The 70,260-nt window shown below is 45.1% G+C and overlaps 4 protein-coding genes across 5 annotated transcripts; 1 reads left to right on the plus strand and 3 right to left on the minus strand.

Annotated features, from left to right (window-relative positions):
- Window positions 1-788: 788 nt before the first annotated feature.
- Window positions 789-15,221, minus strand: Plrg1 (pleiotropic regulator 1). Its single transcript, XM_041659177.1, has 14 exons — window positions 15,117-15,221; window positions 13,703-13,809; window positions 12,272-12,414; window positions 11,675-11,728; window positions 11,120-11,210; window positions 10,389-10,476; window positions 8,332-8,433; window positions 7,402-7,494; window positions 5,864-6,115; window positions 4,270-4,372; window positions 3,275-3,383; window positions 2,204-2,343; window positions 1,613-1,806; window positions 789-950 (listed from the first exon to the last, which is right to left on the minus strand). Exons 1-14 carry the CDS (start codon window positions 15,123-15,125, stop codon window positions 891-893), a joined length of 1,545 nt encoding a protein of 514 aa, XP_041515111.1. The 5' UTR covers window positions 15,126-15,221; the 3' UTR covers window positions 789-890.
- Window positions 15,222-21,151: 5,930 nt separating this feature from the next.
- Window positions 21,152-28,951, plus strand: Fgb (fibrinogen beta chain). The gene is made up of 8 exons (XM_041658905.1): window positions 21,152-21,283; window positions 24,242-24,433; window positions 24,899-25,082; window positions 25,982-26,209; window positions 26,680-26,793; window positions 27,111-27,236; window positions 27,683-27,968; window positions 28,569-28,951. The coding sequence occupies exons 1-8, from the start codon at window positions 21,206-21,208 to the stop codon at window positions 28,795-28,797; spliced, it is 1,437 nt and encodes a 478-aa protein (XP_041514839.1). The 5' UTR covers window positions 21,152-21,205; the 3' UTR covers window positions 28,798-28,951.
- Window positions 28,952-37,279: 8,328 nt separating this feature from the next.
- Fga (fibrinogen alpha chain) lies at window positions 37,280-44,499 on the minus strand. The gene is made up of 6 exons (XM_041659547.1): window positions 44,349-44,499; window positions 42,210-42,338; window positions 41,646-41,829; window positions 40,526-40,671; window positions 38,897-40,034; window positions 37,280-38,152 (listed from the first exon to the last, which is right to left on the minus strand). The coding sequence occupies exons 1-6, from the start codon at window positions 44,400-44,402 to the stop codon at window positions 37,431-37,433; spliced, it is 2,373 nt and encodes a 790-aa protein (XP_041515481.1). The 5' UTR covers window positions 44,403-44,499; the 3' UTR covers window positions 37,280-37,430.
- An 11,604-nt stretch (window positions 44,500-56,103) lies between these two features.
- Fgg (fibrinogen gamma chain) lies at window positions 56,104-63,344 on the minus strand. 2 transcript variants are annotated; one of them, XM_041658920.1, is made up of 10 exons: window positions 63,191-63,342; window positions 63,055-63,099; window positions 62,709-62,892; window positions 62,526-62,619; window positions 60,815-60,945; window positions 60,427-60,560; window positions 59,103-59,287; window positions 58,085-58,362; window positions 56,811-56,980; window positions 56,104-56,319 (listed from the first exon to the last, which is right to left on the minus strand). In XM_041658920.1, exons 1-10 carry the CDS (start codon window positions 63,284-63,286, stop codon window positions 56,305-56,307), a joined length of 1,332 nt encoding a protein of 443 aa, XP_041514854.1. In that variant the 5' UTR covers window positions 63,287-63,342; the 3' UTR covers window positions 56,104-56,304. The 2 variants fall into 2 exon arrangements, with proteins under 2 accessions (XP_041514854.1, XP_041514853.1); XM_041658919.1 differs by lacking the exon at window positions 56,104-56,319 and having other exon boundaries at window positions 56,529-56,980; window positions 63,191-63,344.
- Between the last annotated feature and the right edge of the window lie 6,916 nt (window positions 63,345-70,260).

Genomic DNA, 70,260 nt, shown 5'->3' on the forward strand with positions numbered 1-70,260 from the left:
AAAAGCAGGCTGAGCAAGCCCCAATGAGCAGCGTTTCCCATACCCTCTGGAACAGCTCCCGCCTCCAGGCCCCTGTCCCTTCAGGGATGGAAGTGTAAGCCAAATAAACCCTTTCCTCCCCAACTTGCTCTCTGGTCATGGTGTTCATCACAGCACAGAAATCCTAAGACAGCGACTAGGTATCACTGATTTTGCTTTCTTCTGAGACACGTTAGCTTCTCCAGGATGCTAATTTTCTTCCTAGTATTGGTTTCTAAAATACATGCATTAAGAATTGAAGATAATCAAAATATATAAAGCAGACTAAATATTCTCCTGTAATCCACTACCTCACCTCACAAAGCCATTGCCATCAATCTGACGCGACTTCATTAATTCTGAGTATGACTAGCTTACAAAAATGCTTGTACATTTTACATAAGCAATCTAATGATCTAGTGTTTCCTTCCAGAGACTACTGAGAAATGTCGGAACACAATCCTAGCGCACTCGTCCCGTGTGGACAGGACCTTGGGTTAGTGTAAAGGACCAGAGAGCAAGTGTGCAGTGCACGCGGGTGCACATGTCAGATTCTTCCTAGAAAGGAAAGAGGACAAAGGATTCCAGGAGTTTCCATCAGCCTGGAAAACTACTACACCCAACGACAGCACGCAGGATGTGACCTCAGAACTTGAAACTGCCCAAATCCAGGGCAGCTTCACTTGGACTCATTCCTGACTGCACACGGTGAGCCATCGTTCTTGATGGCTGCACTGCACTTGGCTGTCTGCTTTAGAAATAAACACCGCTGATGGGCACAGGGAGCAGTTTATTGTAAAGTACAAAGCAGCAGTGACTTCCGCATCAACTCCAAGCTAGGAACAGGGGGACAGCCATGAAGACGGTGCCCACTAAAATCTCTTCCTCTTGATAATCTCTGGTTTCCAGCTGACTGGGTGAGTCTCTTCCGTCTAAAAACAGAACAGTAAACACAGTGTTACTTTATCAGTTTGTTTCCTTCCCACAAGAAGGCCTTGTCTTTGCTAAATCACACTGCTTGGCAGGACATGTTTAATGGATCCTGAGGATTTTAAAACCATCTGACCAACTTCTGGCATTATCCAGTCTAATAACGTTCAAAGTCAGATTTCTGTTCAGATATTACACCACCACCCAGGCTGTGGTTCCAGATTTCATTTCCACAGAAGTCTACTATTTGCTACTAAAATGTATCGTTTTCCCAGTAACTGCACTGACAAAAAACTGGGTCTAAAGGTAATGTAACAATGGAGCCACCAGCATCACTGAATCACACAGAAGCCAAGATGACCACTGCAGATGACAAATCCCTCAGGACTGTAAAGAGTCCTTCTCTTTCTGCAATCAAGTGAGAAGCCCCGCTAAACTGGCGTGGCAGCTCTTACTTTAAAGGCGTGTAAAAAGCTGGGTGCTTGCTCATGCCCAGTCCCTGACTGGGGAGGCAGAGGCAGGAGTCTGCTTTAATCCTAAGGTCAGCTTGAGCTACAAAGTGAGTTACAAGCCAGCCAGAGACACAATGTGAAGCCCTGTCTCTACAAAGCACACAGTTAAATGAAATCTAAAGCAAGAAGCATACATGGAGAGCAGCACTTACCGCAGTCTCGTCCTCTCTGTAAACTTTAATAGTTTTGTCAGCTTCTGCTGTTAGCAACCGGCTTTCTGACTGATCAAACACACAAGCAAATATTCCCGACTCACTGTCCAAAGACCCAGGCTGGACGGCTGCATGGACCCGCTGAAAGTTATAGCCAGTTCTCCAGTCCCAAAGGTGCATGGTGCCATTGTCAGCTGCGAAGGAAAGGCGTGGTTAGGATTCTATCCCTTCAACAGCTCAGGTGACCCAGGAGCTAAACATCACATCAGCGCTACAAAGACAGAACACACACACACACTCACTCAAATTCCCTAATAAGGTTTTAGCTACTTTCATTTGTGTTTAATTCATAACATTTGAAATCCAACCAAACACGGGACAATTCCTAGCATAAACCCCTACCTTCAGCACACGTGAATTCCAAGAGGACTAATGATACAACATGCTGCATGGGTTATCAAGACATCATGAACATGCACATAGACCCCGTCAAGTGAGCACCATCACAACACAGCTGTGATGCTGTAGGAACTACGCTAGCTCCCCCACTTCAACAGAAGGACGAACAACACACCAGAGAACCCTGCGTACCTCCAGACACAAGCACCCCATCGGCATTGACTGCCAGCGTGTTGATGATGGCGTTATGACCGGAGAGATTCTGAATGAAGCCTCCGTCAGGGAACTTCCACTGCTTTATGTTATCTGGAGACCCAGATGCAAATGTGTAACTGGAATAAAGATTGACAGGAGTTCATGGGAAAGTCCACCGCATTACAAAATCTCCCAGACAGAGACAACTTAAGCGCAAAGTCATCAATGTCTCTGCTCAGCAATATCAAGGCCCAGCAGCCTCTCAAACAGTGGAAGGCATTTGAAATTCCAGAGTAATGCTTTCATTTCTTTTTTTTTTTTTTTTGGTTTTTCGAGACAGGGTTTCTCTGTGGTTTTGGAGCCTGTCCTGGAACTAGCTCTTGTAGACCAGGCTGGTCTCGAACTCACAGAGATCCGCCTGCCTCTGCCTCCCGAGTGCTGGGATTAAAGGCGTGCGCCACCACCGCCCGGCTATGCTTTCATTTCTTCAGCGTTCTACGCTGACTTAGCATAACAAATGTGCACATCCAATGGGCAAAAAACCCTATGGCAATTTTGGAGAAAGGGAGAGAAGGAAAGAGAGGGAGGCTTGAGAGAGAGGAAGGAAAGGAAGAAAACAAGAGACAGTAATGGGGAGGGCCCAGCGAGGTGAGTCGGGGTGGCCTGACCTGAGGACCAGCTGTGACTTGTGCTCCTCTTCCATCCCCCCCACCCCCCCGTACATTAGCTTCCTCCTCAAGGACGAAACTACTCTGTGTCTGTCTCAGATGTCACAGAACAATGTATATGCCCCAGTCTACGATGGGTAAAGAGCATGTCCAATACCCCACATGTCCCAAATGTACTTAGCTGGGACCACCCCCTTCTGCCGTGCAGGTCTCACATGACTCAGGCTATATAAGGAAGGACTGCCTCCTTGATTCCACAGAGCATGAAGCACAGCAGCGGCAGACAGAAAATTAAAGGAAGTCTGTCCGAAAGCAGCATGGGCTGCAAGACTGCTCGCAGTCCTGGTGTTGGAGTTCCACTGAGACAGAGACAGAAAAGCCGATTAGCAAACGCACTTACTGTCGTGGATGTAAGACCACAGCCCTGACAGATTTCTTATGATTCGTCAATGTCACTCTTGTCTTCCCAGCCACCAGATCCCATAATCGTATTGTGGTATCGTGACTCCCTGTAATGAAAAGACACGCACACAGAGAGAGACATGGGCAGAATCCACAAGTTAGAACACGGTAAACACGACGTGCTCCTCTGTACACATGATACCGTGAGGAATCCCTCAGAGTTCTAAACGTGCAGTTTCATTTTAAACCCAGCTCTTCTGAAGATGCCCGGCTGAAGCACCAGTGAGAAAGCCCGGTGGGTAAGAGCAGTTCTTCCTGGATTTGCTTCTCAGCACCCACACAGTGCTGCACAACCCTGTAACTCAGCTCCAGGGAACCTGACCTCTTCTGTCTGGTGTGGGGAGCAGGCACACGCGTAATGTACAAACATACACTCAGGCCAAACACACATAAAAATTTAAAAGTAAAAAAATAAATAAAATACCCGATCCACTATCAAAAAATATAAACAGCAAATCAAAGCAATCTGCATTTTATCCTCCAGCGACCGGGGGGAGCCTGGATCTTGTGTCTTAGTACCTCTAGGTAACAAAATCAAGTGAAAGAATTAATCTGCGGTCTTAGTAAAGTCCCGCTGTCGTTCAAGTAAGACTCACGCCTGTTCTGAAGGTATTGGGGGCACGGCGTTTTCTAACTTTAACCCCCTAGAACGAGAGTCATGATACTCTAGATTGACAAGTGCCTATATCTAATAGCAGTTTCTAGATAGCTTTACAATATCTAACACATCCTATGATACATAAAAAGCACAAGAAAAAAACCTTGCAACCCTAAACTTCAAACGCCATGACTAAATACAAAGAGACACTAGAGCACAGCAGAGGGAGGGTGGGGAGCGACAGCGCAGGAGCGGACTGGGGGTTGGGGGCAACAGCGCAGGCGCAGAACGCAGGGCATCCGGATGAAGGGGTAGGGCAGAGAAGCACAGCATACCGGTTATAATCTGTGGTTCTGCAGCCTGGCATCTCACGGTAGCAACTGCATTTGTGTGTCCGGACAACGTGTGCACACTGGCTTTGGTCCTCACGTCCCAAATCTGTGAAAACACAAGCAGAGAGCTCTGAAACAGGACACCTGAGCGCTCCACGTCTGCCGGAGCAGCCGTCTGGAGACAACGAAGAGAACGCACAAACGAGGACAATGATCCTGTTTGGGGAGACAGAGGCCCAGGAGACGGAAGTTCAAAGATCGGATACTGATCTATCAGAGAATTAAACGGCTAGTGGAAGACCTCTGTGAAAGCCCAGGGCCGTAGTCCTCAACCTTCCCAATGCTGCAGCCCTTTAACACAGCTCCTCATGTTGTGCTGACCCCTAAACATAAAATGATTTTTGTTGCTACTTCATAACCATAATTTTGCTATTATAAATCATAATGTAAATATTTGATAAGCAGGATGGTCTTAAGTGAGCCCTATGAAAGGGCTGGTTAACCCCGAAGGGGTGACGACCCACAGGTTGGGAACCACAGGCTAAGAATGCGAAGCTGTCACAATGTGGGGGCAGGACATTAACAACAGGAAACACAGGACTGAAGTGTGACATGGAGCAAACACAGAAGTCGTGAATCCTGAGAGAGAATAGACTCCATTGTTCTTTATGGAAAACAACACGTTTGCCTGTGAGAGGACAAGCACACAGCGACAGCTCACTCACCCGTGCATGTGAGAAGCACACGGACAGCTCACTCACCCGTGCATGTGAGAAGCACACGGCGACAGCTCACTCACCCGTGCATGTGAGAGGACAAGCACACAGCGACAGCTCACTCACCCGTGCATGTGAGAAGCACACGGCGACAGCTCACTCACCCGTGCATGTGAGAGGACAAGCACACAGCGACAGCTCACTCACCCGTGCATGTGATCACCCGTGCATGTGAGAGGACAAGCACACGGCGACAGCTCACGCACCCGCGCATGTGATCACCCGTGCATGTGAGAGGACAAGCACACGGCGACAGCTCATGCACCCGCGCATGTGAGAGGACAAGCACAGGGCGACAGCTCACTCACCCGTGCATGTGAGAGGACAGACAAGCACACGGCGACAGCTCACTCACCCGTGCATGTGAGAGGACAAGCACAGGGCGACAGCTCACTCACCCGTGCATGTGAGAGGACAAGCACACAGCGACAGCTCACTCACCCGTGCATGTGATCACCCGTGCATGTGAGAGGACAAGCACACGGCAACAGCTCACGCACCCGCGCATGTGATCACCCGTGCATGTGAGAGGACAAGCACACGGCGACAGCTCACGCACCCGCGCATGTGAGAGGACAAGCACACGGCGACAGCTCACTTACCCGTGCATGTGAGAGGACAGACAAGCACACGGCGACAGCTCACTCACCCGTGCATGTGAGAGGACATGCACACAGCGACAGCTCACTCACCCGTGCATGTGAGAGGACATGCACACAGCGACAGCTCACTCACCCGTGCATGTGAGAAGACAAGCACACGGCGACAGCTCACTCACCCGTGCATGTGAGAGGACAAGCACACGGCGACAGCTCACTCACCCGTGCAGTTGAATCTCGACTACAAGTCACCAGGACGTCGATTGTTGGATGCAAATCCAGACCATACACTGCACTCAGATGGCCATGATAGTGCCGTATAACCTTGTTGTACTCGAGATCCCAGCACTTCACTTGCTTGTCTTCCCCACAAGAGAACAAGTAGGGGCTCCTCGTGCTCACGATCACACCACGCACCGTGCTGATGTGCCCAGTCAAGGACAGCTTCAATTTGCCACTAGCCAAGTCCCAAATCTGAAATCAAATAATTGTTTTGCTTTACGCTGGTTACCTCCTACCAAAATTCCAAACAGTGACATAACAGTAACTGTATACACATAAAAACTAAGACGGTTTACACTGATTCCTCTCCAAACAACAGCAGGAAAAAGCGCACATTCAGACTGGGTAAGAGTTTGCAGGCAGCGACAAGGTTGATACCCCCAATGCATAAGGCTTACTGATGATGAAAATACCAACAACACAGTACCCAAGGGCACAGCTGAACCCAGAAAAGAACCAACAATGAAAATGCCCACCTTCACTACATGTCTGCATTCAGTCCCAATGCACCCTCTGACGGCTGTGTGGTCAGCACAATGGCCCAACTACCAGCTCACTAACTTTGCAAAGAAATTTGCGCTTTCTGTACCATTCGGGCTAACGTGTAGTTATGACAATCTATTAAAACAGAAATACAGCTTATCACAATAAAAACCATCAAAACTAAAAATTTTAATGTTGAACAGTAAGAAGCAGGTTATAGAATTACCTGCACCGTCTACCCATTTAAAATACTGAACTTTTCTAAAGAATGGATCTTTAAGTGGCTGGAGAGATGGCTCAGAGGTTCAGTTCCCAGCAACCACATGTAATAAGATCTGGTGCCAGCTTCTGGCCTGCAGGGACACATGCAGGCAGAACATTGCATATATAATAAATTAAATAAGTAAATCTTTTTTTTTAAAAAAAATGTATCTTTAAGACAATGCTATGTGAGAAAAACAAGACTCAAATTTAAAAAAAAAAAAAAAAGAGGATTTTTGCCAGGCATAGTGACACACACCTTTAATTCCAGCACGAGAGAAGCAGAAGCAGGTGGATCTCTGTGGGTTTGAGGTCAGCCTGGTCTACAGAGCTCATTCCAAGATAGCCAGGGCTACACACAGAGGCCCCGTCTCAAAAATACAACACCAAAGGGAATAAAACAGAGCCAACTCATACATACACCGGCACATCAACATAGACCAACACAGACATACTAAAATGCACGCGCGTGAGGGTCTAAAAGTGCATGCCGTGTACAGTCTAGGCTCTCAGAGTACTTCCCCTACATCTCCTCAGAAGTATGTCTCCATTTTGCAATCACAGGATGAAAACTCCGTTCATAGAATTAACAGTAGGCCATTAACATGTTTACAAGGTAAGTTTGAATGTCACTTTGCAAACAGGCATTGCACGCAGCAATCTCAAAAAGAACCTACAGCATCAATTCCTCCTAGGAAGTAACCTAAGAACAGACCCAGCACCTTCCTTATTACCTTTATAGTTCTGTCGGCAGAGCCAGTAACGAACCACTGATTGCCAGGTTCCACAGCAATGCACCGAACCCAGCCAAGATGCCCACTGATAACCTGGAACAGAAAGGGAAGTGAGCAGACGCATACATACGATATTTAAAAGGCACCCAATTTTAACACCCTGCATCATCTTCAAACTACGGCTCTATAAAAATTGACAGTTATATAATTCAGAGTGAGAAAATGAACTTCTTTTCAATGAGAGAATGAATACAAAACCGAGGTCCATCTATACAATGGTCTACTACTAGCCAAGAAAAAGGAGTGCAATTTATTTCAAAATCATTGAGTGAAGAGCACTATTTTCAAGAAGCAACTATTACATACTTTCAATTTCATGGCACAATTTTTTTTATAAAAAGATGCAAGTATAATAAGAGAAACGAATCCGCAGTTGCCAGGACTAGAGTGTATAACTACAATAGTACTCGGTGCTCCATGAGGCGGTGTCGTGATTATGGCAGTGGATACTCAAACCTGCATCTGTGACACTCATCAGACCCACACACCAGTATGGAGGACAGGGTGTCTGAAAAACAGGTATGCTGGCTGTCCGTTTCCTAGCTCATATTTTATCTTATAATTTATTACAGCAGGGATGATCACTGGCCAAAAAGCTTCTAAGGAATCTTCTTCACTGCCACAGAAAATGCTTCTCTTTCTTAATTATCTGCTCTCCACATTTAGTACCGTCTACCAATACCTTAAACTGCACTGTATTTAAAAACAAAACAAGCCAGCACGTAGCTGCACCAGGAAACTGCCCCCGACCTCTCAGCATGGTGCCCAACCCACCTCCCTCAGGTCACTCCCTAAATTCCCAAGCTCACTTCTGGCTGACGGGAAGCCCTCAATGTGCTCCGAGGTAGAAGGAAGAGCAGATCCACTTACCCTATAGAGTTTCCACGGTGGGTGCCACTGGGGTTTGGGCATTGTAGGGGCTTTTTTAGCCATTAATGCAGAGTTCTTGGTATTGCCGGCCTCCATGATCATCTAGATACGGACAATCGTCAGATTACACAACTACCATGGCTGACACATTGAAGGTTCTAAGCCACTAATTCAAAAGTACAAACTGAAAGGCGATGTATGAAAGAGTGTTTTCCCCCCATTAACTGAAGAGGAAGACACCTAAAAAACCTTTTCTTAACTTAAAAAACAGGTATAAAGCTTCACCCGAATGCTGCATGTTCCATACTTTTAAAAAGAAAGTAGAAACACCTGAGGCAGACAGAGTCCTGTACTCTGAACAGATATCTCTGTGCACTTCAAAATTCAACTGAGCCAACTACTTGTCGATCAACTTTCGGCAAAAACTTGGTAACCTCCCTTAATCGCTCCATTTTCTAATAGAACTAAATATTATTTTAAAATATATACTAGCTGACAAAGGCTCAGCATCCTTAATCCAAAAATTTACTTGCAAGTGCTCCAATACCCAAGCCTAACTTAGATTTCAGATTGAGTGCACAATAGCTAATATATACGCTAATAAATTGCCCACCAGACGTTGAGGCCTTATAGCTAAAGACACCGTGCACCTGGGTTGTAAGACACAGAGAAAACAACCTGGGAACTGAAATGGAAACTCTCCCAATTAGCCAACTTTCTCAGAAGTTCTGCACAGGCTCTCAGAGGAGAAAAGGATCAATGATCCTCCCCAGCTCTGACTCCTATGAACTTCAGTACCAACTGGCAAGGCAAGATGTGGTCATTTGTGTATTAGTGACATCACTGTTCAAGGAGTCACCAACTGCTCTTTGCTTGGATTTGAGGCCTGTTCCACAGCAGGGAACCCATACATGGTACTATAAACCTGGTCAAAACCATACAGCTAGGAAATCCTCTAATACCATCTCCTCTAACACTGTGGAAGAGGAAGTGGGAAGAAACGAAGAGACAAAAGTTAAGGGAAGCGCTGAGTGATGCCATCTTCTGAGCCTAACGCCACAGCTGCAGTCCTGCGCTTGCAGCAGTCACAGGAACCTGCACTGGGCCTACAGCCTGGCCCATCAGCTGTGGACAGGGAGGGGTACACAGGCCTACACAAGCCTGGCCCATCAGTAATCAGCTGTGGACAGAGACTACAAACTACTGAGATTTTTAAGAGAGAAGGGGTCGTTGTCTTCAGGTGTGTACCTACTGCTGAGCCCGCCAAGCTCAAATGGACAGTTCCAAACCCACGGTCTGCACACAGCCTGGTTAAACCCATGGGTCACTAAACAAACACAGAGATATGGAAGTGGAGAAGGAATCTGTAGAAGGAGGAGGGCTAAGGGGGGGAGGTGAGAGTGATCAGAACGCATTTGTTTACACAGATGGAGTGTCAACACGCACACGTAAGTAATTTTAAAACATGTGTCAGTTTTCTAAGAAACAAAAAAAAATCTAAGATCTAATCCAAAGCACTCACAGTGCAAGCCATTTAAATAGGGAATGCACAACCTAGAGAATCTCCATCAGCATCGCCCCCTTACTCCAAAACTGTATTAAAGCTATAAAATCTACCCTTAGGCGGTCTAAACTGGGCCAAGGGATGTAGCTTAATTGGGAGATTGCTTGCCTAGCATGCAAGAAAGATTTGGGTTAATCTCCAGTCTGTAGGAGGTGAAGGTAGCAGGATCTGGAGTTCAGGGTTAGCTCGGCTACACAGGGTCAAGGCTAGCCTGGGCTACCTGAGACCCTATCTTGAAAAAGCTTAAATTATCCTTCCAAGGAGACAGAAATTCTGAACACAGATCCACTCTGAAATGTGGTCTCTGCCAAATGGACTCCAGCACTGTTTCAGGGCTGTGAGACACCAAGGACTATCTTGGGCTGCTATGTTATTAATAGATCCCAGGACAGTGTTGACTTCAGTATCCACGTAAGACTTTTAAGATAAAGGAAAGGAGGAAATCATGTTCCAAAAGCTAGAATTCTGTAGTTTTTTGACCCAGGAGACTTACAGAGTTCATCGCTGTGGGCTGGGAACGGTCAGAAGCTCCTGGGTGTCGGTACTCACTCCCAGCAGGTCCAGTACGATTTGCATCAGCTCTGCAGAATGGAAAAATCATGAAATAATTACTCAGCACCTCTCTAGTTATGTGTTCTGAACAAACAAACTTTCTCTTATGACTTCTGTGAGCCAGTTGGGCGACAACTCAGTTGGTAAAGTGCTTGCTACTGCAAACATGAGACCTAAATTCAACTCCCAAAATTGTTGTTAAAGAAAAAAAGAAAGAAAGAAAAAGCTTGGTGACATGTGCTTGTGATCCCTACATTGGGGACAGGGCAGGCACACTAGGGCTGCCTGCCTGCCTGCCAGCCTAGCTAGCCTACTTGCTGAGTCCCAGGGCAGTAAGAAACCCTACACAAGTAAAGGGAGGAGCAGGGAGTTACACTGTGGGCTAAGGCCTTGTTTAGTCACCTGACTCCAACCTCTGCCTACAGTAGAAAGAGAACCAACTCCCCAACGCTGTCCTTCACTTCCACATGAGCACCGTGGTGTACACACATACACACATACACACACACACACACACACACACACACAGACAGACAGACATAGACACAGAGACACACACACAGGATTCTTTCTAATGGCACACTGGTGGTAGCAGCTGGCTCCCAAATGCACATACATTAACAAGCAACAACTGCAATGGTGGGAATCTCTGTGACAGCACAGCAGCCATACCTGGCCTGATTCGGCAGCGCCACAGCTAAGGACTGTGCGGCTGACTCACTGGGCATTCTCTGTACCTTGGTGTCGGCAGTCAGGGCAACACCTGTGGAAATAAAGCCGTCCTGTCAGTACTGCTGTCGACCGTAACCCCCTGCACTGGAAACACAACTGGAGCGAAACAGGCGTTTCTAAGCAGTAATGGCGTGGTAGTCTTGATTCAGTTCAGCTTGTCTGCACCTTTAACTTTCTCACAATACACACTGGTTAACACACAGCTCAGATGTGAATACAAGTGGCTGGCATTAAGAGCCACACAAAACTACTTAATAAAGTCAACTTTCTATGATTCAGACATTATGTTCACAAGCAAATAGCAGTTATATAAACTTCGCACACGCACACACACACACACGCACGCACGCGCGCACACACACGCGCACGCACGCACGCGCACGCATATGTGCTTGTTTCAGCCACACCTACTCATGCGCGTACCCAGGCACCTACACACTTGTCTAAACAGAAGAGGCAGTGGTGTGGGCCTAGTACAGCCTTGGTGTCACCTACCAGGTCCTGGCGGGTATGGATGGGTACCTGTCACCAGGTATTCAACATCTTGTCCTAAAAGAAATAAATTCATTGCCAGCATATTTATCTTTATTCAAGTATCTTTTAAAATGTATCATCAACATTAACTACAGTTTTCCTCTCAAACTAAAGTGGAGCCGCAGAAATCAAGGGAGGTGATCATTTTGCCTATAAGCTCTATCAAAGCAAGAGTGAGCACGCATTTCTGTCTAGCCGTGCTGAGAACACAGGATGTCCTATTCACTGACAACTACCTGGGCAAATAATTTCACATGGAATACGAGATGCTCTTTGTTCCTTGCAACTTCATCTTCCTGAATTACAGACCAGACAGATGGCCTCCCCATGGGCTCGTAATAAACCTCAATGTTTCCCTGGAGACTCCACTGTAACCTGTCCACCTCTTAAGAGCCCTGCTACTACATCCTGTTTTCTAGTAAAAAGTCATCAGCGATGAATCTCAGCTACTACTCTGAAATTTCCACTGTACAAGTTATCAGTCTTCCCTAGTGGGGCACTAAGAAAACTTTTTTTTTCCTATTTTAAAAGTTCACATATAAGCCTGAGAGACGTCACCTTGATTGGCAGGATACTGTTTATGGGGATATGACTCTGCCGCGTTCTGAGATCCCTTCTCCTTAAGGTTCTCTTTAGAAGTGGGCATATGCAAGACAGGACCATACTCATTACGAAGCTTGATTGCCATCTTCCGCTTGTGACTATTTAAAAATCAAAAACACAAAATGCATCCTTAAGTACTGAAAACATATTCACCAATGAAATACTCATATAGCCAGAAAACGAGCACATGAGCTAATACTTTATTCCAGCTCACATACAGGGTGTTTTCAAGTTAAATAGTATTTTAACAAGTACAAAAGTCCAAAATACATTTCCATACCATATATATTTACTTTTTCTCATAACATATCATACAGTATCCATTAAATCCAAGTAGGACTGTAGTTTGCAGCCCAATAAACATAAAGGATTTTTCGATGAGACCTTAACGGTCCAACTGAACTGAAGGCATAGACAAACTAATATAGCTTTAAAAAAAAAAATCTTCAAATGTCTGGTAAATACCCTTGCTAGTTAACTAAAATGTCAGACCCAATGAAAGCACTAAATTAGCACAGCATTTTAAAGAGAAATATACTTACATTACTAAAAAAAAAAAGAAAATCCACCTTATAAATTAAATAAAAATGCAAATCAAAGAAAAAGCAAAGGACAAAGAAGGGTACTGCACACAACACAATCCCAGACTCAGGCTGGTGAGAACCAAAATATGCTCCTGAAAAGTGTTCATTATTGTAAGGAGCAAAGACGGAGTAGAGGGACCGGCCAATTCCAGTTCACCTAGGACTGCTCTGAGAGCAGAAAGCACACACGAAGTGATTCATCAAAAATAAAACAACCTACTTTTCTATTGCTGTGACAAACACCACAGCCGAGGTAACTTATAAAACTTGGGGCTCATGGTTCAAGAGGGCTCGAGTCTTTGACTATTCATCTGGGGACCAAGAGAGAGCTGGCAGGGTGCTGGAGCAGCAGTGGATAGCTTATGCCTGACCCACAAGCATGGGGAAGGGGGGAACGGGAGCAGGCTAACTGGGAATGGTGTGGGCTTTTGAGATCTCACAGCCCACCCCAGTGACACACCTCCTCTAACTAAGTCACACCTCGTGATCCTTCTCAAACAGTTCCACCAACTGGAGACCGAGCATTCAAATACATGAGCCTATGGGGGCCATTCTCCTTAAAACCATCACACTGGGTATTTCTAAATGATGACCAGCTAATGGGATTTTTACCCTAAAAGATAAACAATAGAAAAAAAAGAGAGTAAACTACTTATAGTATGATGGAAAGCCACTGGCTATTGCCCAAGTCGCCTGTGAGTGTCTGCACCGCTTTTAGACTTTAAATGCCACCTTCTCTCTGCACTCTTCTATCAATCTTAAAATATAAATACTTCAGCGACTGAAAAGGAACAAAACTTGCCTCTCTTCATCCAAAGGCACAGGTTTTCCATTATCAGCTACAAACATGTCATGGGTCCTCTTCAGTGACCTGAACACCAGCGTGTGTACAGAATGCTTCTGGACCTCCTGCAAAGAAGCCACCAAAATCACACACTGAACCACAGGTGACCCACACACCCGCATCAACACTTCAATGTTAAATACACAGAAGGATGCACGCTCCACACCATCTAACTGGGTGGTGCAGTCAACAGCAAAGATGACAAAGCTCCTGTCTGGCCGGAGCGCTGGGTAAAGTAACTGAATGAAACCTAAGATAGTAATGTTTAATCCACATTTACTGAGCTTGCACTCTATCTGGCACGGAGTGTGCTCAAGAAAAAACAGACAAAAAATAAGCAAAATAATTCCACATTTTGGGAGGTTCTATAAAAATGGGCAACGGGATGAGTCAGAGGAAAAAAATAAATTGCTAACTGTAATTACGAAAGGTTTATCTGAGGTGATATTTAAGCAGAGGGAGACAGCCTTACACAGAACAGGGGTATGAGCTTTGCAAGCTGAGGGAAAGGCCAATGCAGAGGTGTTCAGATAATGCCAGAACGGAAGCACAGTTGTGACCTCTGAGGGACTGAGGGCTGTTGCATAAAACGAGACTTTTTTATGCTGGCGCACTGTTAATCCCACCACTCGGGCGGGAGGCAGAGGCAGGTGAGGCCAGCCTGGTCTACAGAAGGAGTTTCAGGACAGCCTGGGTTACACAGAGAAACCCTGTCTCCAATAGCTCCCACCCCAGGGGTGGGTGAGGTTCGGACCTCTGCCACACCTACATTTTTATTCTAGTAACACTGGGCCAGAAAGGAGCTTTAAGCAGTAAAAGCAGGTCCAATTCACATTTTGTTTACGTTTGTGGTGAGGGAGGCTGAATACAGCTCCTTGTGAAGGAGTGAAGGACACTCCTTCAGTGTGTTCGTTAAACACAAGCACTTAGACCAGCCTGAAGCTCATTCATCAGTCCCAGCAAAAGGTGCTGGGTCAGACTAGAAGGACTGCAGTGGTCTGGAATGCAGCGGGTGAAATTAAGAAACGTTTGGGAGACGCGAAAACAAACCACAATCAAGCAGGGCGGGCTTTACTCGGGTAAAGTAACAGTCCGCACTGACAGGAGAGCTTGGATCAGCAACCCCAAGCCTCCGAGGACAGCGCCAGCTCCCAGGGACACATACGGACCGCAAGGTTCTTCCTCAGGCTTCCCGCCGACGGAACCTCGGAGCCGGGATGCCATGGGCCTTCCTCTCGCCCCGAGATCCCGGGACCCCCAGTCTCGGCTACACAGCTCCTCTCCCCAGACTCCCAGCACTTGCATCCCGCACGCGCACGCCCGTGGGCAAAGCACAGCTCCAGAGACAAACGACTCCCGGGCGTTACTTTACCTCCACCATTGTCGCCGCGGCTCAGCCAGCTCCTCCAGCAGCCAACTAACTCGACGCAGAATTCGCCGCCACTATTCTACGGCTCCTTCCGGAGACTGGAGCCCGTCGGCGGAAGTGACGCCACTCGCGCACGCGTATTGGCCGCCCGCCGCAAGGGGAGAGGCCGGGGGCGGGGTCTAGCCGCAGGGGCGGGACCGAGGCCGAGGCGGAGTTGAGCGGGAGCCGCGGGGAGGAGCTGGGCGGGGTTTAGGCAGGGATGGGCGGGATCTTCGGGCGGAGGGGCGGGGCGGGGAGAAGCTGGGCGGGGTTTCATGGCGGAGGGCGGAGTCTCCTGCAGCAGCAGAGGGAGCGCCCCAGCTTTGGAGCCCAGCTTTGGAGCCCAGCTTTGGAGCCCTGCTTAGGGCCCGGACCTGCTCCCGGAAGAAGTTTAATGGTCCTTCACGCAGGGATAGAAATGATAGACAACTTACCGTTTTTACTTTATTTGGCCTGATGCTAAAGGATTGAAGTTTTGTCTTTTACCTAGGCATAATCTGTGGTTTATGATCTAGCGTTTTCAAATGTTTTTCTGTGTAAAAATAATTGATGTCGTTGGTGTTTGCAATCTTAAATAAGGCATTTTCACTAATCATTCCTCTTCCTGAACTGTGATTAAGTTCACTGATTCGTCCTCAGAGAATACGGCGGATACTTTGATGAGCGTGAAAATGTAACACAAATATAGCAATATGAATCAATGCTCTCAAATTATTTTTAAATTCATAACATCATTAGAGTAGCGTTTTTACCTGAAGACAGTCATTTCTAGTGTTCTTTTTTTTGGTTTTTTTTTTTTTTTTTTTCGAGACAGGGTTTCTCTGTAGCTTTGGTGCCTGTCCCGGAACTAGCTCATGTAGACCCTGGCCTCAAACTCCCAGAGATCCGCCTGCCTCTACCTCCCAAGTGCTGGGATTAAAGACGTGTGCCACCACCACCCGGCTCTAGTGTTCTTTTGTTTTTTGTTTTTGGTCCCTAACCTAAGGGCTGACCCATCTCTCTAGCCCGAAAATAGTCATTTATAAATTTAAATATGAGTTTAGCCTAAGGACCTTATTTTCTGTGAAAGTGGCCAATGGTGGTACACTTTGCAAGAAAATACCATAACTCTAACACATTTTGAGGATTTAAATAATATTGTAACTTACCTAGAGATAGCAGTAACCATAGCAAAGAGAATTTTAAATCATAATAATACTAAAGAAACATAAGAAAGACCTTAATATATCTATGGTTATGTAATGGCTGCCAGACAGCTCTTACTAAATCTGTCAATATTTAGTCATCCGGAGCATAACTTACGAACAGACTTGTAACAGCAATATACTGAGAAAAAGCACGCTAGATTTTTGCTCTTCTTCCAGCTCTTGAATTATGTCATCCATGTGAAAATTAACGACAGATTAATAGAGGGCTTAGGTGACCCTGTTATCCATAACTCACAAAAATCATAGGCAGAGTTCCTGTGTTATGTAGGAACCTGGGTGTTTCTGTTTGATGTGGCCCTTCTCCTATTTCCTTAGGTTTTTTGTTTGTTTGTTTGTTTTTGTTTTTGTTTTTTGTTTTTTGTTTTTTTTTTTTTTTTTTTTTTTTTTGGTTTTTCGAACCAGAGTTTCTCTGTAGCTTTGGAGCCTGTCCTGGAACTCCCTTTGTAGACCAGGCTGGCCTCGAACTCACAGAGATCCGCCAGCCTCTGCTTCCCGAGTGCTGGGATTAAAGGCATGTGCCACCACCGCCTGGCTTTCCTTAGGTTTTTGAAGGGATCCAGCATCTGCTGCTGGCGGTGCTAGCACACGCCTTTAATCCTAGCACTCGGAGGCAGAGGCTGGCGGATCTGCCTCCTGTTCAAGAGTTCAAGGCTCACCTGGTCTACAAAGAGAGTTCCAGGACAGTCAGGGCCACACAGAGAAACCCTGTCTTGAAAAACCATAAAAAGAATCAGAAGGTAGAGGCTCGTGCCTTTAATTACAGCACATGGGAGGCCAAGCCAGGCAGATCTCTGAGTTTGAGGCTAACCTGAGTTACAGGGCAGCTTGGACTACATAGAGAAAATAAAACAAGACAGAAAAATAAACGAAAGAAAGGGAAGGGAAGGCAGGAAGGCAGGAAGAAGGCAGGAAAGATCAATCTCTGCCCCAGCTAACATCCTGCTCTGCCTTATATGGACGGTAGATGGCACTGTGGCTCTTCACGAGGGTGCCGAGGATTTTTTTTTCCCCCCCTTTAAGCCAACAGGACAAACGTGATAAAGATGACTGCTGAATATGTGTGTGTGAAGACAGTAATGTGAATTTTAAGGAAAGCCTTTCTTCATTAACCAAGCTGTTTCTCGCCCAACAATAAAAATCTTTATTTCCCTTCAAAGAGTGTACCTGGCTGCTGAGCAGTGATAGGCGCGGTGAAGTGGGACCAGGCACTGCTGGAAGGGTCTAGGGCCTATCAGATTTAACTGGATAATCAAACGATTAAGCTGAGAAACGTTCTCACTCTTGAAGTGCAGCAGCCGAATCTTCTCTCTGTGGTGCTGCCAAGACTCGAGCCTCTACTTGCTTTCTTCGCAGATTTCAAGTTGCACAAGAGACTGGTAGGGTTAGCAAGGGGTAAGGCTAGCACGCCCGCTCTTAGTCACCCGTAGTGGCGTCATCCTGACAGGACCACTGAGGTCCCACTCTCTCACTCCCAAGAGTCTCAGGACAACGGAAGCAGAGGGGCATCTTGTTCTTGCTCTTACACCTGTGATCTGTAACTGGTCAGAGAAGAAAATGCCCTGCTCTCCCTCCTCCTCGGGTTCCTTATCAGCTGCACACTCAACGGTCAACTAGGTCAACAAAGGCAGCTGTCCACAGAGACAGTGACCCTCGTACACTTCATCCCTCCGCATGCTCTCTCCTGCTGAGGGTGACAGGCCAACCGGAGGTGTCCCGGCCACTCTCTTCTCATGTTTGTGCTGGAAGTTCTCTCTGGCCTCCAACTTTCCAGGGCTAATTTCCACTGGACAGTTATGCGTAAGCTGTTGCCAAGGAGAGCATGCGAAAAGACTAATAATTGGAGTGTTTCCAATCATGCCTGTGTAGGCAAGCAAGGTCACTGATACGTCTTACCTATGAATTCATGCATGCATTTATGAACCCAGTCACCTGACAGACATGAAGTACCTCAGGTGCTGGTGTGTGATACAGGCAATTCAGTCCCACCCCCTGCGGCCCAGTTCAGAAACCCTTTTCATTTTAAAGATCATTTTCCCTTGGAAGGTTGATACCAAGCCATTGTGCAAATGCCTTCTCTGACTGTAGGGTTCAGCCCAGGTTGCTGTAGCTCATTTCTCTTTCTTGTCTTTCCACATAAATTCCAGATCCTTGCCTCTATTGCTCACTGAGCTACCTCACCTGCCACAAAGGAAGAATTCAAAAATTGCTACTCAGTCCAGATTGCTTTGTGTTATGTAGGCTGGGCCTCGGAGGGACTGAAAAAGTCACAAGAAGAGTGTCTTGATAATTGGGGTTCACAAGTCTTTGTCTTTGGCACCCGGAAGCTGCTGGGCAGGATGATGACAGTCTTGTTTTCTCTGTCACCGATCAACTGCCCTTGACTTACATAACAAGATCAACTAATACGAAAACCGCAGCGGTATTGGCTCAGCAAGCAGCACTCCCTTCCCTTCCCACCAATGGCAGCAGAGCGCAAACACAGCTAAACATTTAGTATGTGTCTTCTCCTTGAAATGGAATCGTCTGCTTGGAACTGCTAGACTACTCCGGGCTCTGTTTACCTGCCTATAACTCTAGAGAAAAGAAGATGTTACAAGGTATCACCTAACATTTGTCTGAACATCCATGCCCACACTATACACCACGTTGAAAAATATGAATGAAAGTTAAGAGGTTAAGAATGAGTATGCCAATCATAGAGACTGTAATAACCATAGATGAGCTGGCCCCAACGGCAGCAGCAACAGACATAAGGTACAGGTAGGAACTCTACAGTTGGTACTGGTGTGTGCACGCATTCCATTGGACAGTGCTCTTTAGTGGACACCGAACACGGCCTGCTGAGTTAGGCAGACTCAGTCAGGTCTGGTAGCAGCCCTTGCCACCTCTGTGCCTGTAGGTAGAAGAGTTGACCTCTGAGCCTCAATTTCATCATCTTTGGAAGGTGGTGGTTTTAAGAACTAAATAAGAGCAATGAACACCGGCGAGGCACGTATCCACGGAGACCAGCTCAGGGGTTTACTCTGGGATTCGTGGTTGGGATGCCTTCCTTTTCTGCTCCTCAGGGTATCCCCAGCCCCTAGCACACTACCTGTGCTTTGGAAGGCTTGCAGGCACTGTGTGGAGAATGATTGTTGAATCTCAGACTGCCAGTCTGAGCTGCATGGAGAGGTGGTTGAAGATCTTCCTCTTCCATGTTAGACAAGATCTGCCTCTGCCTTGCACATCTGTAGAGAGGCCCAGACGTGTGCAACGATTAACACTGCCACTAGGAGGGGACCTGTCAGAGACTGGAAATGTAGCCATACCATACTTCTCGAAACATGATTCATCCTCTTCAAGATCATTCTTTTAAAATCAGCAAAAATATAAACATCATTAGGATGTGTTTCTTATATTCGAAGGATATTCTCATATCTCCTTTTGATTAACACACATATACAAACTTGATTTTTCTGTCAGATTGTGTATTTTCCCAAGGGAAAAAAAAGATAAAATAAAAAGGAATCTCAAAGAATGCTTAAGCATCCTGATAAATAAAGTGCAGACTGGGAAAGAGATCAGTGTTTTTTTGTGTCTAAACTCAGACTTTGCTTCTACAGTCTAAGCTAAAATAATTTGATACATCGTACTATCAAGAAAAGAAATTCAATGTCTCTGTTTCGAAACTTTGTTCCAAACTCAGATCGCTTTCTCTTTCTTCTCAAACTGTAAAATTTGTGAGATTGTTTCACTTTCTGCCCAAACCCAGAAGTGCTTTTGTGAGATTGTTTCACTTCCCGTCCAAACCCAGAAGTGCTTTTGAGCAATGACTTGCAGGAAACGTGACTTGTTGACTTTGGATGTACTTTGATTTAGGTAGGTGGATAGGTTCTTGATTCTTCTTACTGCCAATGGACGAGCCGGTAACACAGACGTGGTGGCTTTTGAGAAATGACAGAAGAAACCAGGCCACATTTACTGTATGGCCACACTAACTGAAAGAGACATATGAAGATTTCACATCTGTAAAATTATCAGTTCGTGTAAATATAACACAAAATAAGGTATATAGTATATTAAAATGAAATGTTGACTGTGTGTTTTATTACTATAATGATAATCTTAATATGGGACCCTTTAATCTGTGATATCATAATAGTTTTTAGAATTGATTGAAAAATATAACCATTAAAAAAAGGCAAAATACAAAAGTATTAAGGGCAGAAATAGAAGCCAGGACTTTTAATTTTTCTCTGATGTTTGTCTCTTACCGCCTAGACAAATGGTTATTTTATAATTCTGATCAGCATCTACAAGAAAAGATAGGCACATGATAATACACTAACACTTGACTTCAGTGGCCTCTTTCAAAAGCAATGTTGTGACCGCCACAAGGCATGAACGTACATGCATCTCTTTACTGAGATTATAGTTTCCCTGAGCCCTTTCTGTACAGGCCAAACGGTTTGGTCTGAATCAGATGTTTTTCTTGCACTTTCTTTGTGAGCTCCTGGACCAGTCAGAACATCTTACAAGACCTCTGACGTGGGGCTCTCTTCAGAATGTCCCCATTTCTCGTCATGCCTCTGACTGAATGAACTGAAGAGCCTCCCCGTGTCCGCTTTAGAGGGGCAGTGAGGAAGAACTGTCTGACGGGTAAACAAGGCTTGCTGGGAAGATGTTGCTCAAATGATAAAGCGGTTCAGCCAACAAGTGACCTAAAGGTCAAATATTAACTAACGGGAGGTGACCATTGCTGAAGCCACGCCTAAGAGGGGACCCATTATATATAAGATCAACAGTCTCCCAGCTAAGTCTGCAGGCAAAGGGCAGCTGCTTGGAATTTTCCGAAAACCCAAAACCATGAAGTATCTATGGTTGCTGCTGTTGTGTGTTTTCTCGGTTCAAACTCAAGCTGCTGACGATGACTACGATGATGCGGTGATTTTTTTATAGATATTATCAATTGCTACTAATATTATTAATATAAAATTAAGGAATCATAATTTTGAGTGTATAGCTGTTTAAATTAAGGTGGCCTTGGTTGTACTTACAAAACTGAATTGCTAATTTCAGGGACCTGTCTGACTTTCAACATGTTTCATATCTTTCAAGGCCATATGTTGTTTTCTGGTTTGAGCACCTTTATTTTCACAGGGTGAAGGTGGCTTGATCAGTGTGTGGTGTACTTTTCTGTCGTCCTAATTCTATGAATTTTCACTTAGTTCTTGCAATACATTATTGCAATTATAATGATAATTTTTGAAATTTATAGGTTCTATGATGGTAAAAAATGAGTCTTTTGAAAGGGAAAAATGGTAGATTGTTTGCTTTTGCTGATATATATATATATATATATATATATATATATATATATATCCCAAGATTACTGACTATGGGTAAGAATTATAATTTTAAAAACATAAAATGAAGTTTTGGGGCATTTTTCAGATTAAAAATTCTAACAGGTAATATTCATTGTTATTATTAATATATAACATAACTTTCTTACTTGTAGAAATTTTCTTCCTCGTGTTTTCTTTCTTTTCTTCTTTCTTCCTTCCTCTCTTTTTGACAGGGTCTCACTACATAGCTCTGGCTGTCCTGAAATCTCTTAGTAAGACCAGGCTGGCCTCTCATGAACTCATAGTGATCCGCTGGCCTCTAACCCCCTAGGGCTGGGATTCAGCCGTGTGCTGCTTGGCTCGACGCAGCTCCTCAACTGCATTGTAGACCTGAGCCATCACACCCAGTCTGAGTGTTAGCTTTACCAACTTATTATTCGTATCACTCTGACATCATGAAAACGAAGTGTGTTTAAGAAAATAATTTAATGTTATTACTAACTGTATCATAAATTCACTGTGTGTAGTATATTATCTACAATAGAAACCAGAATACACATTAATATCGCAATGAGCAGATTCACTAAGGATCCTTTGGATTAAAAGGCATGTAAGAATTCAGATTATCTGAGCATACAAAAAGAAAGAAAACTGTCTGGGTTAAGTAAGAAAATGTAGAGAATGTATTAGGGTGCATTATCATAAATTACTTCAAAAGTGCTTTCAGATTCTTCCTAAATTAACCCTTCAGTTAAGCTCCAGTGTGGGCCTCCTGGTTTTAACTGTTTCTGTAAGCGCTCTTTCCCTAGCCTGGGTCCCCATTGGCTCTCTGAGTATTTGTACTTTACCTTCTCTAGGCAAGCCAGACAGCGTCACCTGCGTCCAACAGTCGAAAACAAGTAAACAAGTCGGTAGTTTTCTTCTTCAAAATTGTGTTTGCAGTGAACAAAACCACATTTCATTAAATTGGTGTTCGAGCAGACAAGCTCTGATTAAGGCTGTGTCTTTAGGATGGAAATGTACACCTTTCCTAGTATCCTGAACGCTCACCCATTAGAAGTATATAGCAGTACACACACACACATGAGAGAGAGAGAGAGAGAGAGAGAGAGAGAGAGAGAGAGAGAGACAGGGAGAAGAGAGATTCAATCAGTAATTAAGCCAGTGAATCTGAAGCCAGTCTATCAGGGTTTCAATCCTTGCACCGCCCCACTAAATGTAAAATACAATAATGATTGAATGAACACATGCCAGTAAATCTTCAGATGCCGCTCATGTGCTGGCTTAGCTGGACACCAGCAGAGAGCTCGGCTGTTGCTCCCAGTTGTGTGGTTTCTTCATCTGCGACCAAAAATGATAAACATTTAATTCGCGTCAAAACCGTCCCACCTGATTGCGTCTCTTCTACTTGGGCATCTTCTTAAAGAGGTTTAAGTTAGCAAATAATCTCTAGGGCTGTCTATAAACTCTGAAAATTACTAAGTATGGAAATGACATCATGTTTGACACAGAAATTAGGTAGTTTCAAGAGAACAGCTTAACAATTTTATCGAAAACTGATACTAGAAGAAGAATTAACAGTGGAGTTATCAGGAATATCTTTGTAATGAGAACTTATAATAAGCCAAGGATAGTTCGGAGGGTGTCATAGGTAAAAATAATTCATCTTTATAATGATCTTATAAGGCAAATACAAGATGTGGTGGTCCTTATTTTATAAATGGGAAAATTGAGTCGTGAGTAACCTTCCCAAAGAGCAGGTCAAGCCTTGAACCCAAGCAGTGCCCTATCCCGCACAGTCTTAATTCTCTGTAACATGTTAGAGTCATTGTCTTATGACTAGTAAGTTTCTTTAGATAGATCATCTTGTCTCAAATATGATCATGCTAGATTTAGCACCTGATCTTCAGCTCATAAAAGTTGAAAGTAGGGGAAATGGTTAACAACAATTGTGGGAATTTACTAAACCAAGTGGATTGAGAATATTCATTCTTTTGGATCATTTTGATTCCCGACAATTCTGTGTGTTCCAAAGTTTAGCTTTCACAATGGGGGGTAGATTTGTCTTAGCCCCACCCAGCCACCAGGCCTTAGCTTTAGCATTGCGTGTTGCTGATCCTCCACTTGAAGCACTAGGGAGGCAGAGGCTGGTGGATCTCTGTGCGTTCGAGGCCAACCTGGTGTACAATAGCTAGTTCCAGGGCAGGCTCCAAAACTACAGAGAAACCCTGTCTGAGAGAGAGAGAGAGAGAGAGAGAGAGAGAGAGAGAGAGAGACAGAGAGAGAGAGAGACAGAGAGAGAGAGAGAGACAGAGAGAGAGAGAGACAGAGAGAGAGACAGAGAGAGAGACAGAGAGAGAGAGAGAGAGACAGAGAGACAGACAGACAGACAGACAGAGACAGACAGACAGACAGACACTCTGCGGCAGCCAGCAGAGAGACCTGTAGCCAGTCTTCAGGCTGGTGCTAACTCAGCTAACGAAGCAAGAGGATGGACTAGTTAGGTCTCACAGCTTCTCTAACCTTGCGCTGTGTTCCTGCCCGGTTCCTGTAGGGACTCTTGGATGCCCGTGGTCACCGACCCTATGACAGGAGAAAGGAAGAGGCTCCTAGCCTGAGACCCGCCCCGCCTCCTATCAGCGGAGGTGGTTATCGAGCCCGTCCAGCCAAAACTGCTGTCAGCCAGAGGAAAGCGGAACGAAAAGCCCCTGATGCAGGAGGCTGTCTTCACGCCGACCAAGACCTGGTAGGGGCATTAGTGGTTTTTACAAGCGTGGGTCTCCTGTGTAGAGAAAGCTTAATACTTCATGGACCAACATCTCTATCACTGCTCTTTTAAGAATTAAAATTCAAAATATGAACTTCTTTGAATCTTTTATTTTTTACTCACCGTTCTTTTATTGGACTTTTGGGTCTGGACACAAGATAACAAGCCAGGGTATTTGGACATTGCCTTTTCTTTTGTATTTTGCCTACTTTCTTCACTGGGCTGGGTAAAATTTTTCATAGCCCGATTACATTTTTATTTCCTGTGGCAAGGACTATTTCTGTTCTTTTTTAAGAGTATGCCGATAATTCTAAGGTTTCTGGTCTTCCATAAAGAAAACGGAATATCAAATTTAATTGACTAGTGAGATCCCTAAAGTTTCCCTAGTATATGTTTTAAACAAATATCCATCACTCTGACGCCGGCCGCTTTCTTCATTTGTAGGGAGTGCTGTGTCCTACAGGATGCCAATTGCAGCAGGCCTTGGTCAACCAGGAAAGGCCGATCAAGGCCAGCGTCGCCGAGTTAAAAGGCAACATACAGTCCATTTCGGAGTCCTCCTCCACCACCTTCCAGTACATGAAGCTGCTCAAAGACATGTGGCTAAAGAAGCAGGCCCAGGCTAAAGGTAGCCATCCTGGGGGTTTCTGTGTGACCCGTTTATAGCATGAAAACCCTTAACCGTGGATTCACAGATGTGGGTAGTTAAACATCTGAGGCTACCCGGCATTTGGGGCTGGTTTCTCCGCCCCTGCTTACCCTGGTCCCTCCCTCAGGCACTTTCGACTGCAGCTCACCTGACTAGGACTCCTCGAGAGTTAGTCCCGGTGCTGCTCTCACTACCATGACTTTCTATGACTCGTGTCCCTACCGTGTCTTATTTTCAGCCCATCAGACATCTGTCTCGTGACTTGCACAGAATAAAAACTTAGTGTTTCTAAGTCGAACCCCTGAGGTGTTGAGCGTGAGGACAGTCGGCGTGGCATAAACTAACACACACGCAGGGACATCTGATTTGTAAACCTTGAGAGCTGTGAACCTGGTGGGGAGGAGCCAGTTGGGAGTGTCAGCACGGCACAGGCTTTTAGGAAGAGCTCACTCAAGTGTAGACATTTAGCAATCAAAAGAATCCTGAGAGGTGCTCGCCAATTCCAAGGCTCTTTAGGTGGGGTGTGCAAGTGCCAGGTGCCTCTGCTCTGTAATGTTTCTTGTGGGGACGAAGTCTTCAGATACTGGTCACCAAAGAAAGACACAGTTTGTTGTTGTTGTTGTTTTCCACGTATGATCTTTAGCTTGTACCCAGGGCAAATCTCTGGAGTAGCAGTAGGACTGCATGCCAATTTATATGTACCATGAGACAAATAATGTTAATGTTCGTTATTAAATAATGTTAAGTTCAACAGTCCTGATTGCTTGATGGTACCTCAGTCTACTTATTCTTAGAAAATCAAAATCATATTTATGTAGCTAGATATACTTTCATAGACAAAACCGCCAACCATCCCTCCATCATTTTGCTTTCTCCAGATAATGAAAATGTCATAAGTGAGTATTCCTCTATTCTGGAAGACCAGAGGATATATATTGATGAGACCGTGAACGATAATATCCCCCTTAACCTTCGTGTGCTCCGCTCAATCCTGGAGACCCTGAGGAGCAAAATACAAAAGCTCGAATCTGACATCTCGGCGCAGATGGACTACTGCCGCACCCCGTGCACGGTCAGCTGCAACATCCCTGTGGTGTCTGGCAAAGGTACCGAGTCCGCACACAAACTCCGTAGAGCTCCAGGAGATGTAGCGCTCTCCAAACACAGAGACTGGAAAGTGAACACTGTAGCTCTCCCCCAGCAGAACAGAAAGATCTTCTGCATACTGTGGCTGTTCCCTGGGCTGGTTGTGCGCTGTCTTGGCGGATGACTCCACCGAGCTCTGCTGCGTAGCATGCACGGGACATACACAGATGGTGGGCCGTGGGAAGATGGAGGTGTTTCCTAGTACCGTGTGTTCTGTTTGCAGGGATGGGAGATAAAGGGAGCTTTATAATTCACTTGACAGAATTCTTCACACTTTAAGTTGATTGTCAGTGAAAAGAAGGCCCAACCCATAGGACATTATTCCCAAATGCTTGTGAGAAAGTGATCCTTTGTATCCAGTGTAGTCAGAATGAGTGGCTGAAGACTGTGTTTCTGTCCCTGAACCCAACGCAGCAATGCTTTCTTGCAGAGTGTGAGGAGATCATTAGGAAAGGAGGGGAGACATCCGAAATGTATCTGATCCAGCCGGACACCTCCATCAAACCGTACAGAGTCTACTGTGACATGAAGACAGAAAACGGAGGTAAGCCCATCAGTCAGCGTTCTCTGAGTATCCTGGCTGCTGGGAAACACGGCTCTGCTCCTACACAGCTGATTGGAAATTCAGTCTGGTATTTGAAAAGCTTTAAAAGATCCTTGACGCATGCATTAAGATGACATGTGGGGCCTGGCATTCACAAATACCTTAAGAAGTCTCCCCTCATACTTATTTCTTTATACTATCTACAACCAGAACCGAACATAAGCAAGTATAAAATCAAACAAATGGGCGATGGGTACAGACTCTCCTCTCAGAGTGATGTTACTACTGGTAACCTTAGGCTAATTTTATTTCTAAAGGATGGACAGTCATACAGAACCGTCAGGATGGCAGTGTCGACTTTGGCCGGCAATGGGACCCGTACAAACAAGGATTTGGAAATATTGCAACCAACGAAGATGGGAAGAAGTACTGTGGCCTGCCAGGTAAAGACTTCGGGCGCAAAATGAAATTCGTCAAGTTTAATGTGTTTTTTTCCCCCATTAAAAACATCAAGGATAGGGGTCTGTTTTTAGATTTCTACACATACACACACACACACACACACACACACACACACACACTAAATAAAAGTTAAAAAATTAAATGTGGGAGCTAAAGATATGGTGGAAGAGGGGCGTGTTTGCCAAGGTGGAAGGGCAGTGCGTGGTTGCTAGGGTGGAAGGATGGTGCGTGGTTGCCAGGGGGTGCGTGGTTGCTAGGGTGGGAAGGGCGGTGCGTGGTTGCCAGAGTGGAAGAGCTGCGCGTAGTTGCCAGGGGGTGCGTGGTTGCCAGGGTGGAAGAGCGTCGCGTAGTTGCCAGGGTGGAAGAGCTGCGCGTAGTTGCCAGAGCCCTTTTTCCCCCCCTGATATTTTGCATTCATTTTCTCTAGGTGAATATTGGCTTGGGAACGATAAGATTAGCCAGCTTACAAGGATGGGACCCACAGAACTTCTGATCGAAATGGAGGACTGGAAAGGTGACAAAGTGAAGGCCCATTATGGAGGGTTCACAGTGCAGAACGAGGCTAACAAGTACCAAGTCTCAGTGAACAAGTACAAAGGAACGGCTGGCAATGCCCTCATGGAGGGAGCCTCTCAGCTGGTGGGGATAAACAGAACCATGACCATCCACAACGGCATGTTCTTCAGCACGTACGACAGGGACAACGACGGCTGGTAAGCGCTGCCATCTTGGCTCCTTTTTAAGTCTCATCATCGTGAATGTACCTAACGTTATAAACAACTGCCCGTGTTTGAACACCTGAAGTGTATCAGGCAGCCCCTGTCCGGAACTCCAGACGTATTGATGAAAAGCATCCCAACTGTAAGGCAGACGTCATCAGTTTCATCCTTCAGATGAAATTTAGAGAAACAAGTTTACCCAAAGCCAGATAACTACTCAGACACAGAACAGCAAGTAGAGTGTAACTCCTTGAGCTTTGTGTGTCTGCATAAACGTCTGTGTTCTTATTCACTAACGGGTCTACTGAAACGACCATTTCATATCTCAGGGTCTCTCATACTACAGTATCAGATAAGTTCTTTCAGAATAAAACAATCCCATCCCTTCAGGATTAGACCAGATAGGCCCAGCTGTTTCCCTTTTCTCGTTAGGGGGCAGAGAAGACCTTTGCTGTTCTTGAGCTTTGCATTCAGGACTCAAGGGCTAGAGTACCATATGTAACTGAGCACGGTCCTCTCCCGTGGGTTCTCTCCAAAGAACTGACTCGACAGTGGGCCTTGTCTGCATCATCCCTCAAACTCCTTTCCTTTCAGGTTAACTTCAGATCCTCGGAAACAGTGCTCAAGAGAAGATGGTGGTGGATGGTGGTATAACAGATGCCACTCCGCCAATCCAAATGGCAGATACTACTGGGGTGGTCTTTACAGCTGGGACATGGCCAAGCACGGCACAGATGACGGTGTGGTGTGGATGAACTGGAAGGGATCCTGGTACTCAATGAGGAAGATATCTATGAAGATCAGGCCCTTCTTCCCACAGTAGTAGTCCCCGAAGTGTAGACTTTTATTCTTCTATGTGTGACATTTTTTACTGTATGTTGTTGCAATCCTCTTTGTTACATTATACCCACTAAAACTCAGAACAATCGTTGGTTGTGTCTTTTTCGGAAAGGCAAAAGATAAAGACATTGAAAACAGCACGTGGATATTTCTTTTGTGTTCTTTTTATTTTACGTTTGTATTATTCTCAATTGTGTGGCTGTGTCTGGATAGGTGCACCACAAGTGAAGGGGCCTGCAGAAGCCAGAGGGGTCAGATTCTCCCAGGGCTGGGGTTACAGTGGCTGTGAGCCTCCTGATGTAGGAGCTGGAGTCAGATCGTCTTCCTCTCTAGCCTGCGTTTACCTTCCATGCAGAGAACTAACGAGAGGGGCATAACAAACAGAGTCTGTTGACTCCAGCTGACCACAGAGCTTTTCAGGGGAGGCACCGTCCGTCCCTGTTGGAGAAAAGCATTACACAAACGAAAGCCAATGTTTATAAGTCTGGTTTCAAAAATCCCATTTATTTATGTAAGGCATCTTGCAAAAGATCATCTTCCTAACAGGTTTTTACATAAACCGGCCCCTGTTATCATAAATTATTGTTTTGTTATCTGGGGGGGTCCATGCTGTCAGGATCTGAATTTGTAAGCAGGAAGGTGTGTGCACAGTCTCAGATGTCTGCTGAGCTGACATCGAACACCTGAAGAGTCCGTGGGGAAAGGACCGTTCTGCCTCTCACGAGGACCTCAAACCAGCAGAGTCCAAGCAAGCAGTTAGAGGAAGTCTCACTGCGTCTCTTAGGGAAATGGTGGACGAGGAGGCCCAGGTTTCCCGTCATCCTCAGATTGTTCTTTCTGTAGAAAGTTACACTGGAACCAAGGTGGAAGTAGATTTTACTATCCTTTATCCCTCTCCCCATGGGCATCCATCGCAACACTCCTTCAACGGACCCCAGCTCAGTGCTCCTTCCCCGCCATTGTCCTTGCTGCCTGTTGTACAGACTTAGTGTCCCCAATCCCATCTTCTCAGTTTTCACTTACGTAAACAAAGATTAATTTGCTGCTCAGAAATGCTCTCTCTTGTCCCGTTGCTTTATTTTTGCCTGGCCTTGTGGCCATAGATTCTACCAAATCACAGTCTATTCCGCACCTGCCATCCTGGTATCTTCTACGTTGCCCCAGAGACAGACAATTCTGCCCAAGTTACCTACCTGCTTCAAGTTAGCTCTTTACTACCAATGTCTGAATGCCTTGCACCCGAGTCCCACTCTTAGAGGCAAGGCTGATGATTAACATCTCCCATTACCATCTCTTGCCCCTTTCATTGCACGCCTGCGTCTCATATACATATACAAAACAACAAGCCGGGAAACCTGCCTGCATATGCTTGCACATGCTCACACGAAATCAAACCTCTTTACTGCACACATGCTCACATGCCTGCACACATGTGCCCTTTGCCCACATGGTATTGCATCCATAACCTCCTGAACTTCCCTAGTGTCTTTCTGCTTTGCTTCATTGTCTTAAGGTACCAACACTTGACATGACATCATTTTTAAAGTGCACAGTCCTGCACGTCTGGCTACAGGGGAGTTCTAGAACTTACTCATTCCCATAACTTCATACACATCACAATTTCCCCCTTCTCCCCTCCTGTCCCATGCCTCCTATCATCCTGTTGTTAAGGAGATTATAAAATAAAGAGACCCCTGTACAAAATGTGAATTCCTCAAAAAATGAATTGATTTGGTGATCCAACAACCCCACTCCTGAAACAAAGAAAATGTCCAAACACCGGAAGTTAAAGTCTTGAGGAACTGCCTGCACTCCCGTGAACATCACTCGGGCCCAGCAGTGTTCTTCCCCCAACGCAGTCTGAAAAATTACTGTTGATTTTGAAATTCCCTCCCTTTCCCTGCTCCCCCGTGTCCCCCGCCACCATCTATTGACCCTCAGGACTTTCTGAAAGTCTTTGGCTCACATTTTAGCAGTGAATGCCAGGCATTGGGCTGTTGCTTTTGCTTCCCTGAGAAACTTTTCTTCAGCTTTAACTCCAGCCTGGGCAAATTGTCATTGTGTAAACCTTGAAAGAATAAACCCCAAGAATTACAAGGCCTTGGATCTGTCTCTTTTATATGTAGGCTGTTTTTTCTAACAAAGGTGTGTGTGCACACACACACACGCACGCACGCACGCACACATACACACATTCAGAATACAGAATACTTGGAAGTAGAATTTGGAATTATACAAGTTCAGTGAGTTAAGCAGGTGGAAAGCATGCCCCTCAGACCTTTGCTCTCTCCCTTAAGCAAACACGGAGCGCAGAATGAGTCCCTGGAGCCTAAAGTAAAGCCACAGTCGGTCCACGGAAGCAGAGACCATCGAGTCCATTTTCAGTGGTCAAACAGCAGACATAGGTGCCTCTTGAGCAATCTGTCATGTGGAAATCTATCTAGAAAGTAGTGTTGAGGTTAAACGCCTGGGGCACCAGGCCCAGCTCAATCTGCAGGCCTTAAAAGCAGAGATTTCCCAGTGCTAACCTTTATTTACTAGAATGATCCTTTGCTTTTCAATAAACAGCCTGAGACCTTCTGGTTGCTAGCTGGACTTCGGGATTACCCGTATGCTCATGTTCGTCAGAGGCTCCTTCCGTCTTTCTGACCTAATGCTAGTCTGAACGACAATGGTGACCACAGAGCACTGTTGAGCACAGTGTCATCCCTGAAGCTGCTATGACTTCATAGGTGACCTTAACATGTCGCCAAAGGCTAAAACCAGGTGAAAATCATTTTACCTATCAGGTTCACGTGATTCTCTCAGTTGGACTTTAAATTCCTTTGAAGCGTACCCATTGGTTATCCACAGATCTAAAACTATCACATCCCCCCCCCCCCCCCCCCCGCATGTCTCTTCTCAGGCAAATGTGATCGAAGGGCAGTGTGCTTCTGTTTGTTGTCCTGATTATATTTAGTTCTTGTCTTAGCACTTTATTTTGAAAGGCTCAGACAGAGGAGCAGTTACAGGAAGAGTTTAATGAGTACCCTGTGTCCTTCACCCATAGCCAGAGACTGCTGTGTATGCTGGATCTCCCCAAAGGAGAAGCCTAGCACAGTTTTGCAACCCCTTGTGTAGGTGTGCAAACTTGGGGTCAGGGACCGTGTGGCAGGGTCAAAGGTGAGCTTAGCAAATGTTTTCTAGAGGCCTCTGTTGCAATCGCCGCCGTCACCCACCTTCAGCAATGAGTTGACAGACAGCTAGACCTCTGCTCAGCCATTACACAGGAAACCTGGCAGTGCTTTCAAGCTGACTTGACTTCACAGGGCCCAATTTTTGTGTAAGAATGAAATCGTCTCTCCTCCGCAGGTGCCAGTTTCTTATCCTCACACTCCCCTCTGTGATACTTAAGGCCTTCCCTGCTCTTGCTTTTAGTTAATCATGGATGTTACCCTATGCTTGAGATTTATAAAGCACACAGTTTAAAACAATCCATCAAGCTGGGTGTGGTGCCCCATGCCATTAACTCCAACAACTTTGGAAGCTGTGTAGGGGCATCTGTGAGTTCAAGGCCAGCCTGGCCTACATCGTGAGTTTCAGGACATCCAGAGCTATTTAAAGAGACTCTGTCTCAAAAAACTAACTGACTAACTAACTAACTAACTAACTAACTAACTAAATTCCCAACCATCAGTGAGGTGGCAAATGCATAAATAGGAGAATAAATCAAGTATATTTCAGAAATTGTTTCTGTGTAAAGACTGTCACCTATAGAGAACTTTATTTATTAGAACCAGGGCTAATAAATAAACATCTATCATCCTAAACTGTTTCAGTAAATGCTAAGTGCCCCAGTGTCTTTCTGTTGTTATGATAAAACAAGAAAACATCCTGACAAAAAGCAGCTTATGGAGTCCCCGCAGTTCCTGGTCATAGTCCATACCAACAGGGAGACCAAAGTGGCAGAAACTAAAGACAGTCCTCGCGACCGCAGTCGAGAAAAGCGAAGGCACACACCCGTCTAGGATTTAGCTCCCTCTCCTCTTCTTTTTTAGACAGCCCAGGACCCCCCAATCTAGGGAATGGTGCCACCCACGGTGAGTTCTGCCCTCTCCTGTCAATTAATGTAAGAGAGACACGCCCCCAGAGACACGCCTGTTCAGAGGATGAAGTTACCTGGCTTTGGTCCGAGTATGGCTTTCGTTTTGTATTTCATCGCTGTCACTTCAGAAAGACTTGAAGACAGTGATCTGTTTATTCTGCTACAGGTTCTTTAAATCAACTTAGAGCAAATGAGGCCGTTAAAACTTAATTTTATTTCCTATTGCTTCATGTGCATATGCCTCTCTCTCTCTCTCTCTCTCTCTCTCTCTCTCTCTCTCTCTCTGTGTGTGTGTGTGTGTGTGTGTGTGTGTGTGTGTGTGTGTGCATGTGCATTTGGCTGGCTGGTGGCTGGTTGTCTCCTGGTTTAGGGATAAAAAGGAAGAAGTACATTTATTTTCAAATTGGCAAGTCGTTTCTAAGCAAGTGTTCAGTTAATGTGAAAAGCAGCCACAAGGAGTTGAGAGTCTCCTTTATGAAAATGGCGGATTGAAACTTTTCTTAATGTTATAAATGTCCATTGACATCCCACCGTATGTGTGGCAGACCATTTCTCTCTTCCACACATACACAGTGTGGGGTGTGTCTCCATCCCCCCACTGCTGCAGGGAGTCTCGCCACAGTCTCCTGGAGGCCCAGCATCCCAGCATCCCACCCCAGGACAATAGTTCCCTAGCTGTGTTCTTCACTCACCGCACGATGCCAAATGCTGCTTCTGTAACATTGCTTTTGCTGCTTGTTAGTCTGAAGCCCTGGGACTGCCCACGTGTCTGAAAGCGGGAGACTGAGACCTCAAGGAACTAAAGAAACCATGCATGGCAGAAGGGCCCTGGGCTGTTGAGGTCAGTCTTTTCACAAGCCTTAGGAGAGAAGCTGGGGAGAATCCACAGAATTCACCCTCCACCGTGTATACCATAGGCTGAAGGGCGCAATATTTAAAAAGCCAATGATGCTAGAAGATTCAAAAGTTAATGACATTTAACTTTTGTATTCCCTCTGCTTTCTAATCTAAATTTATTTTCTCAATAGCCTACTTTAGTGGGTTTTTTTTCTTTTGAATGACAGCTATTTTTTTTAGACAAAGGATTATTTAAGGAACAGTTTTTTTTGAATTTTAAGACTTTTTGTACTGTGTGTGTATGTGTGTGTGTGTGTGTGTGTGTGAGAGAGAGAGAGAGAGAGAGAGAGAGAGAGAGAGAGAGAGAGAGAGAAAGAGAGAGAATGAGGGCACGAGCATGCTATGTCTCACAGTGGAAGTGCTGGGATTCCAGACGTGGGTCCCTGTGATCAAACCCAGGCCATCAGGTTTATGTGCCAAGCACTGTACCTGCTGAGCTCTCTCACTTGCTCAGGTTCCTAAGGTAATTTTTAGACTATTCTTTTCAGAAACATCATGTGTATTTGGTGTATGCCTCGCGCATGGATGAAACCTGAGTGGGTCACTTCTCTCTACCATGTTTTTTTCCCAGACTCAACTCAGATCAGCAGGCTTAGCAAGAAATACCTGTACCTACTAAACCATTGATCGAGGAACATTAAGATCACATGAACTTTGATTTTATAATAGAGAGGCTCAGTTGCAGGCAGTCATTTTGCTGTCTTGCTACAAGGTAAAGAACTGACAAGGAGTTTTAAGACGCGATTCAAATACAGGATGCTTATGGTTGGAATGTTGCCAAAACGATTGAAGTTATACTTGTCAGTTTGGGGATGGAGTATCAAGCCGCACTCCGTTCACTTGGTGGGCTTCTTAGCTACCGGCAACAACAACAACAACAACAACAACAACAACTTTACTCCCAATGAAAGGCAGTGTTCCTGCAGACATGTCTGCCTCTTTGGCTTCTAGAAGTCTTACATTCCTTTAACACTATTTTTTACTGAGTCAGTACTTTGTAAAGGTGGGGGAGGGGCCTTATTTGCTTCCTGTGTGTATTTACTATCAGCCCGCCCTGAAGTCTCCGGTGGGGATACCTACATATATGTTAGAGGTAATTGTATGTTCTTGCAGCTCGTGCGTGCTCTAGCAGACTTTGTATTTGAGGTCCCTTCGGAGACAAATGCTTAGACTTAAACACACTTTCTCTGTTCTCAACACGTTCAGCAGGAAGCTGTGCGTGTCTTCTGTACCAAGGGAGAAAGCCTCTGGAATACTTTTGCTTCTTAAGCCTTTCTTTTATTAAGGACTTTTTTCCCTCTATTGGCATGGAACTTGGTGTGTAGACCAGGCTAGCCTTTAAGTTGCGTGGATTCTATTGGCGTGTAGACCAGGCTGGGCTTGAAGTTGCATGGATTCTATTGGCATGAAACTTGGTGTGTAGACCGGGCTAGCCTTTAAGTTGCATGGATTCTATTGGCATGGAACTTGATGTGTAGACCGGGCTGACCTTGTAGTTGTGTGGATTCTCCTGAGTGCTGAAATTACAGGCATCCACTCACTCCCAGCTCACTGAGGATTGAAAACACTCTAATCTCCACTCAAATCATTTATGTGACTAGATAGTTACGGTGACTCAGGCTGACACAGGACTCTGCTCAGGCTTGGTGTAAAGTTAAGAAGCATCCTGGCTGTTGGCCTGTAGTGACCGGGCAGGGGCCCTTGTTTGAACAAATTTCCCGTGTGTGCAGTGTGCCTACGGAGCAGTGGCAGGAACATTCTAAGTCTCATCTCACGGTGCTCAGGAAGAAGGGAGGCATCGCCTTTGAAGGTGCCTATGCGTGCTCCCCGAACCCTCCAGGTTGTCTCTACTAGGTTGCCCCCGTGGCTCTGCTAGAAAACTTCCATAGCATAGGTTAGCTCTGGTATTATCCCCTTAGCACAGGTTAGCTCTGCTTGGTTACCCCCAGAGCATAGGCTAACTCTGCTAGTTACCCCCATAGCACAGGTTAGCTCTGCTAGTTACCCCCATAGCACAGGTTAGCTCTGCTAGTTACCCCCATAGCACAGGTTAACTCTGCTATTATCCCCTTAGCACAGGTTAGCTCTGCTAGTTACCCCCATAGCACAGGTTAGCTCTGCTTTGTTACCCCCAGAGCATAGGCTAACTCTGCTAGTTATCCCCTTGGCACAGGTTAGCTCTACTAGGTAACTTCTATAGCACAGATTTTAGCTCTATGCTGGCCTGAATTACATTGAAATTCATCGGTTTTTCTTCCCTCTTTCTCTCCCAGACGAGAATAGGTGGCTCTGTCTTCCTGTGCTTGGCTTGCTGCACCTTGTAGCCTTCTGCACTCAGACTGGAATCAGGCAAGGAGCCCAGAAGATGACCTTTAACCTCTGGTAAGTGAGATCCTGCTTCCTCGAACACTGTGCTTTCACATGTCCATTCCCATCCGTTCCTCCAGGGAGATTATTGCCGTCGCCCCTCAAGAAGTGAAGAGCGGTAATTCCTGAGCTCTAGAGCATAGCAGCTGAGTTTTCTGAAGGAACTCAACAGTGATTCCACCCCCTCCCCCACCCAGTACAATCCTCAAATCCAGTAAATTCTTGGTAAAGCTTAGAAATATCATGTTCTTACAGTTAACAAACCGAGAGTGGAATTTGGAGTTATCATTTATCAGAAAAAAATATTGATAGCTGTGAATATAATAACTAAATTGAGCTGATTCTTAAAAATGTTTTTTTTATATATATATCCAGAAGCATTCAATATGGGTTTTACATATTGGCTGGGGAAGGGCTGGTGAGTTTTCTTCCAACAACTCCAGTTTAGAAACCAGGAGAGTGCTGGGCAAGCAAGAGTAGCATTTAGTACCAAGAGCAACCAGAAAGGCTTTGGGAAGGGCCAGGCAGCCCCTGTTGCTACGGAGAGGAGGGGGCCACAATTTAGGTCCTTTCTCTGCCTGGATCACTCGTAACTTCAGTGGGGAAAACAAACAAACAAACAAAAACAAAAAGGCAAAAACAGAAAAGCAACAAACAACAAAAACTTCTGTGCCTGGGCCTCGGCTCTGTCAGTAAAGATCCAGCCGTGTGCAAATAGAAGAATCTGTGTCAACTCTCCAACAACCACACAATAAGCCAGGAGCAGAGACACACCCTGGTAACCCCATCAATCAGATCTGTGGGGCTCACCGACCAGTTAGTCTAGAAAAACTGTCAGACTCCAGGCTCAGTGAGAGACCCTGACTCAGTCTGCAAGGTGGAGAGCAGAGGCAGGCAAGCCCCGAGACTATTTAGTCTGAGCCAGCTTAAAACCCCTGGAACTAACTTCTGTCCTCCCAGGGGGCCTGTGGCTGGCGGTCTGAGAAGAGCCCTGTTTAAATCAGCACCCTTCAGGGAGGCCATGAAGAGCTCAGGTTTGACTCCCTCTTCCTGACGGAATGAGTATTCCTTGGCATCTCCTTGCAAAAGCTTTGAAACTCACAGAAGTATTTAAAGGTGAAAAAAAAAAGTATAATTTTATTTTTCGGAGGAGGAATACATCTCTGTTACAGTTAGCTACAGTACAAAGAACAATAAAATAGCACCTGGGAACTTGTAAGACGCTGACAAGATTCTTGACTCCATCTTTCTTATTTAGGCCCCACTCCCTACTTCTTCAGCTTCTGCTCCACCAGCGGTCTGATTTTCATGCGAACAGCCTTGAGGGAATAATCTGCCCCTCTGAAGGGGATCCAGACGACCCCGTTCTCTATCTCATAGGGGCTGTTGTTCCTGGGGTCATACGTGCCCCCGGGGTAGTAAACGCCGTTGAGATTGGCAGCCTGGCAGCTGTTGTACCACCAGCCTCCCCCATAGACCTCGGCACAGTTCTCTTCCCACTGATCCGCGTCCCTGTCAAAGGTACTGAACCTCATGCGGCTGTGTGAGGTGTATTCGGACCCCTCCTCCACAGAGCCTTCTACCAGAGCATCTCCTGCTGTGCCCCGGTAGGAGGAGACCTGAAGGGGGTAGCCCTCGGCCTCAGAGCCGACCCGGAAGTGGTACTCAGCGTAAGCCTGTTTTCCAGCCCAGTCCTCTAGTTCAACCCTGAGGACAGAGGCCCTCAGAGTGAGGAAGTGGAGGTAGTCATTGCCTAGCCAGAATTCCCCTTCCCCCTTGTCATTCAGGCTGCCGAAACCTGTCTTGTAGTCTTGCCAGGTCCGGTTAAAATTCAGTGATCCATCCATTCTCTGCTGGATCAAAAGCCATCCTCCCAAACTGGTCTCTTGATCGCAATAAACAGATAAAATCTTACTGGATCCAGGGAGCTTGATACTGAAAATGCCACTCTGGGCACCTGAAGGATGTGTTTGGAGGGCATCATCACAGTCTAAAAGAAAAATTAAGCTGGTTGGAAGAAGTTGCTCTCATATAAATTTACAAAGAAAACATTGCCCAGATTAAAGAAGATAGTTACTGCCTGCCTGCTTGCCTGTCTGCTTGTCTTCCTTCCTTCCTTCCTTCCTTCCTTCCTTCCTTTCTTCCTTCCCTTCTTCCCTCCTTCCCTCTTTCCCTCCCTCCCTCCCTCTCTCCTTCCTTCCCTCCTCCCATGGAAAAAGACACACCTACATTGAGATGTAATTTTAAATAGGTAAAGAATACTTATGTCTTCAAAGTGCAAACTTTCTTCAAATGGATTCTAAATCTTATTTGCACATACTAATAGCAGATGGTCATCAGAGGTGGCTAAACATCCATCAATCAATATAGTAAGAGAACAATTTTTAACCCGATCTAAATGTCAACTGAGACGTAACACCAAATTTAAGGTTAGTGAGTTGGATGTCACCATGGCACACATTTTGCATGGATTTGGTTAAACAGACTCAGAAATGAGTTTCAGAAGGATTTGTTCATTTATTTGAAATATATTTATTGAGAAACGAATGCACTGTTAAGACATTTGGGAATTACAGAGATAGACATGCGGCAAAGTCCCTGCCCCCATGGAACGTACAGTCTAGCACGAAAAACTGACGGAAAAAGGAAAAGTGCGATTTCAGCAAGGCACTCTAGAAGGTTAGGAAACGGTGCGGAAACGGTTAACTTAATCTAGGGGGTTAAGTGTGGATACCTCTGGATGCCCGCGATCTGGCACGGCCCCTCTTAGTGGTCCGAGCTTCTCCAGCATCGTGAGCTTCACTTCCTGCCTCATCCGCCATTTTGTAGGTCTTGGTGATCTGCTGCTTCCTGACAGTGGAGGTTTTACCACTGGAAGGATAACTAGGAACATGGGAGCCTGGGTCTTCTAAGCCAATGTCAGAGCCTGCTGCCTCGGTCTTACTGCCAAATTCTTTGAAGTTAGAGGAGAGCGAGTCGAAGTGACTGCCAAAAAACTCAGTGTGGTCGGGGAAATTTTGGGGAAACGAGTCAAACCTGCCACCAAAATTATGCTCCACACCTAAGTCAATGGTTCCACCACAATCAGAGGGATCATCCGAGGTGACCACTTCCTTCACCACTTCCCTGCGGCCATCAGAACCCGTAACAGTCTTGGTAATGGTTTTAGAGCATGAATGACGGGTGGTGCTTGTACCAGAGGAGGTGACTTTCTCGTTTCCAATCAGGAGCTCTTTATCTCCTTTAGAGGTGGTCAGTTTACCAGTGTGGTACTCTTTCTTTATTGCTGGGCTGCTACTTCCTGTGGACTCTGAAAATTCACCCCAGTCCGGGTTGCTAGGCATGGGGTTCCCGGAGCCTGAGCTATTTGGCCTATAACCTCCAGATTGAGAGCTTCCAGGACCCCCGCGTCCATCAGACCCCATAGCCCAGGAGGAGCTCCAGCTTCCCTCACTTCCAGGCTGGGAGCCTGCAGGCCACCTATGCTCAGATACACCAGGTGTCGGTTTCAAGGGGCTTTCTGCCTCTGCCTCTGTCCCATGTGTTGGAGAGTCTCTTCGAGAATCCCTGCGTGAATTCCCACCCTTCCCGAGCCCCTCCAGCTCCATCCGCATCTGCTGCATTTCTGTTAACGCCTTCCACTCTGGAGGGGACTCCTGAAGCTGGCTCTTGTAAGTTCCGGGAATCAAGTCGGGAAGGGGAAGCATTTTTAGCGTTGGCAAGTGCTGCTTCTCTTTCGCAGGAAGCAGGTCTTTAGCGATGACCTGTTCCAGCTGCTTTTGCTGCTCTTCATAGTCCCTCAGATCTAGCTGATGGACCACACCCCTGCTGCAGGACCCTTTGCAAGAGCGGATCTTGATATCAATGTCCACCTGAAGAGAGGAAGACAGAGAAACGATTTATGTCTCGTGACAAACTTGGTTCCTGGGAATTGGTTTACATTTTGGAAATGGGTTTCACTTCTTGGACTACCAGGGAAAAAACACTTTCCACTTTTCCCAAGGCATCATCACTGGAAGCCCTGCAGGGGCAGGGAGGTTGGGCAGTGGGAGCTCTTTGGATCCATTTTAGAATTTGAATGGGGAAAGAGAAAGTTACTAATGCCTGTGAATGGAAGTCCTCACTGAAGAGCCTCGTGAGGCTGGAGCCAAGGGTTCAGCATGTGATGGGCAGACAGGGCAAAGTGTGTTCTTTTGAAATACGCTGTGTTTACCCTTTAAGAATTTTTTCTGTTTTCATTTCTAGGATGGAGATGCTTCTGTTTTGGGTGGCTAATGGACACAGCAGCCACTCAGAAGACTAGCGTCTTCCTCCTCCTCCTTAGACAAACCCAAGGCAGTTGGGACCTGGGCTTCACACCTACCTCCAGGCGCTTCATATCGATCAGCTGAGCCCTGACATTGTTCTGCAGAACCTGGATCTGCTGTGCTTTCTCTATGACTTTGCGCTTCAGGATCTCAATTCTGCGTCTCAGCTCTTCGGAGACTTGGCCATAGGTGTTATCAAAGTCTGAGACAGGAAATGCAAGGCATTCAGGTGGCTGCAGACCGATTTGCTTAGTAAAGCAAACCAACAACAAGAAAAAACCAAACACCCAAACAAACGAGAAAACAGAAAATTGCTCATAAACATTTCCACACTTTATTCCTTTGCAGCCTGTTCTCCGGGTGTGTATTCTGCGAGCTTCAGGCTTAACTAGATTGTCCCCCACAGAAGCCATCCATGTGTCTTAGTTAGGACTGGACATCCATCCATGTGTATTAGTTATGACTGGACATCCAAATAAATCCAGAAGGAAATAACTTTGGAGTTTGAAACAGAGGTTCGGTAAATAGTGAGTTTGATCACATCCAACTATTTTATCATAACTTCACTCAAGGGACTTGAATCTATTATTATATATTAATGTTGAAGAGGTTATTTTTTTTTCTACCTGGAACTTTGAAATCATTTCTAAGCATTTTGGGAATTACCAGGGTCAGTTACCTGCCAGCTATGGCTGTGCCGCTGACATTAAATTGTTCAGTGTACAAGACCAGGGACTTCCATGGAGACCTTATCTATGTCCAAAGGGACCTTAGTGCTTCCCAGCACTGGAGAGTCCCACGGGGAACACTGAGCATGGTCCTGTATCTTAAATTTTTTTTAAAAAAAAATACGTAATTGACTCAAGCAGAATCTGGAGCTGACATCTAACTTGTGTCTTTGAGAAGTCCCTTGATCTCTGAGACTCCTTGTCTAAGGGCTAGAAGCAGAATAGCTGTTTGGACAGTCTGCCTCTCCTGATTTTCAATATACGGGATGTTAAAAATCTAAGCTGACTTCTCTAACTTTCTGGAAATGACATACATCTCCTTAAACTTGAGTGGTTTCCGCTCTGAGAGCTTTGGAATAGGATCATGGTAGCTAGCAAGGAAACATTATAATTGAGGGTTTTTGTTGTCTTCGTCAGAAAGTCTGAGCACTAAAAATGTCCTACTCACTGTTGGCATTGGTGAAGTCCCCTCTCAAATACTCCATAATATTCCTGGTCAGCGTATTAGAATCCTTGTTGTTTTTTTGAAAATCAAATAGTGAGTTTTTGAGCTTGTTTATTCTGTTGGTAAAATCTTGATTGACTTCATCAATCAGCCCTTGCATCCTGCAGCCAGAAGGGCATTTGTAGTTCTGAAAATGAAGCGGGGGCGTTAAAACAGTTCCTGCAGCTTCCCCTCCCCAGCTCTTCTAACTATCCACCGAGGATAGCTCTGAGGACTAGTTAAGAGGCCATGGGGAAACTCCAGAGTGAAGGGCCACTTAGTCTTGTGTGAGGCTCTGGGAATTCTGAAGTCCTACTATTCAGGCATCCCCCCCCAGAGACCCTTGATAACTACACAAAGCCTTAGGACAAGTGTTCACTCCATTTTCTTTCTCTAATTTGGCATGTAAGGAGCTAGTTTCCTGTTAGGTTGTCTCTGATGGGGAAAGGTTTGCAGGATTCACTGGGTGAGCCTGCAGCTCTCTGTGCCAGAAGGAAGGACGCCCTGCTCACCACGCCCTCGGCTTACCCACTCTTCATCGGAGCAGAAGGGCCAGTCTGTCTCTTTGCAATGACTCTGCTGTCTCTCCACAACTCTTGGGCCACGCACTCCGCCTCCTTCCGCCAAGAATTCACCTCCGGTGTCGGTGTCTGAGGTCTTCAAGGGTTCATTCAGACATAGGGAAGGGAGCAGAGGCAACAATGTTAGCCATTATGATGCTCGTGGTGGAGACATTCTGATGCTCACAAGCTCCAAGAAAGAAAAGGCAGAGGGAAAAGGCCAGTTTCTTACAGTCAAATGAAAATTCTACTTATTTTAGGAGATAAAGGTCATGAATTTTTTTTTTTAAAACTGTGTTTGATGTTCATTAAACACCTGCTAACTGTCAGGGGTTTTAAACAAAAAATAATCTGGATTAGCAGAATTAGTTAAATTCCATCTTTTTCTTTCCTTTCATGAAAAAAAAATAGCTGAAAAAGTCTAGTTCTTCCTCCTGTAAGTATGCAAAGACCCGTGCCCTCTTGCGGGTCCCTCTTGTGCTCTCCCTCGCTCCTTCAGGTTTCTATGGTAACCTGTGGAGAGGGTCCATGATTCAGGCAAGCATTGATCAAGGACAGAAACGTAGGGAGTTAGGAGTTGGCAGTGTTTTTGTCCTACAATCACGCAACTGTAGATTTTCATTCAAAATGAAAACAATAAACAGTTAAAGCAGTAGTCAGCAGCTAGCAATTTTTTAACACCTTATAATTAGAAACACAGAGTTAAAAATTCTCAGCTATAAACCAAATGCAGACTTTATAGTTCAATGGCTGAAGATGGCATCGAGGGTCCATTGTTTTCACTCTGCATGGCCAACTGACAAGCCTTTCAATGTCACTGCTTTTGTTTGGGTAGTTCATCCTGATAATTAGTCAACACAGACGAAGTCTCACTTGTGAGGACTCAAATAACCCTAATTATCATAATTAAAGGAATGAAGAACAATTCATTTAAAAGAACGAGCAGAATCCTTTTGTATCAGAAATATAATGGTAAATTCAATTGCATTTCAGAATAAAATAATCCAACAATAAAGCAGACAGAAATTGAATACAATAATAAGAGATTAGGAAAATAACAACTATGAATTACCTAGAAATATCGCCTTAGCTGATGATTTTAGCTAAATAAAAGAATAAAAAAAATGTTTTATTCTTTACTTTCTGATATCAAGATTTAGGAATTGGCAAGCCAAGAAGGCAACTGAAAAACACGCTGCCCAGGTCACTAATCAGGATGTCACTGAGTTCCGTGGGCATAGGTGACATGTTTGGTAAATTATAATGCTCCAGAAGCCCCACAGATTTAGGTTTCTTTCTTTTATATGTTTTTGGAATTTTTTTCAGTATTTACACGTTATCTAAAAAAAGCAGACACACACAATGCCTCATAACCGAGTCCTTCTGAATTTGCTGAATGTTTTCAAAGGGAACAAATTTGCTTTTTTCCTTCAGGTCTTCAAAGATAGAAAAACTATCTTTTAGAGCTGAGGATGTAGGGCAATCGGAGAGTTCTTGTTGGCGTTTAGAAAGTTCCGGGTTCAGTCCTCAATGTCACAAACAAACCACAGCAAACAAAGCAAAAAGCTAGAGAACAGCAACACCAAACCTAAAGCGTTCTGCTCATTGCAGACAAACAGCCAGAAAGTACAAGTCAGAGAGCAATTCTCAACTGTTCTGTTCTGCTAGTGGGATGTCTCCAGACTCTAGAAGGACAAATTCGGGGAGATTCACCAGGCTGACAATCCGGCAGTGTGACTCCACTGTAGAAAGCTTTCCTGGCACACCCAGATGCTAGATCAATCCCCAGCACCATGAAAGTTTATAACAAACAAAAGTGCCCTGTTGGAAGGCTGAATCTGATAGACAAATGACCCTGTATGACTGATGTCAGGACCCCTCGAGAATGTGGTCCTTCAGCCCCCTCCATGGCCTTCCCCTTGACATCACACTACCCATGGGGTCCATCTAGGGATCTGCCTCCATGGCCTGGCAATTATAAAACAAAACAGATATCAGAACAAAGACCTGGTATAATAGTCTGTCTGCTATATTAGACCTGGTAGACTCCAAACTCAAAGCACCTTGCAGGAGAAATACTAGAGCCTGAGAGATAAGGAGGACATACCCAAACTGTGCTGGCCACACTCAGGACGAGGCAGGCAACCTTCAGGGAGAGCATCTTTCCTGTGTCTAAGGATGATGGCTCATGAGGGTCACTGCAGCCAAAGGCAGGAGGACTGACTACTCTCAGCTCCCATCCTACTTAAGTCTGCAGGAGGCTGAGTTAATCATCACCTTTGTCCTGCTCAAAGAGCCAAAGCTCACACGGAGTCCTCTGCTCTGACCATAATGCTGGCATCCCAGAAATTCTTGCTCAATTCTCTGTAGCTTGTTTGCTTCTGATAAGTTGTTGCAAATGGTAGCATTTGATTGTGCAGCCAGCAGTTGGGGGGAGAAGTCCACATTCCAGGAAGTAGGGGACTCTGAAGATGAACCATTTCCATACCGGCAGGAGGGTGTGGGGAGCTAGGACATTCTAGCTATCACTTCTGTGAACTAGAGATATAACCAGTGACATCTGACTCTGTGTAGGATTCAAAGTTCATCGGGTTTCAAAATGGCTTGAAAGCCTTTAGTAAGTTTATTTTAAACATATGGTTTTCCTCCGCTCAAGTGTCAAAATAACAGCCACTGGTGCCAAACACCTAACTCAACAAGCCCAACTCCAGGTCCCTGGCATGCTGTGCTCCTATGAAGTTTACTTTGCATCCTTGGGAATCGGTGTCCTCCACTAAAGAATGAAGGCAATGACAACCTACTACACGTGTTAGTGAACAAATTATGAATGCATTATTTCAAGGCTTTCAGGGTAGTGTTTGCCACCACCGCCTGGCAGAAAGTGGTAGCCGTTAGTGGAGAACCGAGATGTTGGGGAAAGTGTGGAAAGTCCCTCACTGTTCCTCTGGACACGGACTCTCTTCACTGGTTCTCCATCTCCACGTCCGGTTCCTCTGGGTTCAGTGGACCACCGACCCGCTTCTGTTTCTCCCCCGCAGAGCAACAGCTGGGTCTGCAACTGACCCTTGTGGTGTCAGTCATTCACAGCTCCTGACTAGGGAAGCGGCCCACGACCCCTCAGGGCATGAGTACAAGAGATGATTGCTCCTGCATGAGCCTAGAGGACACCACGCTGAGTGGAAAAAACTCAACAGGAAGACATGATTTCACGTCTCTATGAGTCCTAAAACGTGGGACTCAGAGATGAGAACACAGTACGGTAACTAGGAGACTAATAGATAATGAGGGAAATCAGAAAAGGAGAAAAGAAAAAGATAATTAAATGGGGCGATACATATGCTTATTAGCCAAACAGGGGCTATTTTACATCAAGCATATACATAATCAGTCATGATTCAACAATGTGAGAAGAAGCCTTTGACTTAAGTTTGTTGTATTTAGTAGTAAAATCTGAGAATGACTAGTTAAATATGAATCTCAGACGAACAATATATCTTAGTGCATGCATGTCTTCTGCCATATTTGGAATATACTTATACTAGAATGTGGTTGTTGTGCATGTGAAATTCAAACTTAACGGGGTATTCTGTTAGCTGGCAACCAGTCCTCCTTTGTCTGATCCTGGTCCTCCGTGAAGCCACTCCTGGTAACAGCAGCCACTAGCATTTACCGAGTGTTTACTGAGCATCCAAATGTTTGCTGGACGTTCTACTAATCCTCAAGTGTCGTCCCTTGTTCCTCTCTCTTTTCTTAGCTCAGTTATCTCTAGTGGTCTTGGTCGTCGTAGGGTATTATCTGTCCCTTTCACTAGAACAGAAACTGAAAAATTGAACTATTTTGCTTGTTTTTACAGTCTGCTAGAAAGGTGCAGACCCTCGTTGAGCAAGCAAGCATGAATGCATTCCTCTGCTGCAAACAGAGCAGCTCAGACATGCCAAGCTTGCTGAAGACATTTCAAAGCTCTCATCGAACAATGTCAGTCTGAGGAAAGTTCCCCAGCTCTTTAAAGTTGGCTTCAGAGCTCAGAGGAAGCCGGAGAGCCCATTGAGATTCCATACAACAACAATTCCTGAGGATGCTGGGAAGCATTTGACACCCCCCCCCCCCCCCACTGTATCATCAAAATGTACAAAATGGCCTGGACGGGAAACCCCCTCAAAAGTTTTTTTTTTTCTTTTTTTTTGTCCCCTAGGTCTGCAGGAGATTCCTTTCAAGTAAATGGACAAATCATAATCTTCCTGAAAGCAAACTAACAGAGACAATTTTATTGGAAGCCACCACTGTGGAGCCTGTGGAAGCATTTCCAAGGACTGCATCCTTGCTGTTTCATGGTCCCCTGAAGTCACTTCCTGACTCCATCCCAGCATCTGTTCAAAAGGCCCTTCCTCCTCCCCTTCCTCCTCTCCCTTTCTCCCCTCCTCCCTCCCCTCCCTCCTTTCCCTCTTTGTTCTCTGACGACTTCACCCAGAGAGCTGCCACCCTGAAGGGCTTTCCCCCAGCCCTGTATTGCTTTTCCCTGTGGTAGTTTATCACATTAGTCAATAGGGCAGCAGCAGAGGCTGCACAGTGATCCCGGACAATTACAGCGGTATGGAATGTCACCTGAGAAATGGCACCTGTTGTTGTTCTAGAAGGTCCAGTAGCCTGTAACCAAAAGCTCTGCATTTTCTCTCTAGTGCTAGGATTCCTCAAATAGGCACTTGGGTGAGTAGCCTTGACCTGGTTCTTTATTCTTCAGGGGTGGTTTTCCGCCCTGTGGCACTTCCTGTGCCGTGAAAATCATGCAGGCTCACAAGGTACAGAAAATACAATAGTCTTCACTTTCAAAGAGCAAATGGCAAAAAGGGTACTTCTCTAACCGCAAAAAAAATTAATCCGTAAAATTGCAAGAATTTTTCTGCGGCATATTTCTGACAACTTTACCCCCTAGAAAGTCACACTGTTTTTCTTAGCCCCGTGGGGATATTTGATTTAGATACCTTTTTCAGCTGGTCTCATTCTACCAGTTATAAATAAACAGGAACAAGAATTCACAATTTTGATGGGAGTTCATATCTCACCCTATAAAAATCTATGTGAAGATGCACATTTACTTTTTCCCAATAGCAAGAAGTATTGGCACGTCACCAGGAGATACTTGGTTTAAACAATCCTTAAACACACAACCGGAAAGTATAAAACACTTCCTAGTTTTGGACTGACCATAAACAGGAGCTTTTGGCTTTTGGTCCTAAGTTTGCAGGACCTTTGTCTGGGTTGTACAATAGTGGTCAGGTTCTAGCAAGGATTTAGTCAGTAGACGCTGTCAGCAGGGCTTAGCTTCGTGTCTTTGTTTGACCTGCAGCTCCCTGTATTTCTCAGCTATTGCAAAAGTCTGGTTTTTGCTTTGGTATGCACTGAGAAAGGCCAACGAGGCTACGCCAATCCGTGTGGGAGGACCCAAGCGGCAGGCATTTATTTGAAAACCTGTCACTGCTCGTGCTCCAGATGATCAGTTCTAGTAAGAAAGTGGGAATTGCCGTAAGCACACAGAAATGATTACGATCACACACAGGAAAGTGAAAAGGCGACCCAATGGGTGATTTTTGTTTGATTGATTAATCATGCTTGATTCTCTTGCCCTACATTTCTTTTTAATATTCTTAATTAGGAAGTAAGTCTACCCTAGTTCTTAAAATGGAACTCTCTCCAGATTAACGGGCATGTGCATGAATAATATTTAGCAATTTTAGAGTTTAGTAATATAGTAATCAATCATTATTTGGGGAGGAAGTTGCTGTGGATTGAATCTGGGCCTTCATTTTTGATTGTTTTGCTTGCTCTTTTGAAAGCATGACATATCCATGTAGCCTTGGCTGTCCTGGATTTCACCACGCAGGTCAGGCTGGACTTGACTTATAGAGATCTACTTCTCTGTCTCCTAAAAGGTGGGATCGACGGTGTGCACCCCACCCCTGGTTGACTGTGCCTCGGTATTCTAAGGCAGGGTCTCACTACATAGTCTAGATACGGGTTTTCTTGAATTCAGAACCCTCCTTCCTTACCTTCCTAAATGGGGACTATGGGATGACAGGCCTGCCTCATTGCATCTGGATAACGGTCATTCTCATTCCCTCTGTCCACTCAGGTTACTGTCAGTGGCCTCTTACATAAGCTCTTTCAGTAAAGTTCCCACTGGGTAGTTATGAGTGTACGTGGGAGGGGGAGGAACATCTGCGCGACTGCAGCCCTTGAGTTTTCCTGCTTCTTTTAGCTGCGTTATTAATGGGATATTTTACCTGCAATGTGCTTTCTTCAGATTTACCACTTTTTAAACATTCGATATCTATTAAAGCATAAATATTATTTATGAAAATTTCAGCTATGGAGCTGGAGAGATGGCTCAGAGATTAAGAGCACTGGTTGCTCTTCCAGAGGACCTGGGCTTGATTCACAGTACCCACATGGTGGTTCACAAGAGTTTGTAATGCCATAGGATCTGATGTCCTCTTTTATTTTTATTTTTATTGAGCTCTACATTTTTTCTCTGCTCCCCTCCCTGCCTCTCCCCCCCCCCCCCTTCAACCCTCTCCCAAGGTCCCCATGCTCCCAATTCACTCAGGAGATCTTGTCTTTTTCTGCTTCCCATGTAGATTAGATCCATGTATGTCTTTCTTAGGGTCCTCATTGTTGTCTAGGTTCTCTGGGTTTGTGGTTTGTAGGCTGGCTTTCTTTGCTTTATGTTTAAAAACCACTTATGAGTAAGTACATATGATAATTGTCTTTCTGTGTCTGGGTTACCTCACTCAAAATGATGTTTTCTAGATCCATCCATTTTCCTTCAAATTTTAAGAATGCCATTATTTTTTTTTCTGCTGTGTAGTAATCCATTGTGTAAACGTACAACAATTTTCTTATCCATTCTTCGGTCGAGGGGCATTTAGGTTGTTTCCAGGTTCTGCCTATGACAAACAATGCTGCTATGAACATAGTTGAGCACATGTCCTTGTGGCATGATTGAGCATCCTTTGGATATATACCCAAAAGTGATATTGCTGGGTCTTGAGGTAAGTTGTTTCCTAATTTTATGAGAAATCACCACACTGACATCCAAAGAGGTTGTACCAGCTTGCACTCCCACCAGCAATGCAGAAATGTTCCCTTTATCCCACAACCTCTCCAGCATAAGTTGTCTTTTTTGATCAGTGTTTTTGATCTTGTCCATTCTTATAGGTGTAAGATGGTATCCCGGAGTTGTTTTGATTTGCATTTCTCTGATGGCTAAGGATGTTGAACATTTCCTTAAGTGTCTTTCAGCCATTTTAGATTCTTTTGTTGAGAGTTCTCTGTTTTTAGGTCTGTACTCCTTTTTTTTTATTGGATTATTTGTTCTTTTGATGACCAATTTCTTGAGTTCTTTGTATATTTTGGAGATGAGACCTCTGTCTGATGTGGGGTTAGTGAAGATCTTTTCCCATTCTGTAGGCTGTCATTTTGTCTTATTGACCATGTCCCTTGCTTTACAGAAGCTTCTCAGTTTCAGGAGGTCCCATTTATTAATCGCCTCTCTCAGTGTCTGTGCTACTGGGGTTATATATAGGAAGTGGTCTCCTGTGCCAATGCGTTCAAGTGTACTTCCCACTTTCTCTTCTATGAGGAACAGTGTGGTTGGCTGTACGCTGAGGTCTTTGATCCATTTGGACCGAGTTTTGTGCATGGTGATGCCCTCTTCAGGCCTCCATGGGCACTACAAGCATATGGTGCACAGACATACATGAAGGTAAAACACCCATACACTTAAAATATAACTAAGGATCAAAATAAAGTACAGCCATCCTGTGATGTATTATCTCAGACAACGCGGCTTCATTCTAAGCGTTCATCTTCCGTCTGCTCTAGTCAGTAAACTCTACTGGCTTCGCTGGGATAAAGATCACACAGAAATCCTGCCAGTTGTGAGCATACCAAAGTGAAATGTGAAGAAACTGCTCTACAGGGCACTTAGCATCCTCGAGAAAGGAATTACATGCAAAGGAAGGTAATGCTGACTGCCAGGGTCCATTCATTTTGTCATGTGGTGTTGAGGACAGCCTAGCATATTCTAAACACAGGTTCTATCATCAAGGAATGGCCCCAGTCAGGGACCCAATTAAAAGGGCTAGTTGAGCTGGTTTCACCAGATTGTAAAATGTTGTATTTGGGTAAAAATTCAGCAGCCACAACAAAAATACTAGGAAATACCACAGAGAAACCTACATGGATGGACATTTTCCAACATTCCTGGCCAGGACACACAATTAGATTCTTCTAAATTGAAAAAAAAAATGTCTAAAACCTGCAGGACAAAAGTAAGTAGGAAATGTGTTACCCTGGGGCCTCTGCAGGTGTGGTGGCACTTGGGCAATCCCAGGGCTCATGCTGTGGAGATTTGAAGACTGCCTAGGCTAAATGAGACCCTGCCTTAAAAAAAAATGTTTTAAATTTATATTTCCAAACTTAGAATCAGATTCCAAGCTATGCAGCGTGCAGTAATACTAATCTTTCCAGCAAGAAACAACTCAGTTTCTGTTGTTCTTGTTGATTTGGAACAATTTCCTACGTTTTCTTGTTGATTTGTAACAATTTCCTACATTCTGTCACGTGACCCTAATCACAGCTTTGCAATGTAAAGGAAACAAACGATAAAGAAAAATATCTCTAGTCCAAAGTCTATACAATGTTAGCTTTTTTTCTTTCCTTTTGTAACATTTTAACTGCCTGTCCTGGAAAATTCCAGAGTGGAATCTGCCTGTTTGTTTAAGGAAAGCACTTAGCTTGACCATGAGTTCCCTCTACTTGCCAGTAAGGGGAAATCTAGTGATGACCTGGCTGGTAGGAGCCAGTGCCAAAGGCCTGCCTGCTGTCTAGATTTGAAGGACACAATTGTGACCCAGTTAGCAGATTTGAGCGAATGCCGCAATCCTGAACTCACCTTGCGTTCTGCCTTTACTGTTTCCCAGCAAAACTGAGGCGAGCAAGAGTTCCACCCTGAGTCAGCAGCCTTCCCAGATGGTTGTCTCTTGGCTCAGATGGGTGGACCGGTGACACCTTAGAATAATCTAACTGTGGTCGCAATGCCATTGAACCAAAGCTCATGCTTACATAGGCAGCATTCATTTGCATTTGATCTGGTTTTTATTTCTTCTTAAAGGAAGTAACAATCAACAGGCCTCTGCTGGGCCGGTCATCCGGAGAGCGGGTATGAAATGGGTTCATTTTGCAGAGTAGACTAATTAAATGGCAATCCTCTTCCCCCAAATTATTTGCAAAACTTTACCTTCGCCCAAGCCAAGAGCACAGAGGCTGTCATAATGTGGCATTTAAATGACAATTTAAAACATATTTGAAAAATTACAAGTTTGGAAATAACATTTATTTTAAAATGCCGGGACTCAAAGGGAAGCTGAGGGAAATTATAACATTTTCAACTTGGAGAAGGCTCTTAAAACAGCAGCAAGGTCCCTGAACAAAGGGTGTAACTGCCGGGTTGAACTGTATTAGACTGTGCAGGACTCTGGGCTGGATGTTCACACCGTCAAAAATAAAAAGAAAAGGAAAGAATGAGAAGGGGGGAGGGGAAAGCAGAGCAATGAGGATTTTAGAGATTCTCACACTGCTTGTTAAAAAGAACCACTTCTTATTAAAATTCTACTCAGTTATAGGTGTATTAATTTATAAAACACAATGGAAACAAATTACTAGATAAATAAACATTTTAAAAGCTACACAAAAAAGCTGGGTATAGTGGCAAACACCTTTTTTTTTTTAAAAAAAAAAAACCTTTTTGTTTATTCTTGGTGTCTTTCACATCATGCGTCCCAATCCCCACCCATCTCCCTTCCCCTCACATTCGCCCTCTGAAATTCCCCCAAATAAAACAAAATAGAATTTAAGGTAGAAAAGAAAAAGAAAGAAGAAAAAAGCAGAAGGAAGGGAAATCTCACGATGGAAGCTGCAGTGTGGCAGAGTGAGTCACTCAGTGAGTCCCTTTATCCACACTTTCTTTACATGCAGGTGTGTTCGTCTCAAAGTGCCAGAGGTGTGGCTGGAGGCCCCAGCTCTGCTACACTACCAACTCTGGGCCCTCACTCGGACTCTTCCTGGACATCCCATTGCTGCTCTGTGTCATGGACATCCGGTAGCCCTGAGTTCTTAAGACCCCGCCCCTAACCTGTGCTCCTCCAGATACAGATGAGGTGGATGTCATGGTGGGCCAGCACTTAACCTTGGTTCTGGGCCTGGGTGGTTGCAGAGTTGGTTAGCCCATCGGCTCTCCCGTCTTCACCCCCTGGGTGGGCTTTCCAGCATTGCCCCAGCGAGTTCACCCTTGCGTCTACCAGCAAGGGGTGGGGGTCGGTAGGGCCACACCCACACCTTCCGGACCAGCTCTACCGTGTTGCCCGGCCCACTCTCCCGGGGACTAATAACGGGCACTGATGGCTCTTCTGTTCTACTCTTATGGCCCCAGTCCCAGCTCTCCCAGCTGTGGAGCCTGAGGGTGGGGGGATATGTCCCCCATGCTGCTGTATGACAGCGGGGTAATGGGGACAGTTCGCCCATCTGCCTCGGGGGTTGGCGGGTGGGTGAGTGAGGATATCTCTCCCACTCCCATGCTGTGGCACACGTTTCTAATCCCAGCACTCGGGAGGCAGAGGCAGGCAGAGCTTTGTGTTCCAGGCCAGCCAAGGCTACATAGAACAAATAACAAAACAAAATGAAAAACAAAAGAAAAAATGAACAAATAAAGCTACATAAAACACAGCCCCCAGTTTTTGCTAGATTCAAAAGGCAGAAACATTTTAATAACTATAAGCTAAGCAAACATAATATAGACAAAAATTTCTTCTACGTGATAATCCCAGATTTTTGTATTTGGTGCAGACTAGCAACAGATAAATTGAGGCTCAGTTCTCAGTACCACTGATTTATAGAAAAGTATCCTTTGTTAACTTAAAATGATTTACACGTACAATCGAGGCTAAGCAAAAAAGCAGGTAGGTAAAGTAGTTCTTGTTAGACTTCTTACACTGACTGCTCAGTAAGTAAGGGAATTTGAATAAATAATAGTTAATAACTCTAGAGACTGACCCAGCACAGGCCAAAGGGAATATTGTACCAGGAATGGGAGCCTCTCGGCTTCTGCCTCCCACGGTGAGCACATCCACACGGACGTACATGAAGTAAGGTTCCTTCTGCACTCAGTGGTCCTCGTCTACGTGGACTAACTGCCTATCTTTAATATTTTCACCTCACGCTATTTCTTAACACTTGCCTTGCCCCCTTGTGTGTGTGTGTGGTCATATGAGTGAGGGCGGTGTGTATGTGCTGTGGTGTGTGTGTGTGTGTGTGTGTGTGTGTGTGTGGTCATGAGTGAGGGCGGTGTGCATGTGCTGTGGTGTGTGTGTGTGTGGTCATATGAGTGAGGGTGGTGTGCTGTGCTGTGGTGTGTGTGTGTGTGTGTGTGGTCATGAGTGAGTGCGGTGTGCATGTGCTGTGTGTGTGTGTGCTCTGATGCTGGTCTTCACCCCCCACATTATTTGAAACAGGGTTCTATATTCCACGTTGGCTGGCCCCTGAGTGTCCTGAGCTGCACCTCTGCCTCTCCACAGCCCTGATTCCAGGTTTGCACCACAGAGTCTGGGTTCATGTCGGCTTCTAGAGATACAGACAGCCAGTGCTTTAACCACTGAACCAACAGCTACATCAATCTTTGATGTGGGATGTCCTTCTGTATATGTGTTGCTTTTATTGGATAATGAATGAAGCTATTTTGGCCAATGGCTTAGCAGAATAAAGCCAGGCAGGAAATCCAAAGATATAGAGAGAGTAGGCAGAGTCAGGGAGACACCATGCAGCTACCCAAGAAACAAGAGGTAACAAACCATGAGCCTCGTGGTAAAATAAAAAAATAACAGAAATGGGTTAATTTAAGGTGTAAGAGCTAGCTAGGAATATGCGTAAGCTATTGTCCAAACAGTGTTGCGTAATTAACGTAGTTTCTGTGTGATTATTTGGAACTGGGTGGCCAGGTACGGACACAAAGCCTCCACTTACAACTCTTCTCAAGCGTCACCAAACTAAGAAGAAACTGGTAGCTAGGCCTTTCTCCTAGATCTTAATGTGTCCGGCAGTTTTTCACATTTACCGGCATAAACCACGGTATCTACTACAAAGATACCTTTGTTAATCCATGCTGATTTGAGTCAAAGTGAAATAATTTAAGGTCTTGGGAAGCTCTCATTGTGGTGTCTATACTTACATTTCTCCCTCCCCTCCTTCCTTCTTTTTCCCCCTTCCTCTTTTTTCCTTCTCTGTTTCCCACTCCTTTTTTCCTTGACATTTTTTTTTTCTTGAGACAGTGCTCCATGCTATAGCCCAGGCTGGTCTTGAACTCATGATCCACTTGTCTTAGCCTCCCCAAGTGCTAAGATTAAAGCTATGGGTCACGGCACCCATAGCTTACTGATTACAACTTTTCAGTACCCACTCACCTTCAACATACCCACACCGCTGCAAGGACTGGAGAAAGGTATGTTTTAAACCACGGCATTGGGCCAATAGTTATTCTTGCCTATGAACACAAGACATCTTCCTTACAGTCGAATGGCTTGGAGCTAAAACACCAAGACTTTTTATTTTCTTTTGTTTTTGTTGGGGATGGGACCCAGGATGCCCCGCGTGCTACCAAAACCACAACACTGTCCCAGGTCTGTAGTCCCTTTCCTTTTAGGAAGCTTCGCTCTAGAGGTTAGGGGTGGAACCTTGGGACCTGGTATTTAGCCTCTCTGTTTTGAAGCTTCCCAGTGCTCAGAGAAGTAAAGGAGAGAGGTGAGCAGTATTTACCAGCGGTTCCAAGCAGCGGAGGGGAGCCCCACGGTCTGTGTGAGGCCCGAACACTTCGCTGTGCTTTAAAGGCTGCACCTGTGGTCGATTTGCTGTGACAGTGCTTTAAACGTTCCCATTACGCGCAGAGACGCAGTCTAACTGAGTCTGAAAGTACCAGAGACGCGGTCTAACTGAGTCTGAAAGTATTTTTCACGCCTTGTTTCTGAAACTGTAACCCTCAAGGTTCACCAGGAGATGTTAATAACCAAATAAGCATAAGTTTGAAATTAATACATTTTCTGTGACTCAAAATTAACTGAAAAATGAATATGAGCTGATTCTAGTAAGTTAAGCAATGTAGTGGCATCTCTACAGAATATTTTTAAATGGGGAGTTAAGAGAATCAAGAAATGAGAAAATCTGGAAAGAAATGGTGGAAAATAAGACTATCCAAAGCTAAAGCTGAGGTCATCAGCACAAGGCGGTCTTTTCTTAGGACGACGACAAGCACTCAGTATGGCCACCTGGAGCAAGTTTCCCAGGCTTGGCTGATCCCTGAAAGTGACTGCCAGCTGAAGCAAACTTCCAGGACCTCATTATCCCTCATTTAGAACGAGTAAATGGCTCCTCTGCTCGCCTTCGTGCTCACCTGTGAGATGGGCAGTGTGTCCCCCCAGCTTTCTGCTCTGGATCACCGTTCTGCGTGAGATAGGAGTTAAGCTTATGCCAGCAGTGTGTTTGGCCGACGATGTGCCTTTGCTGTGTGCTTGTGACTCTGTCACTTCTGCTTGTGTTCTTACATTGGATGCTGTCACTTTAGGTTGCCACCTCTGTCGCCTTGAGCTACTATATTCTGGATTTCTCGTACCCTTGGAGAGCAAGAGGCATGGTTCTTGTTTCCCTTCCGTTCCCATTGGCTCAGCTCCTATGTGTGGCGTAACATGGAAACTCAGCAACTAACAGTAATTGGGGGGAAGTGATGCTCGGCAAGGTCAATAAAAGGCACCAAATATCTCATCTTAGGAAACAAAATGACGTTTATTGAAATGCATGTAGATAAATTATCGCCAGCATAAACTGCTAGTGGAGTTTTCAACATGGATTCCGTTAACTCTTAAAATGAAGTGAGCCTTTGAAGGTCCATTGTCTCATAAGAAAAATATTATATTGCTTTGCTCGGATAAAGTCTTTAAAAAAGCAAATCAGCTTTGAAATGTTCTTTAAACGTCTCCAGCCTATGAATATATAATAAAACAAAAATATATTAAAAAATATAACTGTTTTGTTTAAAAAAGAAGAACTAAATATGAATTATGTAGAGGTAAGATATACGGGAAAATTATACATGTGAAATTCTAAAGTTTTCTCTTATTTTTTTAGTATACACTAAAGTACTTAAGAAACAATAAAAACAACAACAGAAATAATAAACTACAGCTGATCATAAAATAAAGCAGTAGTTTTGCTTTTAATACTTAGGGCAAAGGTCAAACAAAATAAGCAATTTTTAATAAATCTGATTCCAGTCAGTTAGAAATATGGTCCAAAGTGGATTTTCATTTTCATTTAGGACTAAGTGTCATTTTAAGAACTAAATTTTAAAATTGATAAATAGAGTAAGACTATGGGGATCACTGGCGCATTGTACAGGCCAGTGGATGTCTTTCGGAACTTGTAGGCAGGTGACCTATGGGTACTCAATGTCAACTTCATGCTCCACGCTGACCTGTTTGGACGCCCCCAGGTGCTGCTGCTGCCCGTCTCCAATGGTGAGTCTGTTGAAGGGGATTATCTTCATGGTGGTCTCCTTCATGGAGTACCAGCGCGTTTTCCACGTCGCCCAAATGATGCCATTGTCATAGCCATTCGGAGTCGAGGCCTTGGAGTACGTGCCCCCTGCAATGAGTTGGAGGGACATGGGTCTTTTTCCTTGCAATTCCTCACCTCGGGGTCCCTACAATCATCTTCACCTTTATAGCCTTTCCTCCTGACTGAAAACCAACAAGCCATTTTCGTGGTCACACACATACTTGAAGTATATGCATTATTTCCAAGCCTGGAATACCTCTGCCTGTCTCTGTCTATCTCTCTTGGTCTCTCTGTCTGTCTGTCTGTCTGTCTGTCTGTCTGTCTGCCTCTCTCTATCTCTCTTGGTCTCTCTGTCTGTCTGTCCCCATCTGTCTTTGTCTCCATCTCTGTTTTTCTCTCTCTCAGCTACTGGAAGCAAGCCATCTGCATTCAGGTTACTATGGTAAACCCATAAATTCCTGATCAGGTGATCTGACACAGTATAAGAGCATAATCTTGGTAATAAAAGATTCTATGAAGGTCTCTAGAAAGTTGTCTTACATCACTGTGCAGTTTCTTGTCAGTAGACAGGGCTGTGCTCTAATTTCTTGAAAGAGCCTTTAGAATCCCTGGGGTCTCTCCGTTCAGAACTGCTAGGTGGTTGGTGAAATCAGTGTTCTAAGCCCTTTCAGCCTTACAGAAACCTTCGCCTCCACCATCACTGAAGCTTTTGTGAGCCTTTGCTCTCACGAGCACTTCTTTGCCTCTTATTCCATTTCTCCCAACATCTGTTCACTGGCCACCGTTTTTATCTGACACGTGGTTCACAGGCAGCTGAGCCAGGGTAACGTGTCCATGAGCACGGACATGGCTATGCTGGTCCATCTATATCATACATACACGTGGTAGGTCCAAAGGAGACACCGCTGCCCCAAATCCCAACCCAGACAACGAGAGTTCCAGAACAATAAGCCAACACTGATGTCTTAGGAGGAGGAGGGACTATAGAGGTGACCGCTGTAGGCAGAAGCTTAATATTATTAAGATAACGCCAATGGGTAGTTAGTGTTATTCTATTCTGATTTCAAGTAAAGAGCTATAAAGTAAAAAACCATATTGTGTTTACTGTAATTCTTCATCTCTCTGCTTCTCTTTATCACCTGGCCATTAAGCATCCATTACCCATTACTCATAACTAAAGAAAAACATTACCTTGGTAATAAATTCCATTGAGGTGACCAGCATGACATTTGTTCATCCACCAACCGGACCCATCCTGCTCGGCACAGTTGCCATCGAATTTATCGTTGTCGTTGTCCCAGGTGCTGAACTGCATGCCGTTGTGGGACGTGAAGAACTTATCACTGGGGTCATCACCGAAATCGTAGCCATCAAAGGCGTCTCCGGCGTCTCCCCCGATGAAGTAGGCGTAGGTCAGGCGGTATTTGTCAGATTCAGGACCCACCCTGAACATGGCGTAGTCTGCAGTGCTGTGAGGATGGAATGGAGGATGGCGTATCTTCAGTCACAAGGCCAGAGCAGACAAATGGAGCGAGGGTTTCTGCAAATCTAGGCAATGCCTGTGTGCACAGTCCCGAGCTCATCCCACCACCCAGAATGGATCTAAAAGCCTTCAGAGAATCCCAGAAAAGCTAAAAAGCCACACGCTTGGGTTTTAGTCACAGGATCCTAATATCAGATGAAAACACTTGGGGAAGTCTAGTTATTTCTTCTTTCTTTTGTTACCACTGTGCACACATTATCATAGGCTGACAGTCTAGAGCGAGAGGACCCACGCCCCAGAGAGGGAGGAGGCAGGTGCCTTTTCCACCAGTACCATTTGAAGGCTTGCCTGGCACAAAGACTCTCTAGAACATCCCAGAAGCCCTGGACCCCGTGTGATGCACGGAATGAGAGCCACAGAGCCACAGATATGTCCTTGGGAAAACTTGTGAAGGGAGCTATAGTTTCTGCAGAGCAGAGAGAATCACTGCCCTTTGTGAATAAATAGAGATTTCCAGAAAATATCTAAGTTCTTCCCTAATACTTTGCACTTGGGAAATGGAGGATATTCACAAAAAAAAAAAAAAAAGGCTGACCAAGAAGCAAACATCCTCCTGCAAAGAACCTGGATACAGTTTTTGCATCTTCAGACTGTTCTGTGGTTGGCCACTGCCCATTTGCAGCAAAAACATTACAAGAGAAAGTGAAAGTCCCTTCCACACCCTACCTGGTCCTGCCGTTCCAGTCTTTGAGCTGGATCCTCAGCGCGTAGGGGATGGTCGATTGCATGCTTATCAGGTGAATCTTCTCATTGCCCAGCCAGAACTCCGTGGTGCCGGTGGGAGACAGGTGTCCAAACCCTTCCTTGTACTGAATCCAGTTCTTCTTGAAATCCACACTGCCATCAAGCCTCTGGTTGCAGCAGCGTGGACAAGAGGAGAGGGCAGGCGATTTGTGCGTGTAAAGAAACAACATTCAAAGCGTGGAGGTTATGATTCTGCCCACGGCAGCTAACCGACCCCGTGCAAGATGCCGCCATTTCATCGCCTACCAGATAGGACAAAGATGCTCTGAGGACTGTCAATATCACACACCTGCACACACATACACACACGCACACACACAAGCACACACCCAAATACACCCAACTACACACACATACACACACAAACACACATACATACACACACAAGCACACACCCAAATACACCCAACTACACACACATACACACACAAACACACACCCAAATACACACACATACACACAAACACACATACATACACACACAAGCACACACCCAAATACACACACATACACACACAAACACACACACAAGCACACACAAGCACACACCCAAATACACCCAACTACACACACATACACACACAAGCACACATCCAAATACACACACATACACACACAAACACACACACAAGCACACACATACACAAACACACATATACATATACGCACAGACAAACACACACATGCCTGCTGCATGTTTAATCCTACATTAAGGAGAGGGTTTTTTTTCTCATTTTTAGTTTTGGTTGTCGGTTTTCTGAAAGCCCACAGACATCCTCAGAATTCATACTTGGTAACACAGTGCACTGCTCAATCACACCCCAATAATCAGCCCTGCAGGGGATGCTGCATGACAGGAAGTATACAAGGTTAAAAAAAAAGACTAATTTTGCAGTGGCTACCAGGTAGGCAGATACCTAAAATAAAATAAAAATAAAAAGGAGGACAGGCTTTAGTTACTCTTGATGGTCAGCCTTAGCTCTCGACCTGAGGAAACTGGCCTCTTCCACACCTTCACTAAAGGACCTGGCATCCATGACCGTATAACATGAGACAGCAGAATAATGTACTCATTACTTAGGTGGTCTCATGCCTCAGCGTCTCTTCTACAAGTTCAGGGGAGAATACGGTTCGCCTCAAAGAGGCTACAGTGAGGGTTATGTGGGCCAATGTTCACGGGGTGCTTAGAGAGGTGTCCAGAGCACCGTGGACATTATTTAATATAGATGCCACCAGAGGCAGTTACCTTCTGCAACACTGTCCAGCCATTTCCAGATCCATCGATTTCACAGTACACTAAGAACTGCTGTTTCGACTTCAGAGGCCGGATGAAGTAAAGCCCGCTTTCTTTGGCACCCTTGTTGGCGATTTCCTGGCAATCTGATGAAGAAGAATCCAATATCAGTGCTGCAGCAGCTTGGGACCCAGGTAAGAGTCTTGGCTGCCTCCCTAGGCTTTCCTATTTCCATTCCTTCCAAATTAGTGATTAGCGCCCAAGAAAACTCTGGGCAGCTGGATCCTGAGATTTAAGATTAAGGCCAGAAGCTTTCCAGACTTGCTGTGCCTTGCACAATGGCTTTTATCTCTGCTGCTTGCTTTAATGACCCTGATCCTGGGGTAAATTTCCTCCCTACCTTTCCCAGTTGTGTCGTGGATCTGAACGGTGTCCTTGCAAGGTTCCTGGCACTGATCTTCAAGCTGGGCTACCTTCTGTTTCAGGTTCGTGATCTTCTGGTTATTTGAATTATACATTTCTTGTAAATACCTAGAAACAGAGCCATGTGGTAACAGGGTGAGCCCTTCTTTCAGAAGAACACACTTTTATTCTGTTCTGTTGGAAATGCTGTTTTATTTTCTCGAGCACTCCTCTGAGATAGTTTACTTCATTCTTGGGAAACTGCAAAATTTCGGATTGCCAAATTAAATTGAACCTTTTGGGAAAAGAAAAATAAAATCCTAATCCATTTCAGCAGGAGGGTCATTGGGACTTGGAGGGGGCAGGCTGTCTCAACCTTGAACACAAACACCAAAGTCCCTGTCAATAAACAAAGGTCACTGTAGGAGGCTTTTCTGCCCTTTCCCTTTCCTATGAGGGGACTTGGGTGCTAACGTGTGGGTGGGAGGCCTGGCTAAGCAGTAGCTCACACAGGCAGGCCGTGTAGGGCTTTCCATCTGGTCTATAACTTAGGTGGGAAGGGCACCTGGGAAACTAACCACGCAGCAGTAGCTACTTTCCCTTCCTATTTCCATATCTCTAGAAAACACCCAGTGAAAGTGAGGAATTTTGTCTTGGTCGTCCCTCACACGGTTGCTTATGAATATTCAGAAATGACAGATCGCTATGAACAATGCGTAAACTGTCTTTGAAGTAAGGCAGAGGGACAAATTATTGGGCCACTTTGCTCCTCTGTTCTGGAAAATTTTCTCACAATGGTTTCCTTATACTTTGATGAAGAACAAAAGCAGTGGAAATTGGAACAATAATTCAATTTACATAAACTATAGATTAATGGAATTTTTAATGACAGTTGTAGCAACAAGCAGTACTTTCTCATAGCAGAAAGGCGAGAGATATGTTTGAGGCCTCTTCTCCCCAGCTACCGTCTAGCTCTGTTTCTGATGGCGCTGTGAGCTCAGCTTTGGGGACAACAGGGCAGGAGTTCAGACTGCACCCAAGGGCCCAGAGTTCCTGGGAAGTTAGGAGTGAGCACAGAGGGCAGTCGGCAGTTCCGGGGCCATGTGCTGTGGTCAAGGGGCTGCAAGATGTTTCCTTTCTCCACCTTTGACAAGATTTGCTAGAGGAGCCAAGTCCCTTCTCCTGTCTGCTTTCTGATTTCTTTTTTTTTATTGTTTTTATTGAGCTATCCATTCTTCTCGGCTCCTCTCCTCCCCCTCCCTCCATACCCCCTCTCATGACCCCCACACTCCCAGTTTACTCAGGAGATCTTGTCTCTAGGCTCTTAGGGGCCTCTTTGTTGTATAGGTTCTCTGCGGTTGTGGACAGCAGGTTAATGCTGCTTTGGTGACATATTTGTGAAGAGGATTGTATTTCCACACCCCAATTCCCACGCATTTGGTTTTGCCTTGTAAGGGGACGGAGGCCATCCAGGCAAGCAGGGCCAGGATGGCGTCTGAAGACAGCTACGATAGCCTTCCTCTGAGGTGGTTTTTAATTACAAGCTCGTGCAACTTATTTTGTGCTAAAAGTTCCTAGATCCACGGGGTTCATGCCAATTTGATATTTTGAATGAAAGATACACTCCCAGATCACTTTCTGTGAAACGTGAAATAATTAAGTAAAGTCTCAATCTGCCGTGGAGAGCAAGTTAAAACCCAGACACTCACCGAATACTTGTCTCGTGTGTCAGGATCAGCGCTTCATATTTCATAATTTCTTCCGTCATCTTCTTCGACTTCTGAGTGGCACTCTCTACCATACCTGTGACACGGGGCCAGAGACAGAGGAACCACGTAAGCAAACAGCTCAGCTAAGGGCAGAGAAGGTAACCCCTCCGCGGGCTTTCTCACTTGGCTTTGGGGGTTGGTCGGGGTTGTAGTAAACTTGGATTGTTTTGATCAGTTCTTTGGCTTCCGCGGTTCTGTTTGTGGCACTGGTTAAGATTTCCTCCATATCCCGGAGGTCTTTGTCCACATCGTTTTGGTAAGAGGTCAGGAAGTCTGAGATGCCACAGGTGGTGGGGCAGTAACTACCCTGCAAATCAATGAGGAGGCGACTGAATACCCCAAGAAGAGGAGTCTCAAGTCCTACCCGGAAATGTTAAAGCTTAAGGCGTCAACTGGAATCTGGAAGAACTGCCTTGTCTTCCCATCCTCCTCTAGTTCCAGGAGAGGGGGCGACGAAGAAACTACTTACGAATCTCTCATCTAAGATGCAGCAGTTTTCTTTGGTAGCGACATACTGTGGGGAAAAACACAAACATTTTGCTAGTAGTGCCGATCGTTTCTCGTTTTTTGCGTTGAAAACAATATGGCCTTTGAAGGGTACTCACCGCCAGGCCCGTCTGAGAGAACAGTAAGAGCGTGCAGCAGAGAATGAAACTCCGGGGCTGCAGGAACCAATTCATGGCGTCCGGGTGTTCTGGCATTCCCAGCCCCTCACAGCCAGCACTGTGACTTCTTGGGCTCTCCTAGGTCTTTTATGTGAGTTGCCAGTCTGGGCGGGACTAAGGGTGGCTGGAACTGGTCACGGGGCCTCTTTACCAGAAAGCGTGGGCTCTTTCAGCTCGTCCTGGTTCCCTCTGTGCTCTGCCTGATTTCCAGCTTTTGCGCACAGGTGTAAGCTCCTCCTTTTGGGCTCAGCCCAACCTGTATCCCCAGACCTGCAAGCATCTGCAAAAGCCAGCAGAGCATTGGTTGCTGCTCCGAGGAGGGAGGGGGGCTGCGTGATGCAACTGCTTCCAGTACACCACCACCAGGAAAACAAACACAGCCTTCTGACCGGCCCAGTACAAACCCGGCCTATTCTGAGGTCTGGCTTGCTGAAGCCACAGGCATTAACAAAAACCTATCTGAGTCCAGGGACAAGGTGACACTAACTATCATTTTTAACGTGTGACTATCACAGGACGTGACTTTTCCTTCCTCCATGCCTCTCTACTGTATTCCTATGAATGGGTCATTTTGGAAATGGTTTCCTGTCCATCTGTGCAGTCCTTTTCTCTCAGGTCCCATTTAGTTTTGCTCTCAACTTGTCTGAGAGCTGGGAGGGAGGCCGGCTCCCATCTGCTGCGAAGGGGAAGGGGCCATGGGTTCACTGGTTTGACCCAAAGCCCCATCCAGTTCCTGGAGGGAAAGCCTGGAGTCAGAGAAACCCACCTCCCACATACCACATTAGGAGCCATGCCGAAGGAGCAGGGACAGAGTCTCTGAGAAGGTCTTTGTGGGGGAAAAGGCACTGTCACCTCTCTTTGACAACGGCAAGCAGTTGTGGCACTAACACTAAGTGTGTGCAGTTGCTCTCCTTCTGCTGGGATACCGAGCTTGCTGCAAACTGTAGTGAGCTGTGTGACTGGGAGAAAGGCATCTAATCTGAGCTTGCTGCAAACTGTAGCGAGCTGCATGACTGGGAGAAAGGAATCTAATCTGCAAGATGCACTAACGTTTTGATATTTGACTTGGAGTTTTCACAAAGCCGCGTGTGCTTTGATATAAAAACCAAATGTTTGGACTCTGTAATTAGTCAGAAGTCATTTGAACAAAGGGAACTTGTCTAACTGGCTCCCTGTCTACTTCAGTCACTTCTTGCTAGGAGCCATTTGCCATCTTCTCTCAGAGGAGATCTGACTGTGCCATTCGGCCCCTTGGTAATCCCATCTCCAGTCACGGTGATCACTAACCACACCTTTGCCTCCTGGACTTAAAGACCCTTGGTAACCCTCATCTCCGGTCACGGTGAACACTAACCACACCTTTGCCTCCTGGACTTAAAGACCCTTGGTAACCCTCATCTCTGGTCACGGTGAACACTAACCACACCTTTGCCTCCTGGACTTAAAGACCCTTGGTAACCCTCATCTCTGGTCACGGTGATCACTAACCACACCTTTGCGTCCTGGACTTAAAGACCCTTGGTAACCCTCATCTCTGGTCACGGTGATCACTAACCACACCTTTGCGTCCTGGACTTAAAGACCCTTGGTAACCCTCATTTCCTGTCACAGTGAATGCAAACCACACTGTTGCTGCCTAGACTTGCTGCTTTTTACCTTGTGCATCCCCGAGTCTTTCCTGAATTCTCTTCAGTGCCATGGGCAGTCCTAGTTCTGATGATGCTTTCCTGTTGCCTACTCTTTTGGATGGGAGGGGCCTGGTTTGCCAAGATTCATAGGAACTACTGAAGAAAAATTCAAAAAAATATTTTTTCAAAAAAAAATTTTTGAAGAATCTGGTTTTCAAAAAAAAAGTCCCAATAAGCCAGAAGTCCTGCTTCCTGGAGGCTGGTCCCTTCTAATACAGCATCCTTCCAAAGCACTGGATCCAGCTCTCTGCATTTGCAGGACTTATAAGAACCTTGCATTGTATAACCTACTAACCCAGCAGCAGAAACTTAGCGTTTGGCTACAGCACCTAGCAGAGGAGCAAGAGCTAACCCTAACTACTGACCGCCTTCAGGGGCTCTCCAGAACACTTGAATTCTCTGAATTGCAAACGTAAATGAGGCGCCTCATCCGCTGAGAAAGGAAAGATGAAAGCGCAACGGCATTTGCATTTTTTGGAGAAAATGGTGATGGAATGCATAAACAACCCAGAGGCATCCATGTTTTCCCGAGGACACTGACGGTTCCCACTGCTATCTCTGCGGTAGGGAGCAGAGCCATGTTGGGCAAGAATACTTTATTCTATGCCTTTACAATTCTGAAAAATGTACATATTATCTAACCAAAATGCACAGGGGTTGGCCATTTGCAGTGATTTATTTGCTGGGCTAAGAGTTGCTTCTTGACTGTTACTAAGGTTGTTGTTAGCTACTGAGTATTCAACCTTCCTCTCAACATACGCTGACTTTTCTGGTCTGATTGGAAAAGGACGACTAAAACATTGATTTTACCGAGTAGGGAGCCCAGGTGGAAAATATAACACCTGTAGTTGCTAAGGAGGCTGGAGTCCATGTTGGGATCCCATCTCTAGGCCTCACTGATTAGGTGTCCCCTAATCTCCCTGTATTTATAACCTGTGTTAGTAGAACAGAAATAATACTTCTACTTACTCTTAGCAGTCTCACCAGAACTCAGCGGGTGATGCACTGAGTACACTGATTTGATAAAGTACATGGTGTTTTCGAGGCTTACAATGTACAGGGTGTTTTAGGCAACTTGTACAAACAGATTTCGTTATTTTTGTAGTTTTAATAGGAATTCTTATATTCATATATTCTCTATTCATAAAAAAATGAGCTTTGCTGCAACTATAGAACGTTCTCTTCTAGATATGACCTGTGTGACTATCTGCCATCTAGAAGGTTCCACAGACAAGAAAGCTCTGGGTTACCTCCAAAAGGAACACACCCTTCACAGACTGAGTGCTGAGAAGCCTAGGATGCCTCACAAGCAGGCGTGTGACGGTGTCAGAGCCACCTGCTGATGGGTCTTTGCGACAAACAGTGGAACACACTGACTTGAATTTAAGGCTGCCGTCATTGGCACAGGTTAGGTATTAGGCTCCCAACCTCATAAAATTCTATGAGTACAACACAGGTAAAACTGGTCAGCTGAACATTTTAAAAAACTGTATATTATCCAAAAATTAAAAAAAAAAAGTTACTGATGTTTATTCCATGTGTATGAGTGCCGGTTTGCACAATTGCATACATAGTACCCTGTGTGTGCCCAGGTACTGGGAAAGACCAGACGAAGCCCCTGAAGCTAGTTATGCACAGCTGTGAGCCACCATGTGGCCAGGAACAGAACGCGATCCTCTGCAAGAGCAGCAAGGGCATTTGACAGCCAGGCAACCCTTTGGGCCCTAAATCAAAACACCTTTGTTCTTTTTAACTAGATTAGAATAAAAAATGTACTATCAGAATTTTAAAAAAAAGGAAAGATTGACATTTTGCTAGTTTCAAGCCCCAGATCTAGTGACCTACATTGGTCTTGCATTCCTTGATAACACTTTGGTTAATTATATTTTACTAACTGCTCCCCTCCATGTTTGGGCCACCCTTTTCCCGGATAAATGATAAATGATTAATGAATTCCTAGGGAAATCTTAACTAGAATTCCCTCTACTTTATGTTTGTTTGTAGAGAAAACATTAGATATTTCACGTAAGCCAAAATAATAATGTACAAAGATTGAGAAGGCACAGGCTTGTTTGCGAGAGCAAGAACTGTCCAAGAATCTGTCACCCAGCTGTGTTCTGCCTTGAGCATGTGGAAAGCTAGGAACAGGCGTCCCATGCACTAGTGACTTTTTCTGAGTCCCTGTCTGCTCAGTTTCACTCCAGAAAGTGTCTGCTGAACTTGACTCAGAGAATCAGTTTACCAACAAAGATGACACCTGTCCTGATGACCTGATATTAGCTTAAAAGTCTGCTAAGAGCCCCCCAGTTTGGAGAACCTTCTTCATGCTCATGCCACACCACAGCTCAGGGGTTTCTGTTCGTGAGTCCTGTGTTCAGAGCTTAGAATGAGCCTACACGGTAGACTTGAACTCAAGCATGAGGAACGTCATAAGACTGGCATGTGGCATAGTCACCCACTGTGCCAGGTCAGGGATTTAACCCAGGGACACAAACCCATGCTACCCACTGTCTGTGAGCTTCACTACCATTCTGCACTTGCTCACAAAGAATTTCCTTTTTGTTTTTTAGTGGAAAAAGGAATTTTTTCCTTTATTGAAAATAGATTTTTTTCCCCCGTCGCACAACAATATCTTGATTATGGTTTCCCCTTCTCTACTCTTCCCAGTTCTTCCCCACCTCCCCTCCTACCACATTCACCCCCCTTCTGTCTCTCATTAGAAAACAAACAGGTTTCTAAAGGACAATAATAAAATACAATAAGGTGAAACAAAAATCAATGGGCTGGAGAGATGCCTCAGCGTTTGAGAGCATGGGCGCTCTTCCAGAGGACCCAGGTTCAATTCCATGCACCCCACCCACACGGCAGCTCACACCTGTCTGCAGCTCCAGCTCCAGGGCTTCTGACCCCACCACACAGATGTTCAAGCAGGTAAAACACCAATGAACATATAATAAAAATAAATTACTTAAAAAAAATCAACACATCAGAATTGAACAAAAACAAACAGAAGGAAAAAAAAACTCAAGAGAAGGCACAAAAATCAGAGACCCACTCATTAGCACGCCCAAGAAGTCCATTAGATCACTAAACTGGAAGCCATAATTTATGCACAGAGAACCTGCTGTGTATACACACACACACATATATGTATATTCCTGTGTGTGAGTGTGTGTGCCTCTGCCCACATGCAAAAACCAGAAGACACGGGATATCTTTCTTTATCATTCTCTACCTATTCCTTTGAGAGTCTCTCCCTGAACCTCTCCGATCTGGGGTTACATGTGTGTATGGGATGTTTGGTATGTTACATGAGTCCTGGGATTTGAACTCTGATGCTCATTTTCACACAGAAATCTCTGTCAACTGCTGAGTCTTCTCTCCAGCCCCAAGAAGCATTTCTTAATCTAAAATGAGACAAAGATGCAAGAGTTATTTGATGATTGAACTGGGTTGTTGTAATGTTTATAGGATTTTTTATTGTTTTTATTGAGCTATTGGAGAAAATGTACAGTTCAACATTTATATGTTTAAAAATATGTGTATTTGCATAAAAAAGATTGCACTAAAGTACAGTTAATTTATCACACTAAAACCTATATTTCTTCTATCATCTATCTGTTTGTCTATCTACCTATGCTTCTATCTATTATCTGTCATCTGTTTATCTGTCTATCTAATCTTCCTTCTACCTACCTTTTTTCTTTCTATATGTCTCCTCCATATCTTCTTCTCTGGTTAAAGTTGGAGACACGATCTTCAACAGTCTTCTTTCTAACACTTAGGTTTAAATTATTTTATGCTTATCTTGTGCTCACTACAGCTTGAGATGGAAGTGGTTCTCAATGCTGACCTCAATGTCTGAGATCAATAGGTCTTGATCATTTGGATCCTCTCGGCAGGTTAGTGGAAGATGCTTGCATCGGGTCCGAGGAAACTTGAATCACTTCTGACATGAGAGCATCTCTTTGTACCACGTGACCCACTTATAGATCATAGCTACATTTATGGTCTCACTCACCGGAACAGGATTTTTCTCAAGTCAAGGAGAAAGAAAATGACCCACTGGTATATTGAAAACAAACCTAACATCATAGTTTAAAAAAATCCAGGCAGAGCAGCAAAGTTGTCAGAATATTTGTTTTGTGAATGAAAATAATAAAAAGTCCATAAAAGTGAAAATGAACAATGTGATTTCAGCATCAATATTTACATCAAAGGCAGAGCAGTGTGTGTGTGTGTGTGTGTGCATGTGCGTGTGTATGATGCGTGTGTGCATGTGTGTGTCTGTGTGTGTGTCCTGGAATGACGGCTCAGGTGTTAGGAGTACTTGCCACTAGGTTTTGTTTCCAGCATCTATGTTGCTGCTCACAGCCATGGGAGATCCAGTTCTAGGGGATGCCCACTCTCTTCTGATGTGACACCATGCACGTATCAACATGCTGGTCAACCACTCACACACATTAAATAAATAATTTTAAATTTATGTTAAATCAAAGACAGAAAACCTCACATGGGCACAAGGGAAATGGCTCCCTTGCTTGGGGAAGGACCAGAGATGCAGTTTAGGCCACACGAATGAGCAAACACAGTGAGGAATGGAACCGTCAAGTTCTGCTCACTAGACTATGTGCTCCAGAACAGTCTTCTAGGCCTGCAGGGAGAGAGGCAGCAAAAACAGGCAGCCCTCTACTGTGGGAAAATCCCTATCATTCTGACACATCAGCTGTGTTTCTTTCATGGTGGAGTTTATACTGCCCAAGAAGAATAGAAAATCCGATTGCACTCATGAAACAGCTCGCCATGCCCACGCCATGCCCATGCCTGCTTTAACCTGCAGTCTTGAATGAGAACACATAAAACACGTAGAAGATTGGATTTTTTTTTTTGTGTTCTCGCTCTGGGGAGGTTTACCCCCTCCTATGGCTGTGCATTTGCCCTTCAAAGTGATATCTAAGTAGGGAGGCTAGCTTCGTGTTGACATCTTGAAGCACCTGGCTTCCTGGGATCACACAAGAGGACACATTCCCGCCACCTTCCCAGGTGGGTGGCTGTGTCTACTCTCTCTACCTTGTATGCGGGAGCTGTGACCTCCACTTCATAAACAGATCACATTTGCAAAACCAGATTAGTCAGAAGCCCAAATATTTGCTGAAAGTTTTGCAAGAAAGACAGGGGTGCAAGCCAGTTTGGCTCAGAACCACTGCAGCTAGAGCTTCCTGAGCACGGCCTGTTTGTAACGTGCAGTGACTAGGACGAGCTCAATCGTGAGGAAGCAGACTTAGAACAGTGTGTTTCACCCGCTATAAACAGTGACCAAGA

The sequence above is a fragment of the Microtus oregoni genome, unplaced genomic scaffold (assembly GCF_018167655.1).
Source record: "Microtus oregoni isolate MIOR12 unplaced genomic scaffold, Mior012 000010F_ref0000083, whole genome shotgun sequence".
Classification (NCBI taxonomy): Eukaryota; Metazoa; Chordata; class Mammalia; order Rodentia; family Cricetidae; genus Microtus; species Microtus oregoni.

Excerpts from the sequence above, each read along its gene's own strand:
- Plrg1 (XM_041659177.1), bottom strand. Across the intron at positions 6,116-7,401 it reads CTGCCGACAGAACTATAAAG|ATTTGGGACTTGGCTAGTGG; the intron begins GTAATAAGGAAG and ends ATTTGATTTCAG. Across the intron at positions 3,384-4,269 it reads AGAACCACAGATTATAACCG|GGAGTCACGATACCACAATA; the intron begins GTATGCTGTGCT and ends TTTTCATTACAG.
- Fgg (XM_041658919.1), bottom strand. The coding sequence starts at position 63,286 with ATGCCAGAACACCCGGACGCCATGAATTGGTTCCTGCAGCCCCGGAGT. Across the intron at positions 63,100-63,190 it reads TCTCTCAGACGGGCCTGGCG|TATGTCGCTACCAAAGAAAA; the intron begins GTGAGTACCCTT and ends TTTTCCCCACAG. Across the intron at positions 60,946-62,525 it reads ACACACGAGACAAGTATTCG|GTATTTACAAGAAATGTATA; the intron begins GTGAGTGTCTGG and ends CTCTGTTTCTAG.
- Fgb (XM_041658905.1), top strand. The coding sequence starts at position 21,206 with ATGAAGTATCTATGGTTGCTGCTGTTGTGTGTTTTCTCGGTTCAAACT. Across the intron at positions 21,284-24,241 it reads ACGATGACTACGATGATGCG|GGACTCTTGGATGCCCGTGG; the intron begins GTGATTTTTTTA and ends CGGTTCCTGTAG. Across the intron at positions 27,237-27,682 it reads GAAGTACTGTGGCCTGCCAG|GTGAATATTGGCTTGGGAAC; the intron begins GTAAAGACTTCG and ends CATTTTCTCTAG.
- Fga (XM_041659547.1), bottom strand. The coding sequence starts at position 44,402 with ATGCTCTCCCTGAAGGTTGCCTGCCTCGTCCTGAGTGTGGCCAGCACA. Across the intron at positions 41,830-42,209 it reads TCTGCTCCGATGAAGAGTGG|AACTACAAATGCCCTTCTGG; the intron begins GTAAGCCGAGGG and ends CTTCATTTTCAG. Across the intron at positions 40,035-40,525 it reads TCGATATGAAGCGCCTGGAG|GTGGACATTGATATCAAGAT; the intron begins GTAGGTGTGAAG and ends TCCTCTCTTCAG.